This window comes from Lissotriton vulgaris, chromosome 6 (assembly GCF_964263255.1).
Source record: "Lissotriton vulgaris chromosome 6, aLisVul1.2, whole genome shotgun sequence".
Classification (NCBI taxonomy): domain Eukaryota; kingdom Metazoa; phylum Chordata; class Amphibia; order Caudata; family Salamandridae; genus Lissotriton; species Lissotriton vulgaris.
In genome coordinates, this window is record NC_141694.1 from 1,514,425,109 (window position 1) to 1,514,497,197 (window position 72,089).

General features: G+C 44.3%; 1 protein-coding gene and 1 long non-coding RNA gene across 2 annotated transcripts; one reads left to right on the plus strand and one right to left on the minus strand.

Moving 5' to 3' along the window:
• Positions 1-8,262: 8,262 nt before the first annotated feature.
• On the minus strand, positions 8,263-44,097 carry LOC147709085 (uncharacterized). Its single transcript, XR_015296531.1, has 3 exons — positions 43,964-44,097; positions 24,510-24,599; positions 8,263-8,475 (listed from the first exon to the last, which is right to left on the minus strand). It is a non-coding gene; the product is annotated as an uncharacterized LOC147709085 (long non-coding RNA).
• Positions 44,098-44,190: 93 nt separating this feature from the next.
• Positions 44,191-51,482, plus strand: BMP2 (bone morphogenetic protein 2). Its single transcript, XM_086927691.1, has 3 exons — positions 44,191-45,162; positions 45,850-46,196; positions 50,006-51,482. Exons 2-3 carry the CDS (start codon positions 45,857-45,859, stop codon positions 50,842-50,844), a joined length of 1,179 nt encoding a protein of 392 aa, XP_086783817.1. The 5' UTR covers positions 44,191-45,162; positions 45,850-45,856; the 3' UTR covers positions 50,845-51,482.
• Positions 51,483-72,089: the final 20,607 nt, after the last annotated feature.

Consider the following 72,089-nt stretch of genomic DNA (forward strand, 5'->3'; position numbering starts at 1 on the left):
AAACTCAAGCTCGCTATGTTATTGTGTCTTTGAAAACTGAAGAAGGCAACAGAGATAAGTGGCAAGAATTTGCAGCTTATTTATGTGTATAGGAACGCTTTGATTGTTTAACATGACAAATTATATGTGAGTAGTGTTATTTTAAGTTGGAGGACAATACAATGCTAGCTAGAGCAGTCCACAACAAGCTAGAATTAGTTCCAATCCCTCAAGAACTACAAGATTTAAATGTTTATGAATCGATTCAAATACCATGTATACATCCATTCCAAGCTATAGTTTGTATGGAGCCAAAGACAGGGAGGTTACCTCCAGCAGAGTTACAGAATGGTCTTAAAGGTAGAGTTGTGCACTTGCCATTAGATTTCAAGCACAATATTGAAACTGTAGGGGCGCAGAGAGATTTGGAAGAAACACTTATCGTTCTACTGAATGGTGCCCCTACCAAGAGTAAAACAATATGGCAGACATAATGGATGTTAGTAAAGTAAAGAAAGCAACATTATATCTGGTACAAAACAATATTTTGTATTGAAATGTAGATGCTCTTCAAGACATAACAAATATGAAAGGTCAGATTGAAAAGGTGAATCAATCTTGATCAGAAGAAATTTATGAACACTACAGTATCCACTCTCTGCATTCTAAAGAGATTGGGGATGCAATTGATCTCTCTCAAATGAAAGAAGCAAGAGGAGTGCCTTTGAGTGTATGGGAGAAATGTTTAGAAGCTCAATGTTTTCTGTATCTTTTTCCCACAGGAATGGGTGGTAGATATGATGACCGTCCTGTACAGATATCAGCAGCTGAGTACCTATCAACTAGACTATTGTCAGAGGATCCTAGATGTCACATGTGTATTCCCTATATATTTCACCTTTTATTTGACAGTGACTTGTCAGGCCTATCTTATGCAGCGGGGCGCTTGGCCCGGGATTGCCTCTGCCCCTGCATCCCTGTTTACCAGGTGTGCCCCCTACAGTGGCCTCCTTTCCCTGCTTCACCGGGCTCTGGATGGGAGTCGATGTTGTGGGTGAACCTGCCGTGGAGCTCTTCTTATGTGGACTCTTAGCAGGCACCTGTTTCTCAGTGGGCACGGAAACTGTCTGCTTGTCTTTGCTAGACACTTTTGGATCAGATGAGTCCTTGGCTGGAGATGGCTCTGAGGCATGTGAGCCTGAGGCCTGCTTCTTAGCTTCCTTGCCCTGGGTGTCGCCAGCAGGGCTTTTGCTCCTGCACTCTGGGGTGGGTTTAGCTTTCTGTGGGGATGGTGTCTGCGCCCTGGACTGCTTGGCCGGCTGCTGCTGCCATGTGCTGCGTGTGCTGCATCTTTCCCTTGATGTCTGAAGCGTGTGGTCACTATCTTCAGATGTGGCCAGTGGCAGGGGGGTGGGCCTCGGGACTGGAGCTGGACTATGAGATTGGGCCATTTGAATGGCTGCCGTCACTGCAGCGGACAGAGACTGTACAGTCCGATGTGGCCCACCCACGTCTGAATGAACGCCCTTCATGTAAGCCACCACCTGTGCCAATTTTTTGTTGTGGTCTAGAAAAGCATTGAAGAGAGCTGTCTGCCCCACACACAGCTGGTGCAAAAGGTCCACAGACTCAGCACTGATGTCAGCAGGGGAGGCAGGGGCAGAGGCAGCGGTGCCTATGCTGAAGGACACTCTTCCCTTTTTTTGTGGTGTGAACACAGGCAGCAACAGTGGAAGTACCTGGCAGGGTGGGCACTGGCCGCTGTGTGGTGGGTGAGGAGGCAGAGTCACCGTTCTATGTGCCCGACAACATAGATGCGTCACCACCATTGTCAGATGACATAGAGGTCTGCGTCTCTGGCTGCGAGTCCTCTAGAAGACTTCTGTCCCCCTCTGATGTGCTGGTGACATCCGTGTCACTATGCTCATGTGCAGCAGTTGTGCTCCATGCTTCACCACTGGTGTCCGTCCCCTGTCCTTCCGTGCCCACGCGAGATGCTGCATGAGAGAGAGAGAGGTAGTATCAGTACATTGGTATTAACATTACAAATATCTGCAAACAAACCATCAGAAAGATGAAGAATCCTCCAAGTTGCACAACACCATGGGCAGTAACATCGTGCAACCTCAATACCAAAAGCAAAATTACTGTGGCATCATAAAAACTTGGCTTAAGTCACCCACTTGATGAACACACAGCCAAATACTCTGTTAGTGGCTCCGTGTAACCAGCCACACAGATTCCTCTGTGCACACCTAGGGCCCTGAGGGGAAAAAAGATTCTCCTCCCAACATGTTGCCACTGTCACATCTTGAGCCTGCAGAAGTAGCTAACACAGAGACAGACTCTAACATATCAGCCCACAATGGCCATGAGCACTTGCATCCTCCATGTCGTCTCTTGGGGCAAAACTGCACTTGAACATTGGTGTCACATGTGTAGTACGCACAAATATGATGTCAGGCAATGCACTCATTGATGATGGCACAATCAGATGAAGCACTCTGCTGGACCCTGCCATGGGATGTCCCTGACTACCCCAATGAAAATTATACAAGAAGGTCACAACTACAAATGCGAAGCCAAGGGCCATTATTCCAATGACATGGGAAAGTACATGTAGGGGAAATGCATGATAACTGCACCCAACACCACTGCCATTTGCAAGCCATTGCATCACACTAGCAACATCCGAGCCCTGCAATGGCCCAGGCTTGGAGCACATGCAGCCACTTAATACCCAAAGTAACACTCCCAGAATACACTCCCCGAGCTTGCTGCTGATGCCCCTTCAGACGTGCATCCAGTTCCGGCTGCGTCACAGCTAAAATGCGTGCCATGAGTTGTGTCATGCTGCGCCGCGCTAACCTGCCAGCCTGAGGGATCAGGCCCAGTCTCATCTTGCCCATGATCCTGCTCAGCCGGCAGATGTCATCCCACCTCTTGTGACAGTGGGTGCGCTGTCAGTTGGAGACACCCAGAGCCCGCACCTTGCATGCAATCGCCCTCCACACGGCCTTATGCTGGTTGACTTTGAGCTGGAGGCATGGGAGACAAGACGGTGAAATAATCAGTGTAACCTACCACAATTTCCCAGGACAGGAGCATGACAATGACTCATCCCAACTTCAGCCATAACTTTAGCAGAGACAATAATTCTGTAGAAATCGAACATCAATATGTGGGAAACACACATTAATGCATGCTGTTGTGGACACAGTACATGCCCATCTCATAGCCATGCAGGATGCCAGCACGGAGCCCAAAGTGTATGCTGACCACATCTACTGCACATTTTTGGGAATACCAAGACATGCAGGACATTGCTACATATGTGAAGACTCATTGTGCCCAACACTGCACAGCCCTCAATGCATTTGCCCTTGAACTGCCCCACTGTGTCATGGAAGTCACATTGACGGACATGACCTCACAAACGCAACCCCTCATCACAAGGTCTGTTATGTGCAATCTACATGGCAGTATTGGCTCATTGATGGAGAGTCAAGAGTAAAGGCACAAATTTGACACTGTAAATTCAGTGATGTGTCCCCGACAGATGGGGGATGAATGTGCAGGCCAGGTGGGGTCACACAGAGGTACACCGTGGGGCGTCTGAAATGTGACATGAAGGGACAATTTGGAAACACAAACAGTGCCGACACATGTGAGTATGTGCACATGCTGGTGGTAATGGAAGGGTCTGGGCATAATAATGTTTAAATCTACAGTGTCATAGGTGAATGATGACCAACAAGATTGTCAACATGGGGAATTGAGGTCCTGAGCATAGTGCAGAACTAGAGATGAGGCACATATTGAGTCAGAAACAATTCCATCTCTACCTTCTGGACAACAACCCTAGCTAAGGCCACAGATGGGCTGTGAAGGACATTAGGGACAAGTACTATGAAACAAATATAAAGGTTCCCTTTTCATATGTTTTTAGTAAGGAGACTGAGGTCTCTAAGGGATCCAAGTCAGGGATAGTTGGTGAGACATAAGTTGTACCTGAGGTTGTGTAAGGATTGACAAATTTACAATTTCAGCGAAATAAATCTATTTCAAGAATTTGAATCATGCATCGAGTAGAGCCAATGAGAATGTGCAGACAAAATATAAAAGATTTACATATTTTCTTTGTTCAAATGTATATTGTTTTTAAATCATGAAATGTTTTTTTATGAATAAATATGATGTTTTTAATCAACATTTGTATAAATAGATAATAAATCTTGGAGATATACTTGATAAATCTTTTTGTCTGCACATTCTCATTGGCTCTACTCGATGCATGATTCAAATTCTTGAAATAGATTTATTTAGCTGAAATTGTAAATTTGTCAATCCTTACACAACCTCAGGTACAACTTATGTCTCACCAACTATCCCTGACTTGGGTCCCTTAGAGACCTCAGTCTCCTTACTAAAAACATATGAAAAGGGAACCTTTATATTTGTTTCATAGTACTTAACCCCTCTCTTTTCATAAAAGGGTTTCTCCTAAAAACTTTTTTGATTGGACATTAGGGACAGACACAGACATTCAGACTGGCAATCACTGTCCTGACTCCTGCATTGCAAACGTACTGCCTCACTGCATGACTAAAAAGACATAACATGTCCCTCAAATCTGGATGTGCAGGCAGGGAAATGTGTGGAATAGGCTAGACACCGCATCCCCCTGGAAACAGCATGCTAGGCAGTGCATGACACAACCCCACACTCTCAGGCACATAGTGCAGCAGATCAACTTCATGTGTGCCCCCTGCACTCTCACTCCCACTCTGAGAGACTTACCACGACATTTGGCGCACCATATAGCCTTGGATATACCAGGACCTCCAGCTCCTTGCTGGTGAAGGGAGTGGCACGGATCTTTTTAGTCCTCGCCATCACTGTGGGCATGGGACAGCAGCAGCAGTAGTTGGTGGTGAGGGGTCTCAGGCAGCAGTCCCTGGGGGCAGCAGCAGGTGAGCATTCTCAGGCAGCAGTCCCTGGAGGCAGCAGCAGGTGAGGGGTCTCAGGCAGAAGTCCCTGGAGGCAGCAGCAGGTGAGGGGTCTCAGGCAGCAGTCCCTGGAGGCAGCAGAAGGTGAGGCATCTCAGGCAAAAGTCCCTGGAGGCAGCAGCAGGTGAGGGGTCTTAGGCAGCAGGCTCTGTGAGCTATGGGAGTATATGTCTCCCTCACACACACATATATTGCCCCAAGGGCTTGTTTCAGTGTATCTAAGCTGCTGCAATTAGTGATCCAGGTCTGCCTTTTTAAAATACATCCAATGACTGGCCCCGCGGTGGCGGAGCACACCTACCGCGATTTTCAAAATTGCATCAGGCTATAAGGGCATGGTCCATGGCGGTGATACATCGCAGGGGACAGGCATGCGCTACCGCAGTGGTGCATCTTTCAAATGTATCCAATGACCTGCTCCACGGTGGTGGAGCACACCTACCGTGATTTTCAAAATTGCAACAGGCTACACCTACCGTGATTTTCAAAATTGCAACAGGCTACTGCGATAGTGGTTCCCATTGGCTGTAAGGGCATGGTCCATGGCGGTGATACACCACTGGTGCCAGGCGGTGGATTCTGTGATTCAGGGGCCATACATTGCTATGAGTGACCTGGATCTGGGTGGCGGAAATGAGAGGCACAGCAGTACTGTTGACATTGGGCGGCACAATGCTCCTGTGCTGGCCGCAACACAGGGGAACACGCACTGTGTGCACGCACAACTATAAAAAAAGCCAATCACCCTTCAGCTTGCACCTAAAGCTGAAGGGTGACTGGCCTGATTTTATTGTGGTCTCGTCGCTCCTGCCCTGTCATTCACAGGGCTTGTAGCAGCGCATGTGCATGTGTTTTTGAAGAAATTAAGAAGAGGAGATGTGCAGATTTAAAGGTCAAGTACCTTTATTTCATTTGAAAGCTTGCACGTGAATCAACAGGATTCACTTAGCGCTTTAGTATTAATGACGGAAGGCACTCCAGTCCGGTGGTCCCCCTGGGAATGTGTCACGGACCCCTGGGGGTCCATGGACCACAGTTTGGGAAACGCTGTTATATTGCATTGACATGTGTCCCCTTTCATCTCTACTAGGAGGAGACCAAATATACATCGATCCTTCGCAATGCTGGCAGACATGGAGAATGAGGAGATCATCTGGAAAACTCTGTCTGGATCGACCCACCCTACAGAGCCAATGTGCTATGTTGGAGCCCCACCTGCAGCCTCACGGAACATATCCAACTGCTTTCACCCCTACATCGAAGGTGATGGCGGCCCTGCATTTTTTTGCCACTGGATCATTCCATGTCCTGTCTGCTATGATGATCTACAAAGACAGATAAATCCATTTCCCCAGGAGCCATGAACTGGCCGCTGTTAATGGTGATTTTTATCCCCTTGGCCACAATGTTGTAGGAGCCTTTGATGGCACACATGTTGGGCTGGTTCCACCACAGGCACGCGAGTACATCTACAGGATTTGGAAACATTTCCATTCCATCAACGTGCAAGTGGTGTGCCAGGCGGATATGATCCTCTCGCACATCTCTGCCAAATTTCCTGGCTCTGCCCATGACTCATACATCCTGCGTAACAGCATTGTGGCTCCGCTGATGACTGAGTATGCAGAGTCAACTGGTGTTCTGTGTGTGTGACATGCTGTCCAATGTCACAGTTGTTTTCAAGAGTTGGTCTGTGTATCTCACACCTTTGTGACTCTGCATATCCCAACCATCCTTGGTTGCTGAGCCCCCTGCACAATTCCAAGACACCGGCTGAAGTCTGCTACAACGATGCCCATGGGAGGACCTGTTGTGTGGTGTAGCGTACTTTTGGGCTCCTGAAGTCGCAGTTTCGCTGCCTGGACAAGACCGGAGGTGCCCTGATGTACTCGCCCAGACAGGTGTGTCAGATCATTGTTGCCTGCTGCATGCTCCACACCCTGGCCTTGCACAAGCAGATCCCACTGCTTCTGGACGATGATGATCAGCCAAGGTCCCCGCCTGCAAACCAATCCATGTCCAGTGACGAGGATAGTGGAGAGGAGGAGGGTGTTGACCTGCGTGGACAGCTCATCAACAGCTACATCACATGAAGGTGAGTGACAAGGTACAATGGGGCCATTGTCTGCTGATGCTTTTTTGGATGAAAAGGTCGATGTGATCTTTGTGACTGCAGGCTGTTATTGCCTCAATGTTGGATGGCAATGTTTAGGGGACCTGGTAGTCATGCACAGCTATAGGAGGTGTATGTCAGTACTGTTGCTCGTTGTAATGTGTGCAGATTGGTGTACCTTGATGACAACTGTTGTGTGTTGTCTGTGATGCCACCGCCTGACTAGGGACTATTGTTCTGTTGTATTTCCCTAGGTCTCTTCAGCCTCTCCTTGCCTACTGACAATCCGTGCTCCTGTGACATTGTGATCATGGTAACATTTTTACATACTGTGATGAACATGCAGGAGACACAACAACTTTTGTGTGTAAGAAGTGTTTATTTACAAGGGATATATGTGACAGGAGTGAATGTTTACAGAACTGTGAAGGGTGAAGCAATGAGTTCAGAGTGATGATAGAAAAGACAAGTCCAACAGACGGATGCCATTAACATGGCATTGTGGGTAAGGATAGTTGAGATGGTCAATGGCAGGGGGAAAAGGTGTACCATCAAAGGTTGCCCCTTGGCTAGGGTGTTGCTGGTGCCTTTCCGTGGTTTGGGCCCAATAATTTCTTAGGGCGGTCCCTTGGTTTCTTGGCAGGTGGGACACAGCTGCAGTGCCAGTGGTGTCTGATGAATCAGCCCTCTGCGTGCCCGCAGGGGAGGATGAGCACCAGGCATTCTGCCTGACACCAGAGGGAGGTAGAGGGGTAGTCTGGGCCGCAGGCCTTATCCTAAGTTCCGCCACCAGCTGGCCCAGGAGGTCCACAATTTGTCCCATGCTGCGATCCATGGACCGCAGCACCTGGGTGAGCTCACGAGCATCCTGGTGGGCCTGGTCCATTTGGGACTGGGCCTGATTGTAAGGCCAATGACCCTGGTGATGTTGGCCAGGGCTTCGGTCCCATGGTGCTGTTGCCTCTGTGTCTCCCTGGGCCTCGCCCCAGCCCTGCTGTCACGCGCCTGTTGGCTCATCACTGTCTGCCCATGCGTACTTGCCCTGGCCTCCACAGTTGTTGGGGTGGGGTGTACATCCTCTGAGGCCAGGCGGATGTTGCAGACAGCACTGGTGGCGGTGGCGGTGGTGGTGGTGGTGTTGGGGGTGGCCACACGGGTAATTCCAGGAGGGATCAGCATAGTAGTGGGTGTTGTTGTTGCTGAGGGTAGCAGTGGTGTCCCGGGACCGGCTGCGCGCTGGCATGCCAGATGGGCCGGCTTCCTGCTCAAAGTCGGAGTTCATGGAGTCTGCCCCAGAGAGTCCATGTTCCAAAGGGGGAGATGACTGGCTCCACAGGTTGGTGTTCTCGTCCTCCGCGGTCAGTTCTTGGTCACCTGTGGGACAGAGGGGAGATGGTCATTGACGTGCATACCTCAAGCTTGCTGTTCACCGTCTCTAATTCACAGGTAATGCAGAGCACAGTTGACTACTTCACACATTATATATCTTCACAGCGGTTATCATTATGACATGATGTGGGGGTACATACTAGTTGGATGGATACCATGCCCCACATGCATATTTCATTATTACAATGAAAGATTGTCATCTGACAACTGGCGGATTCACAACTTTGTGGAAATCATCTGTGCTGTTTGCTCTGCCTGGCAGCCGTTACATCTGGGCATGTTCTAGCCATTCTGACCTTGTGCATTCCTTTCTCCTGTCCTGTGCTTTGACTTCATAGTTCAACAGATCATGCTAGCTTACTTTTCCTATGGCCCTTCATGGTCAGCCCCCATGTAAGTTACAGAGAACATTTGTTGCTGTGCATGTTGGTGCCCTGATTTGAACATTGTATTTGGTGAGTCACACTGCTGTTTCTGTGGAAGTTGCATATGCTTAGCTGTGTGCACACTGTATCTTGAGATGGTATTTGTGCCAATTTATGTGTGATGTGAGGCCTTGTGTTGTCATCTATCTCCATGCTTTTCTGTATGTATGCTGGGGTGCATGCACTGACTGTTCACCTGTCCTGTTGTCACATTGTTGTCAACTTTCAAGAACATGCTTCTGTGTGGGGTGGAGTGCTCCAACCTGCTCAGGGGTGGGATGGGAGAGCCTGTTGGGAGTTGTAGTTCAGGTCTGCCACCACCTCACAGCCCACCCTGGGAAGCTGGCTACCTACCTGTTAGGTGGAGATGAACAATGCAATGGCTGCCGGATGCTGGGGGGGGGGGGGTATGAGTGTTCCATCTTGCTGGGCTTGAAAACAGGGCTGCCTGGTGGGGATGGGGGTGCAGGCCTCCCACCAACAAACCACCCTCCCTGGTGAGATGGCTACCTACCAGTTAGCTGAGGGTGAACCATACAATTGCTGGGACATGCTTCTGGGTGGGTTGGAGTGCTCCATCCCGCTCAGGGGTGGGACAGAGGTGCTTGTAGAGAGTTGTAGTGCAGGCCTGCGACCCCCTTGCACCCTCCCTGGGAATATGGCTATCTACCTGTCGGTTTGTTTGTAATGATACAATGGCTGCCCCATGCTGTCGGTGTGGCGTGACTGCTCCATCTTGCCCAGCTGTGTGGGGACAGGAGAGCGTGGTGGGTGTTGTAGTGCAGGCCTCCTACCCACAGACAGAACAGCCTTGGTGTACGGCTACCCACCTGTTAGGTTTCAGTGTACACTACAATGGCTGCCACGTGCTGGGGATGGGGGTGTGTTCCATCTTGCTCAGCTGTGAGATAGGAGGCCAGGTGGGAGTGTTGGTACAGGCCCCCCAACCACTAACAGCCCTCCCTGGTTAGATGGCTACCTACCTGTTTGGTGAGGGGGTGAACAATACAATGGCTGGGACATGCTTCTGTGTGGGGTGCCATGCTCATCCTGCTCAGAGGTGTGGCAGAGGTACCTGTTCTGGGTTGTAGTGCAGGCCTCCCACCCCCTCACAGCCCTCCCTGGGAAGATGGCTACCTACCTATTAGGCAAAGGTGACCCATACACTGTCTGACACATGCTGCGAGGGGGAGTCCTCCATCCTGCTCAGGGCTGGGATTGGGATGCCTGGTGGGAGTTGCTGTGCTGGTTGCCTGCATACATGCCACCCTGTGAATGTTGTGTAGCTTTGGGGTGAATCAGATGGAGTGAATGTTACATCTGTGAGACCTGTGTTTGGTGTTGTGTTGCTGGTGATTGGACTTGTGCTTAGGAGATTTTGCTTTGTAGTTGTGCAAGACAGTACAAAGCAGTGTGATAGGATGCCTTTGTTTTTACATACCAGTCTGCATTCCCCTGGCTATTCCTGTGAGACTCTCTGGATGCAGGATTGCAAGCACCTTCTCCTCCCAATTTGTGAATGTTTTGGGTGGAACCAGGGGGTCAGAGGTGCAGGTGTGGAAGTAGTGGTTGTGGTGGTGATGTGTATGGTGTAATCTTTTGCCTCTGCTTTCAGATGTGGTTGATGGCCTTCTCTTCTGAAGTGTTGCAAAGGATTGTGGTCAGGGAAGGGGCTGGTTTTATACTCCGCTATATGGGTGTGTCAAAATGGGGTATTTCTCTCAGGTGCGTTGTGTAGGTTTTCCTGGGATTTGAAGTTTTTGATTTTGCCATATGGGTGTGTATTTGGGTTGTGTTAGGTGTTTTGAGGGGCAGGACTGGTCTGCTGGGCGCACTTGATGGCTTTGTTGTGTGTTTTCATGGGAGCCGCTATTTTTTTAACGTGCGTTCGCAGAGGTGGCTATGCGCCAGCCCTTCCCGCGTATCTCCCATTCATCACTGTTTGCAACTGTGGCGGATGGAAACAGTGGAATGTACCGCAGTGACATCGGGGATCTCCTAATTTTCCAGGCGGTGTCTCCGCTGTCCTGGCGGTCAGCTGGTTTGCTTCCGCCGCAAATCCGACCTCCGCGGACGGGTTTGTGATGTCTCCCCTCGTGTCGGGTGGTTTTTCGGTTGCTCTTACTGCCGCATTTGTTTAGATAGTTGATCCTAATCAGTCCGCCGGTATTGCCGCGGCGCCGGAAGGTGATTGTTTTCCGCTAGCATGGCGGTCAGGGTGGTTTTCCGACCGCCATCGTAATGGGCCCCATTGTTAGTAGGCAAGAACCCAGGAGGTCTATAGGCCAAGCACCTTGCTTGCTTAAACTAGCAAATCTAATAAGTCAGTTAGTGCTGCAGTCACCATGTAACAGTGTCAAAGCAATAGAGAGAGAATGAGAGACACAGGTATGAGAAAAGGGGAAAAAACAGAGTCGTGATATCTAAGACTCAATTGGAAAGTCTGGTCAAACCAAATCCAGCACACATGATTTGTGGATAACCATCAAACAAACCAGATGATCGGTCCTATCATTTGGCCAGTCCACGCTGTGACCTGGCGGATCCTTCGATCATCTGGACCTTATGCCACACAGTCGTAATAAGTACTGGATACGGTCTACAGTGAGACTGAACCTCCATTTGTTGGTCTGATTGTGATAGTTGGTGAAAAATAATGAAAAACAGTGCAACGCACAAAAAAGTGGTGAAGCTTAAAATAGGGTAATGTGTCTACACAACCACCTTAATAGAAACCAGGCACATCCCCTAATTAAAAAATAGGAACAGCGCAAACGACTGTATGGAATAAATAGCTGTCGCAAATAGGGCCAACATGTTTCTGCCTACTGGGCAACTCGTCCCATGGCTTTCATCGGGGCCACTGCTCTAAAAAAGTTGCTACTGTTAAGAAAAAGAAATATATATTAGTAGGAACTATATAACCTGTACCTACAGTTATATACATACCACACTCTCCGTCGGTGCCACAAAACTCGCCTGAGGCTCCCCAAGCCTCAGGCGAGTTTTGTGGCACCGACGGAGAGTGCGGGGCCTCAGATACCTGAGCACGGTCCAGGTGAGGTGAGGTCCAGTCCCCTGTCATGCTGGATCACGTTGAACGTCCACTGACAAGGAGGATGTGTATATAACTGTAGGTACAGGTTGTATCGTTCCTACTTATATATATTTCGTTTTTCACTTTCACTTAACAGTAGCAACTTTTTTAGAGCATTGGCCCTGATGAAAGCCATGGGACGAGTTGCCCGGTAGGCAGAAACATGTTGGCCCTAATTGCGACAGCTATTTGTTCCATACTATCGTTTGCGCTGTTCCTATTTTTTAATTAGGGGATGTGCCTGGTTTCTATTAAAGTGTTTGTTTAGACACATCACCCTATTTTAAGCTTCACCACTTTTTCATTATTTTTCACCAACTATCACAATCAGACCAACAATTGGAGGTTCAGTCTCACTGTAGACCGTATCCAGTACTTATTACGACTGTGTGGCATAAGGTCCAGATGATCGAAGGACCCGCCAGGTCACAGTGTGGACTGGCCAAATGATAGAACCGATCATCTGGTTTGTTTGATGATTATCCACAAATCATGTGTGCTGGATTTGGTTTGACCAGACTTTCCAATTGAGTCTTAGATATCACAACTCTGTTTTTTCCCTTTTCTCATACATGTGTCTCTCATTCTCTCTCTATTGCTTTGACACTGTTACATGGTGACTGCAGCACTAACTGACTTATTATATTTACCAGTTTAAGCAAGCAAGGTGCTTGACCTATAGACCTCCTGGGTTCTTTTCTGTTATTCATATGTTGTCACTGGGGAAATGAACCAGTAGTAGGTCTTTAAACTTTTCCCTCTGACCCTACTCTCCCTGTTTTGTTTTTGACCCCATTGTTAGTAAACAGCTATTATCAAACATTATCTACAATATGTGTATATATGTGTTTTCCACTTTTCTGAAAAACACATGGTCTTTGAAACTTTTCTGCAAAACCAGAACATACGTATCTCAATAATTAGCTATGAATTCATAATGATTAATTCTTTTTTTTAAACTCACAGTTAATAATCCACTGAAATGAAATGAGTAGGTCTAACATAGAAAAATAAATAAATGACCGGACCATTATGCAAGTGTAGTTTATAATATGTAAGTGTGGGCATAGTGTATTTGCAAAAATATACTTGTTTAAAATATCGATGTTTTAATCTGCTGTGTGGCTTCCTGTAACGCTGTGACGCCTTTGTGTTGTACTGTACTGCACACCTCACCTCACCTCGCCCCCTCACTTCTTGCTCTTGCAGCGGGACGCGCAATACTCGTGCGCTGGAGCTGGAGCACTGGAGCTGGTGCATTGAAGAGCCACTAGAGAGTAGCGGTAGAGCGGTACAGTGGTGCCGAAAGAAGTAGGTGTGCTGATCTCCTTGCTGATCTGCAACGGCGCAGGCGGTCGGACCGGGATTGCATCCGTGAAGTGAGCATAGGGAGCACATGCACGTCCCTGACCTGCCGTGCCCTGAGGCCGCGCACCTGAGGACATAGTTGAGTCCAGAGTGGACGTAAGTGGATAAAACCTGAAGGCAGCTGTGGCAAGTAAGTAAAGTAAACAAGAAGCAAAGGCAAGCTACAGAAGGCAAACAACTGGGAGGGGAGTTGCAGGGGAGTAAAGTCCCTGGCTAGTAGCTGCAACACCACCCCCTCGCCGGAGCCAACACCAATAAGCTACATCTGTGGGAAAATTTAGCATCAAAGGAGGCCCAACAATATTGAGGCCTACCAGGCACCTGAAAAAATAAAAAGGTAAATAAAAAGAGGCTTGAAGGACACTCAGTGTCACAGCACGAGTCATGGCCAGCCAGTCATCTCAAAGCAGAGGTAAGTGCTTGTGTGTGCCCATTATTAGGGTACTTCGGAATATAAAAAATTGATATTTTTTCTTTTTCTGTCGCAGTACTTGTACCAGGTATTAGCCTGAAAGCCTGTAAAAGGGTGGTAGTGGCTAATTGCAGAGCAACACCCTGGCAGGAGGAAAGCCAGAGATCCACAACTCAAATCTAATTTTCAATTTAATTTTAAGAATTATATAATTACTCGGAATATGGAAAGAGACCCGAAGAATGGCACCAAAGAAGCCAAACGCATGCATAGCGCAAAAAGACCCCTCCACAGTGTTTAATAAGTCTTCAAATGATAATGAGTCATTAGTTGAGACTACGGGAAGTCCCAAGAGAAAGGAAAAGATGCCATCATTGAGAAATACAAGGAAGAAAGTTGTAATTGACAATAACCAATTAGGAGCGAGAGGGTAGTGCTAGAGTCAAAATCAATAAAGGACTTCATGGGCAAGCACTTTAAGAGGATGCATACCCCTGTAAGAATCCTGGACAGTAACAAACAACTGTTCAATGAACATGAGGTCACCGAGCACAGTGTGCCAATTCCAGATGTATCACTCTTCAACCAAACCAACTTAAGCCAAATTTTCCTAATTTGGAACCCAGACTGTCTTCATCCCCACGAATCTTTTCTATGTTCGGTGATGAAGAATTTGAACGGGAGGGACTACCTCAGATGGAATAAGGAGTGACCAGAGGGTTGACTTTGACCCGGTCATGAAGCCTAAACTGGACAAATGTATGGGTCAGAAAGTAAATCAAGGAACAGAGTTGACAGAAGGATCAGCGCGCAATACTACGTTGGACATAGACATTTCAGCAAACACCCTCAGCTTTAATGCTGGATATAATGTTAATGTTGCAAAAACCCTGTAAAGATTGCTAAAAGTAACCATGTTAAATATTAATTTGCTAAAAACCCACAAAATCCAATTTCAGAAAATTGTGTGGTAATTGCAAGGGATTAGGGTTCTAATGCCTTCAGTAGTAAGACCAGTCGGCAACAAAGAGAAACAGGGTTGTGCTGAGGATATAGAGCAAGCCAATAAAGGGCAAGAGGTTTATATCTTGAGATGTCCAATGCTGATCAAGAGACGGAGAGACCACACTTGGTAAAAGCACTATAACCCATACAGAAAAATAAGAAGGTCGGTGCAACAACAGGAAAAGCAAAAAAAAAAGGTTGTAAGAAAAGGATGGGGTAAAAGGTGTCTGCAATGTGCAACCCCCCTAAGAGAGAAGAACTACAGTTAGGATAAGTAGGGCAGGGAATTGATTGAAGAATCTAGTAAAAGGGGTAAATTTCAAGGTGGAAGGTAAAAAGGGCTATCCAAAAATCACGGTAAAGAATAGTAGGGAAGACAATGTGGATAAAATATGTGAAAAGCCCCAGGGGCTAAAGGGAACTATTAGGATCATGGATGAAGGTGGTAAACTACCTAAAGTAAGAACCAGTAAGAGAAGAAGCAGGAAAGGGAGAATAGCAGTCCCACTGAAGTAGAAACAAGTGGTAATATGTGACTATATATTGAGCCATCCAAATTGGAGAAGGGGAGGAAAAAACAAGGAAAATCATGCCCCTAAGTCAGTCCCAGCTCCTTTTTTCTTTCTCCAAATGCTATGGCTTGAGGGGAATTGGGACAAGGGATCTGAGGCAGGTAAGCTTCAGCAACAATAATAAAGGGAATGAAATCACAATGGTTTTTGTGTATTGAGGGCTGTAAAGGCAGCTATCGTAAGAGCTGAAAAGGAGTTATTGAAAGAAGGGATAAGGCTAATACCAGAAGGGGAAGGAGAAGGGGGTATCCAACCTAGAAGTACTTTCCTGAAATGCCAAGCAGGTCTAGGGAAAATGCAGGTAAAGCTGATAGTCGGAGAGTGTGGGGAATAAGAAAACATCAAAATAGCTGTGGAGTCTGCAGAGTTTAATAACCCCTGAGGTTATGGGGGTTTAGAAAATAGTTATGTAGGCCTACCCCAGTGGAATCAGGACAAGACTGACTGTCTAAGTGGATTTGACTAGGAAAAAGCGGTGTGGCATAGCTTGACAATAACATTATGGAACATAAATTGGTTAGAAGGACAGTATAAGGTTGAAAATTTAAAAACAACTAGCCCAGTATGCAGAGATGATATGTCTACAGGAAACTTGGCTATGCGACAAAACCCCTGAAATTGAACGCTGCACCCAACTCCATAGGCCAGCCATGGTCATCCGCCTGGGAGGATTATGACACGTATATCAACAAGGATTGTAAAAAAGGTGACATAATTAAATGTAACAAGCAAATGGCTGCTTGTATCACTATTGGTTACAGAAAGGAAGTATGAAAACCTGGTATCTGTGAATGTATACATACAACGGGGTTCCCAGGAGGAGTATGGGGTGGTGATTGGACACTTCAAGGTAGATGTGGACGCATTGTGCAAAAAGCATGTAGCGATTTGATCATTGTGTCAGGTGATTTTAATCACAAATTAAATTAAAAAAAATAGATCTATGTTTTAAAGAAATACAATATAGAGCCAGTGGTTTTTCCCCATTACACTTCTACTAGACAAGATTTAACATTAGGGAAGTACTTGGGGTCAAAAGGGTTGTTTAGTCTAAACGGCAGGTTGAAAACTGATCACCCTGCAAAACAATCCTTTAAGATAGGCATGCAGCACTGCCCCATTATTCAAGCATGGAACTTTGCAACAGTAATAGGCTTTCGGTTATCCCAAAGAGAAGGCAGTGACCATAACCCCTCCTGCATTTTAAATTATTTAGGGTACCTATGAGTCATTGTGAAAGAGTACTTCCACAACAAACCGAGCACCCCAAAAGCCTGACAACAAGACTAACGGATGAATATGTAGAAAAATTGTCTAACTTCCAACAGACATTAAACATGGGAAATGCAAGGTGGCAGAATGTGACCTGGTTTGAGGAAACGATAGAACATGTCATACAATGCCTCAGAGTAGAGTTAAAATACAAGACAAATCCCCATATTGACAAACAAATAACACAAAGAAGACGATCTTGGTGGTTCAATTTAGAATGTTTGAATAACAAAAGGTTAATAGGAAGAGAAGAGATTCTTAAGAATAAGGATTGATCAGAGCAGGCAGTTAAATTTGTTTAAACTGAAAAGAGAATATAAAATGTTAGTTAGGAACCAGAAGAGGATTTACAAACAGAAATGTTGTGAAATCCTTAAAAATTCTTAAACTCCCAGAAGGGAAAGAGGGAACAGACATAAAATCCTTTGTTGTGCAAATGTTAAAGAAAGAGTTGTCTTTAGATGAAACTGAGGAGTCGTTGGCTCGTGACATTCAACGGGTACATCGCGACCCCTTCAGGCTAAATCCAGATCGGGTTAAGCCAAGAAAGATCCTAATCAACTTCGCAACATACTCATTGAAGGAAAAAATTTTGCAACTTGCATTGAAGAATAAGTCTATCTTGATAGATGGAGTACCAGTGGATATTAGGTCGGATCTATCTCCAGCGACAGCTAATAGGCAATGGGAGATGGGAAAACGCTTGACACCCTTAAGGGAGATAGGGGCCACAGCTCAGCTAAAATTTCCCGCCTTCCTAAAAGTTATGTGGAACAACAAAATGTACACATTTCGTACAGTCGAGGCAGTTGATGCTTTTTTGGATGTTACCCAAGTAGCATAATAATAGTTTAGAAACAGAAACCTGACCAAAAAAAAAAAAAAAAAAAAAAAAGAGAAAGAGAAAACATATATATATATTTAAAATGTGACATCACCACTGAGACGTCCACTGGCCTGGGCCATGGGAGTAATGGTTGGGTTTTCCGGGGTGGGAACTGAGAGTGTGGGGAGGGGAGGGGAGGGAATAGGGTTAGGGAGAAAAAAAGAAAAAATTCCTCATGAGCTATCTTGCTGCATTCTAATTAGTAGGGAAATCTTGTCACTACATGATAAATATTATGAGCAGGGCTAATAAAAAGGAACTAAAGTTCCTCACGTGGAATGTTAACGGGCTCCGAGTCAAATCAAGGAGATTACTAATTCTTAAATATTTAGAAGATTCGCCAGCACAGATTATTATTTTGCAGGAAACACACTTAACAGAAAAGGAATGTAAGGATATATTCACTACTCAAAAATGGATTGGGAAGGCTATTTACACATCGCAAGATTTGGTTACAAAGGGAGTGGCTATTCTAATTAAAAAAGGTCCTGATATTGTAGTTGAAAACAGTTTGGTAGACAACAGAGGGAGATGGGTGATATGTAAGCTACGACTGCCGGGGGAAATACTAGTAGTAGTCGGTTACTATGGCCCAAATATTGATGACCCCACAATTTTAGAGAAAATAGAAGTTGAACTATTGGACTTCTCAGGTAAAATTGTAATGGCAGGAGATTTCAACACAGTTTTAGATGCTAAGTTGGACAGATCTGGCAATTCTAGGGCAATAGTGAACAGTAAAATGACTGCTAAAGTGAAGTTACTTATGGCCCAGTTAGGGCTGTGTGATATTTGGCGACTTAAAGCAGCAAATCAGCCAGGATACACGTTCTTTAATAAGAAATATAAACATAGTTCGAGGATTGACTTTTTCCTGACAGATATTAGGATTAAAGACCAAGTCATCAGTGTAGAACATATGGGGGCACATTTATCAGATCATTCGGCTGTAGGTCTAAATTTAAGTCTGAAACCAGAAGATACGACCCCGGCCTGGAGATTAGACCGCACAATCTTAGCGGATTCTGAAATCTTAGAGACGCTTAAAGAAGAGACACAAACCTTTTTGGAGATTAATTTGGGATCGGCTAGGGAAGATATAGTATGGGAAACATACAAAGCTTTTATGAGAGGTAAAATGGGGGCTCTAGGTGCAAAAAAACGCAGAGCATATTATAGCCAAGTCTCTAATTTAGAAAAAGAGATCCGAGAGGCTGAACTTATTAGGAATTCACAAGGAGTCACCATCCTAGATGGGTCATGCGAGAAAAAACTTTTAGATTTGAAAATTCAACTCACTGCAACACTCACTCAAAGAGTTAAGGAGAGATGGGAGGCCAGTCAGTTGTCACACTTTTCATATGGAGAAGGATGTGGTAAGCTACTAGCGTGGAAAGCCAAGAAAGACGCCATACGGAATCAAATTAAGGAGATCAAGAAACCAGGGACAGATCAAGTTATTGCAGAAAATAAACAGATTGTAGAAGCATTTCAGCAATATTTTGCAGATGTTTATACAGAGGATCTCTGTCCAGATCAGCTTGAGATTGATTCCTGGCTGCCTCTAATCTCACCCCTTACAAATGAGGATATGTTAGAACTAAATAGGGAAATAACTCAGGAGGAGTTGACGAAAGTTATCAAGGAAGGCAAAAGAGGGAAAGCACCTGGGCCAGACGGTCTACCTGTTGAGGTCTATAAAGCTTTGGGAGATACAGTGGTACCCACGTTGTGTCTATTGTATAATAAAATCTTTAGAGGAGAAGTGGCAATCCCAAGCTCATGGAACGAAGCTACTATTGTTTTAATATTAAAACCAGGGAAACCTCCAAAAAGTATGGATGCATATAGGCCGATTTCACTCTTGAACTGTGACTACAAATTCTTTTCTAAAATCTTAGCTGATAGGCTAGGAAAAGTCATTCATAAATTGATTCATGAAGATCAAAGAGGTTTCATTAAGAAGAGGTACTTAAAAGATCTTACTTTTTCACTGATAGGCATGATTGATGTGGCCTCGAAATATGAATATCCCTTGGCAGTCATTGCGTTAGATGCTGCTAAGGCTTTTGACCGAGTCAATTTTGTATACTTAAAATCTCTTTTACATCATCTTAATTTAGGCGATAAGTTCACACAATCTATTTTTTCTCTGTATCATGCACCTACATCAAGAGTTCTAGTAAATGGAACCCTCACACTTCCCATCAGAGTAATGCGGGGCACCCGACAAGGTTGCCCCTTGTCACCGCTGCTTTTTAACATATATATAGAGCCTCTTGCATGCAAAATTAGAGCCTCAGCAGAGATACCTCCCTTTGTAGTGATGGATTGGTCCAAGAAACTTGGGCTTTATGCGGACGACATTGTTGTTTATTCTACTGATCTAGTTGGAACCTTGGAAAATTTAGTCAATACGACAAAGGAGTTTGGTAGGATTTCTGGATATCAGTTAAATCAGGATAAAACTGAAATAATGACTTGGAACCTTGATACTGAAGATGTGAAGACAACAAAAGAGATGAGGTACTTGGGAGTTAGGGTTACTCAGAAAATCGAAGATATGGCTAAAACTAATTACGATAGGGTGAGGAAAGAGGTTGGCGAGACGTTAAAAGGTTGGATGAATCTACCTCTCTCAATATATGGAAGATCTAATCTTGTTAAGATGGTCATTGTACCTAAGATTACCTTTTTATTTGAGACTATTCCACTGAGTTTTAAAAAGGAATGGCTGGCGAAGTTACAAAGCATGATAACATCTTTCATATGGGCATCAAAATCTTCTCGAATTTCGTGGAGGAAAATCAGGAGGAAAGTTGAAAAAGGAGGTCTAGCGGCTTCAGACATACGAATATATGCTTGGGCTTTCTGTTTAAAAAACTGCAGGATGTTGTTGGGTACCCCTGTCAGCTCTCAGATTGGAAGCCTTTTTGCGATAATGCTGAAGAGATCAGGTTATCATGAGTTTGGTTTTTTGTATAAGTTTGGAGACCCTAAGTTTTTTAAAAAGGTGAAACTCAAGACACTGAGAGATTTTGCGGAGACATGGTATAAGATTAGAAAAGTATCTAAGCTTGTGTACTTTAGCCATAGTGCTCCGATATGGGATTCTCCTGGAGCCCCCTCTTGGACAAGAGATTTGCTTGCTTTAAGTTTGAAAATGGAACCTGATCTGCAAAGGTGGAAAGACTTGTTTCAAGATGGCAATTTAATTCCCTGGGATAGCTGTCGACAAAAGTGGGGCGCAGTTTTTTCAAAATATAAGTATCTACAGATTCAAAGTTGGGCGAGCCACCTGGAAGTAAAGATCGGAGTGGAAAATGAGTTTGAGTCAAAGCTGGAGATGGGGACATTTGATAAGGAAGTAGCCTTCTGGTATTGGCGAATATTAGATATGGAGGACGGATCATTTGATTTGCCAGAGACCCTGTGGAAGGAAAGCTTGCCAAAGATCGCCACAGAAGACCAATGGCAAGTAACTATGTGCATGCTATATAAAATTGTTAAATCGGCAAATCTGAGGCGAAATCTCTTGTTTACCATTCACAGGGCATACTGGTCTCCATACAGGCTTTCTAAATTTAAGGACGGAGGGATTGTTGGATGTCCAAAGTGTAAAGCTCCAAATGTTGATGATCTACATATGTTCGTATCTTGCCCAATTATCAAGAATTTCTGGTTAGACGTGAGTAATTCCCTCTCCAAAACTTTGAATCAACCCATTGAGGTAAGCCCTGAATTAATTATTACCGGGAGAATGGATTTACAAAATAATCTTCTGAATAATAATGTCAGACTTATTTTCTATGCTATGTTGTTGGCACGTCGAGAGTTGTGTAAGCTGTGGGTCTCACCATTTAGTCCCACTTTATTAGATTGGGTTTTAGCTATGAGGTACACGGCAAAGCTTGATATGCTAGACCCCTCCAAAAGAAACAGAAGTTTCTGGTTACCCTTCCTGCAAAAGTTTGGTTAAAATTAATTTTATGTTAAAGTCCAATGATTAAGCCCGCGCCTGTCTCGCTGGAATTTGTAACTACCCCAGTACGATTAAGAGAGATGGTGGAGGACACACATCTTGGGTCAGGCTGGGAAGAAGGACAGTTTAGAGGAATGTCAGGCCCAGAATATGTGGTGTTTATGCCCCATTACTCTGAATCCAGCACAAGAGATAATAAAAGCCCAGAGGTGGATTAGAGAGAAGAAAGGGCGGCAAGACGGCAAATGAGGATTAAAAAAAAAAAAACAAAAAAAAAAAAAGAAATGTTGTGAAATCCTACTGGAAACAATTGAAACAAAAAATGTGAGACAGTTTTGGAAGCTAATACAGGAAGCCACTGGACATATCCCGGGGGCCATTAGTTATGTAGTGGAAGTAAGCAGCATGGGAAGAGTGCGTAGGCACACTGTATGGGACAAATGTAGTGGCCACAGCAAGTAAACAATTGGAGTGGGGAGGTTGACAATCTGAAAATTCTCCTTACTGTAGCAAACGTAAAGGATACTACAAGAAAGTTAACATTATCCCGGCATCAGGTCCCAATAACCTCCCCACAGTTATAATAAAGATCCAGTTAAATTGGTGGGAAGGGTTTCTATCTCATATGTTTCTAGCCATATTAGACTCTGATCATATCCCTAAAAACTGGAAGAGGTCTGTAATTAGGCCAATACACAAGAAGGGGGACAAGAAAGCCTCGAAGAACTATAGACTGATTAATCTGTTGGATATCGGTGAGAAGGCCTTTGTCAAAATAATCCTGGGTAACTTGAAGGATTGGATCCAAGTCCTGTGCACACACTTCTATGGTTATTGGTTCTGGTGTCAGAACCCAACACTGAGCAACAATGTTCATAAGAATAAATGCAGGTCAATCTTGGCTACTGTCACATGTACTGATCCAGATTGACTTATAAATCTGCTCTACATACGAAAACCTGGAGTTTGACCTGCATTTATCCTTATGAACATTGTTGCTAAGTGTAGGGTTCTGACACCAGAACCAAATACCATAGAAGTGTGTGCACAGCACTTGGTTCTTATCTGTTTGGTATAGGCCTCCATATACCAGTGCAGGGGTTGTTTCGCTGTCTGGGTTTGTTCTCCCCTGACCGGTTTGCACCACGTCATTACTGTAGCAGTAAACATTCAATTATCATACACGCTTGAGCGCCAAATCTTCCTGTCCCTCAATCTAAACCCATTCTCCTTGCTCATACTTTGAAGGATTGGTTGGAACAATGGTAAATCGTGCCGGTGGAACATGGCGATTTTAAGGAAGGACACTCACCGATTAACCACTGTTTCACTCTATGGGCAGTGGCGCAGAAGTTTATGGAGCAAAGAGGGAAGCTATATCGCTGCTTTGTAGACTTCTGCACTGTGTTTGACCTGGTTGACATGAGTTGTCTTTGGTAGACCTTGAAAAAATATGACAGAACATGAGATGACGCCACCTCCATTCACACTCTGACAGTAGCCTCAAATTTTACAGTGGTAACTTTACTGACAATACTAACAATACCAACATCAAAGCATCTCAAAACCAAAGGTCATAAAATGTTTTCCTTGTGTCCCTGGAATGGCAAGCCCTCAAAGTACCTTTATGTAAACTTAGCAATGTTTCCGATAGTTTCACCCAAGTACCCTGCTGGAGCATCCTTATTTTTTGTACAGAAGAAGGGGCATCTGACCTCTGGACCTGCCTAGGCTAGATTGGCACTAATTTCAGACATTCTGAAAGCTGTTCATGGAGCAAAGGTTTTCACCAAATTAGATCTAAGAAGAGCCTACAACCTGATCAGGATCCAATCAGCTGATGAGTGGAAAACAGCATTCAAAAAACCTTTCAGGCAATTCATGAATGTATTCTTCTCTGATCTGATCTTTCAGTCAATGGTTGTTTGCATACATGATAACCTGTTTTTCCCCCTAAGGATCCCATGGAACATCCTTACCATGTCAAACAAGTCTTGCAGCGTCTACAAGATAACAAATTGTTAGCCAAACCTGAAAAGTGCTTTGACAAAGATTCAGCAGATTATTTAAGCTATCGTCATTCATTTAAGGGATTGCCATGGATACACAAAAGTTTCAAGCTATTCTTGAGTGGCCCATTCCTTCCTCATTGAAAGAGGCACAGACGTTTAAAGGCCAAGCAAATTAATACCACAAATTCATCAAGTACTTATCTAAGATTGTCTCACCAATTACAGACTGCTAAAAAAACAGGACCTTTCACTGAAACAAGGATGCCACTCTAGCTTTTGAAAGACTAAGGACTGAGTTCTTCTGAGCGCCCATCTAACCGCAACCCGTTGCTGCTAGAAATGTTATTGTGGAGACTGATGCCTAAGATGTAGCCAAAGGAGCCATTTTGATTCAAGCAGGTCATGTTGGAGACCAACATTCCATCGCCGCCTTCTGAAGACTTTTCTCCCTGCGAAAAAAACTATTCCATTCTGAGAAAGGAACTCGTAGTTATTAAGGCAGCCATATTTAAATGGAGGCATTATTTACTTGGAGCCCAATATCATATAACAGTTTGTACCAATCATGTAAACCTTCAAGTACTCCAACAGGCTAAATGCTAAAATGGAAGACAAGGATGCTGGGGATGTGTTTTTCAACAATTTGATTATTTTTCACTTAGATACCTGGATCTGAAAATGTCATTGCAGACTCAATATCCAGATGTTATACTGAATCTCTGAAAGTCAAGACAGTGGAGAAGATTATTATTCCACAAGCTTCCATTTCTGCTACAGCTTTTTACATTTCTTGAGTCAATCCATTAAGAAACCAAATGATTTAATCTATGCAACCTAAAACAACGGTATCCTCATTTTCAGGTAAGAAACACTAACGTCTGAGTTTTGTGCGAGTTAGACCCTTTATACCAACAAAGCATTCACGGAAGTATATACTACATTTATGTCATGATGCTTTAATCTCTGGGCATAGAGGTCAACGAGTTACCGAAGAATCAGGAGGAAGTTGTGGTGTCTTTCTCTTCACCAAGCTGTCGTAAAGTTAATCAGTTCCTGCATTGTTGGTGCCTAACAAAATCTGAAACACAAAAGAAAAGCAGTATTATTACTGTCCCCTGAAATTCCTTTCTATCCTTGGCAGATTGAATCGGTAAACAGTAAGAATATTGAGTAGGAAATGGCGACTTGCACTAATATCGAGTGCAAAATATCGTGATACAGAAATATTGACTGGCAAAGTATCTTGGTCAAAAATGTCAAGTTTAAGGTGAGAAATAATGTTTTTCAAAATATCGAAGTCATTAATATCGTTTGCAAAAATATAGTTATTAAAATATTGTTGTTTTAGTGGGTTATGGGTTTATAGGGGAATAGGGTGGGAAGTAATTTAATTATAATTATTTGAATATTAATTTTTATTTATTAGTATTTATATAATTTTGATTTTATAGGGTTAATTATGGTAATGAATGTATTATTAATTAATAATTGCCTGTTAATTTGTATTGATTAATTAATTGGTAACTATGTTAATTGTATCATTTTTTTAGGAGCTGGTTGTGGGTTTATAGGGGAATAGGGTGAGAAGTAATTTCATTATAATTAAAATATTAATAATTTTTAATACGTAATATTTATGTATTACTTTATATTGTTAATTGTAGGAAATAATGTATTAGTAGTGTGTTATTAATTATTATTTGTTAATTGGTAATTCTGTTAATAGTGTTGTTTTTTTAGGAGCGGGTTGTGGGTTGATTGAGAAAAAGGCTGGGAAGTATTTTAATTTAAATAATTGTATTTTTATATATATATATAATAAATAATTGATGCTAATTAATTAATTACATTTTAAAATTGTCAATTGTGTAATAATTTTGATGTGTGAGTTGTGGGTTTACAGTAGTAAATGATGGGAAGTAAATGTTTTTCAACTGAATTAATGATTTGTTGTTAATTGATTTTTTAATGTAAAATTAGTTATGTCAATTGTGTAAATATTTTTGCTGTTGTGTATTTTGGTGTTTATCCGCTTAAGTGCGGTGGCAATTCCGCCATGGTGTGGCGGTTTAGTGGAGAGGGCGGGCCGCGTTGGCCAACGGACGTGCGTAGCACTACGGAAGTAGTGCTCGCGACAGCAGTTGGTCGACAAACGCAGCGAAAGGGTAATTGGGGCATAGGGTGGAAAGTAATTTAGTTTAAATTAATTAATCATTACTTGATCCTTAATATTCATTTATTAATTGATACATCTTTTTGTTAATTGTTTAGTTCTTATTTTGTTTGGGTATTTCTGTTCTATAGCTGTAATATTTTGTTAGTACATTAATTTGTACCTTTTTAAGTGTGTTTTTTAATTATTAATATTTGTATATTTGTTAATTCATTGTGTTAATTACCGGAGGTACACGTTTTTCTAATTTGGATGTGTGTTGCAAATTATGCGGCGTTATAGGGTAGGAAAAATATATTACTTTTATGTCACATAATTTTTTGGATTAAAATAATTTTTTTACAGGTTAGCTATTTGTTTGTATTTTTTAATTAAAAAGTAATATTTTAATGTACATTTTTAATTTTTGCTACATTATATTATTTTTCTATGTTTTGTTGATTTTTATATTTTTATATATGTTTCGTTTTTCTGAATTTTTAACCTATCGCTTTCCTCATATTTGATTAGAATGGCCATTAATTTTGCCGATGACTCCAGGTTTGTTGTGGCCCACTCTTCTAGCATGCGGGGATCAGGCGTTTCGTAGCTGGGTGCGAGGGTAATCCGGAGGCCGCGTGGAACTCGTCCGACCTCCAGGTACATAGAGAGAGATTTGTTTTCCCACCATTTGGACATTTCTTTTTTGGATAATTTTTCAATTTTACGGAAAAGATCTCTTGCATTTGGGTTAGTGTTACCCACGTTGGCAGTTGCAGATGTCGATGCTGTTGCCCCCCCAGCCGGGGTGACAAATACTGATTCGGCTGCCTGCTCCCTATTCCTTATCATGGCAGCCGACATGGTGAATTAGGCCAGTTGGTCCGCACTGAAATGGATTGAAACAACACTCTCGAGCGGAAAGTTCCTGAGAGCGATGCTACGCGCACTCCCCACTGCGACAATATAATTTGTTATCAAATATTATGTTAAATTTTTAATAAAATTATCATAATGTTTGCAGTAACAAATGAAACTATGAATAAAGAAAAATAGTTAAAAAAAAGATTTTTTTTAAATTTAGAAACTTGTCATATGTATGTAAAAATGTTTTAAAAATGTTTTTAATTTATATTGTTGAAATGAATATTACAACATGACATATATTATTCTTCTTATTAAAAATTGTAAATAGATAATGCTGGATAATAAACCATAATAATTAACTATTCTAACTCCAATCCAACATAAGTCAGAGAAAATGCTGGATAGTAAACCATTATAATTAACTATTCTAACTCCAAACATAACATAACTCAGGGAAAGTGCTGGATAGTAACCCATAATAAATTACTATTCTAACTCCAATCCAACATAAGTCAGGGAAAGTGCTGGATAGTAAACCATAATAAATTACTATTCTAACTCCAATCCAACATAAGTCAGGGAAAGTGCTGGATAGTAAACCATAATAATTTACTATTCTAACTCCAAACATAACATAACTCAGTGAAAGTGCTGGATAGTAAACCATAATAAATTACTATTCTAACTCCAATTCAACATAAGTCAGGGAAAGTGCTGGATAGTAAACCATAATAAATTACTATTCTAACTCCAATCCAACATAAGTCAGGGAAAGTGCTGGATAGTAAACCATAATAAATTACTATTCTAACTCCAATCCAACATAAGTCAGGGAAAGTGCTGGATAGTAAACCATAATAAATTACTATTCTAACTCCAATCCAACATAAGTCAGGGAAAGTGCTGGATAGTAAACCATAATAAATTACTATTCTAACTCCAATCTAACATAAGTCAGGGAAAGTGCTGGATAGTAAACCATAATAAATTACTATTCTAACTCCAATCCAACATAAGTCAGGGAAAGTGCTGGATAGTAAACCATAATAAATTACTATTCTAACTCTAATCCAACATAAGTCAGGGAAAGTGCTGGATAGTAAACCATAATATTTAACTATTTTAACTCCAATCCAACATAAGTCAGGGAAAATGCTGGATAGTAAACAATTATAATTAACTATTCTAACTCCAAACATAACATAACTCAGGGAAAGTGCTGGATAGTAAACCACAATAAATTACTATTCTTACTCCAATCCAACATAAGCCAGGGAAAGTGCTGGATAGTAAACCATAATAATTTACTATTCTAACTCCAAACATAACATAACTCAGGGAAAGTGCTGGATAGTAAACCATAATAAATTACTATTCTAACTCAAATCCAACATAAGTCAGGGAAAGTGCTGGATAGTAAACCATAATAATTAACTATTCTAACTCCAATCCAACATAAGTCAGAGAAAATGCTGGATAGTAAACCATTATAATTAACTATTCTAACTCCAAACATAATATAACTCAGAGAAAGTGCTGGATAGTAAACCATAATAAATTACTATTCTAACTCCAATCCAACATAAGTCAGGGAAAGTGCTGGATAGTAAACCATAATAATTTTCTATTCTAACTCCAATCCTACATAACTCAGGGAAAGTGCTGGATAATTATATATTTTTTAAATAATTTTGCCAAAAATTTCGCCATTTTTATTATTTTCTAAAATGTGAAAATTTTAATGTTCTAAATTCGCAATATACTTTTTTTCTCCTTTTTACATTTTTTTTTCTCATAATTTTTTTTAATTATTAATAAATATTATCTATAATTAGAAATAAACAGCCAATCATAAATTTTTCACAATTTAGGATATTTACACATATTTTTAGTAATATGATCAGTTATTATAATATACTACAAACACTTATCCCCTGTAGCAACAACAACCCACTAAAAAATATTGGGGTAAATTTTATTATCTTTACTAATTTTTTTTCGTACAAAAAATAAAATTTCGATTCTCTAATTTTTTTATTTTATATTATTTTAAATATTTATTATTCTATAAAATGTACAAAATATTTTTTTTTAAATTACTACCCACCCTTATCCCCTATAATACCAATAACCCGCTCCAAATATATTACTTTGAACATTTTAAATATAATTCAAAATTTAATTTCGTGGGAATTTTTAAATTTCGAATTTCTATTTAGATTTCATAATAGTTTTCTAATTTGTTAATATTCTATACAATTTTTTAACACTACTTTTTTTAATTACTACCCACCCTAATCCCCTATAATACCAATAACCCACTCCTAAAATATTAATTTGAAAATTTGAAATATAAATAAAAATTTAATTTCATGAAAAATTTGAAATTTCGATTTTAAATTTCGATTTCATAATAGTTTTCTAATTTGCTAATATTCTATACAATTTTTTTACACTACTTTTTTAAATTACTACCCACCCTAATCCCCTATAATACCAATAACCCGCTCCTAAAATATTAATTTGAAAATTTGAAATATAAATAAAAATTTAATTTCGTGAAAAATTAGAAATTTCGATTTTACATTTCGATTTCATAATAGTTTTCTAATTTGTTAATATTCTATACAATTTTTAACACTACTTTTTAAAATTACTACCCACCCTTATCCCCTATAATACCAATAACCCGCTACTAGAATTTTTACAAATATTTTTTTTAAATATTTTTAAACACATATTATTACTAGTAGAGATTTTGTGACATTTTTTAATACATAATACATACTTTTAAAAACTTTTATAACACTTTATATTTTTGGGTCGATATTATATACAACGATATTTTACTCAACGATATTCTGTTCATCGATATTTTTTTTGACGATATTTTTGTCATTCTTAAAAAACGATATTTATTACAACGATATTTACTACTACGATATTTTTACTAGTCGATATTCTTACCTCGATATTAATGCTAGTCGATATTTTCCCGTCAATATTCTATCTTTATACCGTTTGGTTGGGCTCCGTGTTTCACCTTGTCCCACCTACCTTTGCTGGCTGCCCTGTTCTCTGTTCTCCCTCCCACCGCCGCAGTATACCATCTAGCGGCCGCCGGGTGGAGGGAGAAGAAGACTACAACTACCGGCATTCTTTGCGGCCACTGACTCCGCGCCTAGAGGCGCTTAAAAACAGATGAGAGCCCCCGCAACGCGGGACCGCGTGCGGGCAGCGCCGGGCGAAGCCCAGGGAAAGGGTGGGCCCTCTGTGGCCCTCAGAGGCCGGAAGAGGCTATGCTGGGCATACTCCCTTACCTTCCATCTCTCAAATACAGGCTACTCGGGACTCTACAAACTAAGGTACATGAACTGTAGTTCCTACATTTACTGACCCTTTGTTACATCGTTATAGGTCTGGTTGCACTACTACTGACTGTACCTTAGTCTACACAGTGAATGGGTGTAAAAGGTGCCAGGGATTATGCCTTTAAGAGGGGTTAAGGAAAGGAAATCACCAGTGGGTGGCTCTGTGAGGGGGACCCTCGACCAGTTCATTACAAGGGCGGCCTCTGTGCTGGAACATGAAATAGCCATCACTGAGCGCCGCCTTTCCACAGAACTTCAGAATAGACGCTCATCATTGGGACTCCTCCAAATAGCGACCACCCCAACTTCAGGGAAAGAAAAATCTTTACATGGTGACATTAGCATTCCCTCTTTACTTCGAGATGTTATAACATCATCCGAGTCCAGCAGGTCATATAGTAACAAGGATTCTACCATAGATCCTGTTTTAGAAATAATATCAGAAGAATCCCTGCTACCTAATCCTCTAATGCCCAATTCAAAAAGTAAAGTTCAAACACAACCTAAAGGGCATACTTTAAAGAGAAAGAGGGGGGGAAACAGACATAAGGGTAGGCAGGTGAAATTACCTAATACGTCTAGACATCCTCCAATTAATTATATCACAGGAACTGATACAGCTTCAGCTCAGATACCGGCCCCCTTGTCCTCAAACCAAGAGCTAATGGGGAACATCGAAGTTTTGGTGAAGTCTTTACTACTTCCTCTTGTGGAAAGAGTTAAAAGGTTAGCCAATCATTTGGTGTTAATAGAAGCAGCTATTTCCTCAAACACAGCTTTATTAAAGGATTTAGTAGACGAAAATCGGAAAACAACCCTGACAGTGAAACCTGGGATGCGCGACGTAAGTAAGGCGAACAAAACACTAGGAACCCCACACCCACTGCCTGACAAAACATCAACTTCGAAGAATAAAAATAGTGATTCAAAATCATCTAAGACGAAGGGGTCTGTTGAACAGGCAAATAAGCCAGTGGACAATTAGGGAAATAGTGTTAGAGAGAAGTCAAACACCAGGAACCTTAATGGCCCCAATTTACAAATAGACCTGCCACCAGAAGCGGCCCCTTATGTCGCTGTATTGTTAAGAGTTCAAGAATTGATGACAGGGAAAACCGAAGGGTATTCCAAACTCAAAAATAAAGTCATTTATTGGCTAAGGAACAACAGACCACTACCTCCCAACATCAACGGGGAAATCCTCCACGTGAGAAGGCTCAGATGGGTAGGGCAGAGGCCTAAAGACATTCAGGGCGATGTTATAATCATTAATTTTAGGGACCGCAGGGTCATTCCCTATCTTAATGATTGGTACCACGAGGGTGGAGGGGAGGGAATCAGGGTACAAGATTTGAGTTATTTTTATCCTAGGTCCCTATTACCCCAGCAACCAAGGTTAATTAACCCATACCAGAATATCCTGAGGGGCTCAATCTTCAACATCCATACCTCAAATCGATTTGCTGCATTTGCAGGTTTGGATGGGGTAGATTGACTTAACAATATACTGCCCACGCTCTCATCTGTATCAAATCTTACAGATTCATTAAGTCTCTCCAAAGGCCCTTCACCTAGCATGCATTACCTAATGAACTTAACGTCTGCAGGACATAGGGTAGACGTACGTGAGAAGATAGCCACTGAACAGTCCCATTCATCAGTAACGCCTCAGATAGTACATTCCCCGCTAAGTCCCAACTCCTCTCCTGAAACAGATACAAAGAAATTAATGCTAGACATTATTTTCTGGAATGTGGTTGGATTACAAAATAAATTTACAAATTCTAATTGGAGAACACAAGTAACAACACATAATATTATTGGACTACAGGAAACATGGCTATGTACCCCAATACATTTGCTAGGATACGAAACTTATTTTTCAGAAGTTGTTCCAACGCCCTCTGGAAGAGCAAAGGGGGGCTTGATAATATATGTATCTAATGCCATGCCTGTTGACAATATAGAAGACTTAAGGCTAGGAATTAATAATCAGGCTCTTATGATAGCCCATAATACTGCGTCCCTTTCCATTATTATAAACTTCTATAATAATCTGAATACATCGGAATTAATAGATGTTTTAAATAAAATTTCTATTTTAATCCAGGATTTGTCTCAAAAACATACTAAAAAGTCTGTAACATTAGTATGGGACGGTGATTTTAACTGTGACATTGTGCAAAGGAAGCGGTACTAAAAATTGTGGAATTGAGGACGAGGGTGGAAATAACTCGACACATTTTTCACACAGGGTCAGTGGAGACCATATGAATGAAATAATGGTGGCCATGAATCTGGGTTTTGCAAATGAAATAGTTTGTCCTCCCGTCCCCTTCTCTACAACCTTTAATGGGGGAGGTTCTAATAGTATAATTGATTTTATTCTTACCTCGAATAGTATTGCATAAAGAGTAGGCAAATTTGAAACAATCGTGAACGCAGTTAGTGACCATTTTCCAAATAGAGTCCCCACTGTTATGATCAAGAAAGTTTACTGGAGCATATTGGATCAGCAATCTCTAACTTTAGACAGACTTAACGTTTTTTCACTAAAATGGGGTAAGGTAGACAAAGAATTATTACTGAGCAATGTACTAAAGTTTTGATCTGTCTGCTACCCCAGAGTTGGTACTGTCTAGTTTTGATATTATTACTAAAACAATAAGAGATGAATTATCATGCAAGAAGAAATCAAAAGGATACACTAGGAGGGGCTGGTTTAACACAGCGTGCACAAAAGCCTACGCAAAATTAAAGGTAGCCTTAACTAAGGAAAATAGGGAAAGAATTGAAATAGCGGAACTAAGGAAAACCTATAAGCTAGCACAAAGAAATTGCAAAACCCAGATTAAGGATACCTTATGGAAACAGCTGCATGAGAGCTGCACCATAAAAGATAATACTACCTTCTGGAGAACATTTAAATCTCCTTTACTCTGTGATAACGACCTTCCGATGTTGGAGGTGGCGGTAGACCCCGCCGCCTGGGTCGAACATTTTTCAAACTTCTTCAGAAGAGAAGATGATAGTCTATATCAGGGGTCTCCAAACCAGTCCTGGAAGGCCGGATCCATGCCAGATTTTTGGGATATCCCCATTGAGATACATGTCGTTTTTTTTAAAATCTGGCATGGATCCGGCCCTCCAGGACCGGTTTGGGGACCCCTGGTCTATATAGTCTATTAGGTCCACCGGAATGTTTGAAGCAAATTAACTATCCTTTAAAGTTTAAATTTGCACATCAAGAAGCCATCACTGCCCTTAAAATGTCGAAATATGGTAAAGCACCAGGCCCCGACGGGGTCCCAGTGGACCTTTTCAAATATAATTTAGACTTGTGGTCCCCTATTTTAACGAGAGTGTTGGAAGCAGCTTTTAGTATAGGCTTAGTCGAGTCATGGTCCACGTCAATTCTGGAACCAATTTTTTAAAAAGGCGATCGTCATAGCCCAGCCTGTTATCGGCCCATATCGCTTTTGGATTCCCTTGGTAAAACCGCTGGACGAATTCTGTTAGACCGTCTCCTGGTCTGGGCTTCTGATAATAGCATACTATCAGACTTACAATATGGCTTTCGAGAAGGCCTGGGTACGGTTGATCAAGCTTTGAATCTTGCCCTTTTAATAGGGAAGTACGTCTCATCGAAGGGAGGAGCCCTGTACATGGTCTACATAGACCTGACAGCCGCTTTCGACTGTGTCAGTCATTCAAAAATGTGGGCGATAATTTTAGATATGGGGGTAGATCCCCCGCTGGTAAACTTCTTAAGAGAGCTCTACTCAGATGCACCTGCTAGGGTAAGATATGGTGCAGAGGGAGAGCTGACCAAGCCATTTAGGATAGGGAGGGGGGTCAGACAGGGGTGTGTTCTGGCCCCCTTCCTATTCACACTGTACACAAATGGGCTGGAATCTGAGTTGATAAAAGCGAGCCAAGAACTACCAGCAATACGGCGCCGACCTATACCGGCACTCCTATATGCCGACGACGCCGTTATCTTGGCAAAAACCCCGGTACAGCTCCAACGCTCATTACCCAGCTATTGCAACTTTATGAGCTCCTTGAATCTTAAAATCAATATAAAAAAGACATTTACCATGCATATAGGCTCGAGAATACAAAAAAAAAACTAAAGACATATTTGGCAACAACTCAAGCTTAGGGCCCCATTAGGATGGCGGGCGGATTGCCTCCGCCAGGGTAGCGGTGGCCACCGCCACCCTGGCGGAGGCAATCCGCCCGCCATCCTTCCCTGCATTCCCCCCCGCCATATTACGATGGCGGAGGGGACCGCAGCGGTCGGAAACACCGCCCGCCTGTTTTCCGCCCCGGTCGCCTAGCGGCCGGGGCGGAAAGCCTGTAACATGGTGGCGGTGTCTTGTAGACACCGCCTGCCATATTACTATGTGCATTACACAGTGCATTTCCGTGGCGGCAATGCCGCCACGGAAAGGCATGCGGAGACTCCCTGCGGGGGCCCCTTGCGGGCCCCCTGGGAGTCCGTGGCTTGGGGGGTGCACATGGGGGGTACCTATGGTACCCCCCCGCATGTCAGAGTGCAACATGGCAGGCACCGCGCGGTGCCTGTCGTGTTGCGCGTTGCCAAGCAAAACGTGCACTTTTACCATTGCGGCGGGCGGAGATTCCTGCTCCGCCCGCCGCAATGGTAGACATACAGGATGCACCCGCCTGTGTGGCGGGCGCATCCTAATACATATTTCGGGACCCCCGCACTGTTAGCGGGCGGTCCTCTTCTCCGTTAGGGTGGCGGGCGGGCAAAGCCCGCCCGCCATCCTAATGGACCCCTTAGAGTCTACAACATCTTACCCTTATTTAGAGATTTTAATAGACAACAAGCTAAATTGGGTAAAGGCTATTCAAGCTAGGAAGCTAGCCTTTTTAAGGACTACGAAAGCACTGGTGGCATTTGCTCAAAAGTTAGGCAAGAGATCGCCCGAAGAAATGCTAAAGATCTATCATTCCTAATGCACCAGTGTTGCCACCTATGGTTCAGGTCTATGGGGGTACCTAAACACTGAAGTTTTACAGAGAGTAGAGAACTTCTTTCTCCAATATCTTCTGTCAGTTCCCCAAAGTACAATGACATACGGCTGCCACTTAGAATTAGGACTGGATCATATATCAGATATCTTAAAGATCCAGCCAATAATGCTGTGGCGGCGTATCTGGACCACTGAACAGTGTGAGTTAACCCGTTCCCTTATAGAGAAATGCATGCTACTTGATAACATGCAAAAGATTAGATGGTTAGCTTATGTAAAGTCCTTTTTTAATGATTTAGGCCTTCAGAGATATTTTACACACCCACATACTATCTCTGAAAGACCCAGAAGAGAGCTAAAAAGGTTCTCTCTCCTTCATCTGGGCGACCTTCGACTAATTCAAGAAATAGGAAAAAGTTCAGTGCAACATCTGCGGACTATTCAAACCACTTTTCGATTCAGCTAAATCTGAAGTATGACATTTTTTGCTTATTCGATTTAGACTAAATACTTTTCATAGGCTGATTTCGTTTCCAAAGCAGAATGACTGGACTAAGAATTTACCACCATGTCCATGTGACTGTAATTACTCGCAATCCTCAATCCATATTTCACTGTTTTGCAAGTTCTATGAGGCTCCATGCAGACGATGGATCGTCCAGATACTGAGGCAAATGGGTCTCCGAACTTGCCATCCAGCTTTCTTAGCACTACAGATGTTAGAAAATGAACTATATGCTAAATTCATTGTCTGTTTTTTAAAATTTTGTGTAAACCACCGTCCAAATCTTAATTAATTAATTATTGTTTTACCTTCTAGTCAAATCATGTATTTTCTTTTTTTTTTTTAAGAGTTTCTGTATTGTAAATATATTAAGTTTGTACTTTTATGGTTTTCTTCGAATAATGAAAATCGAATAAAGATTTGACTTACTGACATTGTGTGACCCAAACTTCCTTCTTCATGAAGGTTCATCCTTCCTTTCATGTCTTGCATCTAAAACGTTACACTTCCCTGTTCATGGAGGGTTCATCCTTCCTTTCATGTCTTGCATCTAAAACCTTCTTTTTGTCATAAAGATAATTCAAATAGAGGGGTCCCAGGTCCCATACTTGTTGGATATCCTAAGTATGAATTTCAAGACATATGTAACTCCCAGTATTTAAGATGGAAACTTCAAAATCTTATTGATGGGAAAGATTAAGACCTTGGTGACCATTCCTGAGAGCCTGTTGAACAAGCTCTTGGTCCCTGCTTAATTAAGCAATGTTATTTTAAGAAATCTCCATAAACCAGGAGCTCCTAAAGGAGGCAGAGTGTAAGGATTAATTTCTTGCCTTTTCGCAGTAAGCGGGCTGTGCCACAGCGGCTCCCTCCTGTGGTTTTCTGCCACAGAGTACCTCTTTTGGCTCTGGGATGCAGTGGTGTCCTCGGGCAGCACCATCTTGTTTCCTTTGGCGTGTGTTGGCTTTTTTAATGGAGCAGAGGACTATGGGTCCAGTCCCTTGCATGCCAACTTCTGGAAACGCTGCATGCAGGAGAGCTGCTGCTGTGAAAGCTTTGTATATTTGGCATTTTAACTCTCCATCCTCCATTTTCTAACATCACAGTTGACATTTAAATCTGTAGTTCCATATTGCAGTGCTTTAATGTGATTCGGTCACCTTATTATTTATCATACATGGCAGATATATCGATGTTGGTCAATATATATTTTACCCACCGCAGGGGGCCGAAGTTCTTCTTGGATAATGTCATGTCTTGTTTTCCTCTATAAAAGAAGTTCCATTGTGAAGTTCATTTGTGTCACAATTGTTTTTGTGTAATTGCTCACTCACAGGACTAAGTGGGCTCTCCACACTCACTCCAAATTCTGTATTTACTCCAACTCTTTAGTCAGCTTTCTGGCCTGAGCAACTAGAATGTTTTTTTCTGGTCTTCAGTTTTTTTTCTTCTTGATGGATCATTTTCTAGAGCATTACTAGACTACCTGCATAATCTGGCTTCTGGCCCTGTCTCTGGCGGTAAGAGGTAGTTTCTTTCAACCACAAAGACTCAATAAGCATTGCCAAGAAAACTCACGCTTGACAACTACTAAGAGGTATGCAACTCAGTGGTATGATACTTTTTTACAAAGTGAACATATGCTGATGTTTTATAAATTAATTTAGCATTTTAATTCGTTTTTTTATAAGTAATCATGTTTAATATGGTGTATGTTTTTTAATCAGACAGAATTGTCATAATTCCAGCTCTACCTGCGTTGAGCTGGCAACGTTTTTGAGCATGCACAATCTCATCAACGCCATGGGGGCGCAATACATGTAAACAATCACCCTGTGCCAACATTTAGAGGAAGGGTGCGTTCTTCTACCATAGACTTCTTTTTTATATCCCCCCCCCCCATCTTGCTGATCACTTAATAGAAGCCAAAGTTATTGCCACGAGTCAAGGGGACCACAACCCCATTAGATATGGGCTGAGCTTAGCCCCACAGCCCATGTTCACTTCTGAATGTGGGGCCAGGAACCTAACACCCTCCACTGACAACTTGAGATTAGTATGGAGGGGCATACATAACAATGACTTCTTTGGGACAGTGGTAAAGGATAACATGCATCTTATAAATTCATGTTTATCCGCCCATAATCCACTCCATGAAGCTGTTCACAAATTTAATAAACCTTGCTCAGCTATAAAAACTCTTTTGTCAAAACCCACCTCCTGTGTGAAACGGGACCCCAGATGGTTCGATCATGAGTGTTCTGAGGCAAATAAACAACTGTGCAGAGCCCTATCATCCGACCCAAGATATAATCTTGAAGTGAGATTGGCCAGGCAGATATATAAAACTGCCATTTCTAAGCAGAAAGGGAACATCTTAAAAAACTGTTGAGAGTTACGAGTGATAACGGCTAACACCAAAAGCTGTGAGGGCTCTGTGCTCTATGGGGCAGCTTCTCACCCCTATCAGCTGCACTATTGCGAGTAAGTCGTGGGAAAACCACTTTACAGAAATGTATGCTGCACCCTCACAAGAGGCAGATCACTTTCAGCAGGGGCCATTAACCAGAATATAGATGACCCTATCTGAGGTGGAAGAAGCGATCCAACAGAGTGTGGGTAATAAAGCCCCTGGACCAGACGGTCTACCCATTGACCTTATTAAATATAAGCCAGGCTTTTGGGTGCCTCTACTTTTAAATATTTTTAACAATTTAATGTACTCTCTGTTACCAAGCTCCTGTTCCACAAGCATTATTGTTCCGATTTTTGAAAAGGGGGATCGTTCTCAACCTAACTGTTATAGGCATATCTCTCTAATTGAGAACACTCTAAAAATTGAAGGTAGAGTCCTAAACAACAATATTTTAGAGTGGTCGAGGAAAATTGAATTTTAGATCCATGTCAACTGGGCAATCTTGGCCTTTATGGATCTGACCTCTGCTTTTGACGTTGTTAACAGGTCAAAGCTTTGGTCTATCCTTCTGACCTATGGATTGGATGAGCCCCTGGTGTATTTTATGGCACACATTCATAAAGACCTTAAAGCCCGGGAGAGAATTGGAAGCGGGGGTGAGGCCACCAAAGCCATTGATGTAGGTAGGGGAGTCAGACAGGGATGCGTTCTGGCCCCCCTCCCTTTTATTATCTACATTACTGGACTGAATAAAACATTAAAAACATTAACTGAAGATGTCCCAAAAATCAATGGAAAACCACTCCCCGTAATACTCTATGCGGATGACGCGGTCCTTATGGGCCGCACTCCGAATTCCTTACGCACCCTAGTGCAGAGTTTTGCTGACCATATGGACAGTCTGGACCTATGCACTTATTTTAAAAAGTCTTTCATAATGTTGTGCTGCCCAAAGAAATGTCAACTTAGTTTCATATCTGTGGGTACCCAGAAGCTGACGAGCACTAGCACTTTTCCTTATCTCTGGGTGGTCTTTGCTGTGAATCTTTAAGTCCCAATGCGTGCCACCAGCCATGTATGGCGCGGAGGTTTGGGGCTTTGCCAAGAGTACCTGCATACAACAGGAAGGGAACAGATTTTTCAGGAAGTTATTAGGCACTCCAATCTTCTTCACCCCAATATACCTGCCATAGGGAACTTAACTTACGTTTTATTGAAGATGAATTGGGGCTCTCCCTGCCCTTTTCGCGTTATCGATTGAGAAGAACCCGGCTGCATCCCTAACGAGAGAGATGATCCGTGACTGTACAGGATGTGCAAAAGGGAAGGATATACCATGGTTCTCAGGGGTGTATCAGAGCCTATGCAGCAAAAACAAGGGAAGAATTTTCTCAGATCCTAGCACAACAATGATTACAAATAAAAATTAGGAGCGCACTTTATTCGCTATGTAGAGCAGATCGAAAAGGAATCAAAAAAATCCCTTGTCCATAGCTACATGGCCATCGAAAATTCAGTAAACCTGCTGGCTAACTTTATTATCCTGCCTATGAGCCATTGGGAGAGGAGCCTCTCTTTCGCCTAAGGGCAGGCACAATTTGTACTATGTTTTCCTCTTGGCCACCACTCCGACCTTGATCGCTTACTTTGTCTGTGTGATGGTCAGAGCGGCCAATCTATTTGACATTTTCTGTTTTTTTTTAAATACTTTTTAAAGTACATCAAGTGTTTATTAACTCTGTTAACTCTGTATTTTAAAAAGTATATGCACATCAGCATGGAAAACGCCTATTTGAAGATACTTACCCTGGACGATGAAGAGCTGGTCTTTCTCACAGGCACTTTTTTGAGAATTGCAGTTCGTGCACGCCAAATGATGTCTAATTCCTGAGCTCCTATATTATTTAAAAAATGAACTTTTACCAACTTAAAGAATATTGTATATTGTATGCTGCTAATGGTTTTATTATGATTCTCTATTTGTATACTTTTAACCTGTTTGTTGTTGTGTCTTTGTGCTTTTATGGATACGATGTTATCCGAATAAAGTGTTTTTGAACCCTTGAACCCTTGAAGTACATGTGTCACAGGATAAGCATGGGGCATGGCATTTATGCCAAATTTCGGAAAGGCCACCTGGAGACACTGGAAAACTCCACAGAGGTGCCCTGTCATCTTCACTGGAGAAAAACAAACTGTGGAGGAGGAACGCAGGAGCGTCGGCAAGTAGGGACCAAAAGATGTCCTTAAAGAATCTGCACCGGTCGGTGGGCTCAAATCCGGCCCATCGGGTCTCCAACTGTTGCGGTAGAAAGAAGTCTGCTCCAGTCTAAGGTAAGTATAATATAGGCTGTTTATTTCAGTGAGTATGTATGAGTGTAATGAGTCCACGACTGCTCCTCTGACGTCCTCGGTGCAACTACTTAACAGTAACTGTTCGAGCAGAACACCGAGGAGAGAGGACGCACAACATTAGCCATACATTTGAAAGAATACATTGGTGCTCCCGAGAGGGAGCATGGAACAATAACAAGTTGTCCTTAACAATGAAAAAGGACAACGTGTTCAACATAACCACAACCATTGCTCCTTTGAGCCCCCATTACTGCTGTCCACACTTTGCCTGCCTCCCCACCCACACCCCGTCTGTCCTGCATGCCTCGCACTTTCTTATCCAGGTTACCCAGATCCTTCTTGGCATCCTTCTCTGTTCATAACCTGGCCCGCTGTTCCACAGTGTTGCGCCACATGTGTCTCTGTTCCTAGATTTTAGCCCCAAAGTTCACATGCTGCCTTTTAGAAGCACATTGGGAAACAGCAGGAAAATATGTCCACTCTTGTATAGAGCTTGCTCAAAAAAAAAAAAAAAAGTTGCCTAAAAAAGCAAACAGTGTAGGGACAAGTCAATTAACACATGCTCAAGGGTAGTGACAAGCACAAGAAAGGGTAAGAAAGCCCACATATGCTACTGAATAAATAGCTAACAAAAGTGATGTTGACGCCAACCAATGGTAAGCAATGCACTGACTTTAAGCCCACTATAAGCTAACAATATGTCTCACAACACCAGACAACACCTGATTTCCAATAAGGCAAGATCTAATAAAAAAAAGGGCCCCTGCTCTTTCAGCTGTGAGGGTTCTAACACCCGTAAACATGTCACAGTGGGCCTCTCACACTCATGGGCCCCAATGCCACTGAGCCGAGTCTAAGCATGGATTGTGGGCAGTCAGAATGTCCTCATGTTTCACGTTATTCTCTTTAGACAACAACCCACATTAATGTCTCTTCTTTGCATATGAATGAACAAGTGAGGGTGTATTCTGTGCTACATGTCACAGAAGTGACTTCTAAGCACTATTAACTATTTTGTGGTATCTCCGATAGAATAGAACTCATCAATTCCACTGAGGGAGAAATATCTTGCTAGTGTAAACATCTGCCAATAGGAGTGAGTTAAGTTGTGTTAAATGTCATCCGTGTGGCTTCTAAGCACTATCGGTTTTCAACGAGGAGGGCACTCTACAAAACCTCACTACAACGTAAAAAAACGAAAAATATTCTTACAAAGTGTTAAACTTGCACACATGATAAGTCACGTCTTACCATAATATTTGATTATGTGAATGTTGTTAAATACGTGTATCAAAATGATGTGCAGGCCTCTTTGTATAGAAACATGAGTTCAAACAGCCAATAAATATTAAAACGAACAATCCAAATCTTTCTTCTTGTCTCAGGGAATGCAGAGATAATAGGGGTGATTTAGGCAGCAAGGATTAGACTGATTGGCAGAGCTGTAAAATGGATTTCCAACTTGCCTTCGGGTGGGTTGTGGGGGGTTTCAGATTGGACCACCCTGGCTTTATAACTGAGTGTGCCCCTGGCAAGAATCTGCTGGACACAGACACCCGGAAGAGAGCTAAACGGAGGGAAGGGCTCTTTTGTCTCCCACTGACTCCGCGGGAGCAGGCAAGGGACACCCTCAGCCTCAGCTGCCAAATGGACTGCTACCACGGGAAAAGCTCTAGGTATCTCCAGTCTGAGCAAGAGATAATCATCAACAGTGGAGTCTGTTTGCTCAGTCTTCGAGGAGACAATTGGAGAGTTTGTCCAGACGGGGCAGTTTTTACTGCAGGCTTTCTGGAGTGCTTCCTCGCCAAACAGGGCCGCCCCCTACAAAAGGAGTTTTTAAACTCGCCGAAAAGATCCGCGCATTTAAGTAGACGCAGATCCCACTGTAGGCCTTGAAATGAAATGATGAAGGGTAAAATGTGGCTTTCGAAATTAGAACCATGACCTTCTCGCACGATTGGACCATTTAGTTGGACAGCAGTGTTTTGAAAATAAGGGTGGAATACATTTGGTAACCTGGTGATGCACTTATGTAATTTTCAAGAGTCTGGCATCCTGCGCTGCAATTAGTACCTGGATATACGTCTATGGGGCAGGCCTGCTAAAGATAGGTACGCTGCTATGGATAACTGTTCTTGAAATATTTTATCCTGGCATGGGTCCACTAAAGTCAAGTTTGGAAAAAACGCTAAAGTGCATAGAAGACACAATGTTGACATTTTTAGCGTGTCCGTGGAACGTTTTTCTCCTTATGAACACTGGGCCAGTTGAAGGCTATGTTGTATTTTTGTCTCTGGTGTAAGCTGGGTTCCCTCCATCTCTAAGTTTAGGTCTGACAGCTAATATTGACTTTTGCTCACTGGAATCTGTAAGTGCGTTTCTTCGGAGTAGGGCTACTCATGGGGAGTGGATGTAACTCTGAGAAAGTAAACAAAAAATGGGAAAGGGAGCGCCAGCGCCCTGGGGTCTCGCGCGTTCCCGTGCGCAGTGCTGTACTGAAAGATGGCCCTGTGCGATATAAGGGGTTGGAGTACACTGCACACCTCAGCTCAGCTGACAACAAACACGCAGGGCACTCAGACACAATCAGCGCATGCCGCTTCAACCTGCAAAGAGGTGTCTCAGCGTTATGCAAATGCAGAGCCCTTTCATCGTCCTCACAAGTTCCCAAATGTAGGGCCATTTGCATAATTTTCCAAAAAACGTTTAATAAAAATATGCCAATCGTGCTATTATTAAACATTGAGGGTAAAGATAGTAATAAAACGTAGCAAGTGCCCTGTGCCAATGGCATTCCAGCGAGAGTGCCTGAGTCACCCTGGAAAAGTTTTTGGAAGCTAGACACACACACACACTTTGAGGTAGCTCCGCTGCCTGTGAAGTCATCAGGCTCCATGCCTTTAAATATGGAATAAGGAGTCTGCCTGGTGTCACAGGTCTTGCGTTAGAGGAGCTCAGTGCTAGCGGGAATGAATGCAGATACTCGGCAGGACTCCCGGCTCCGCCACTTCTTGCTGACAACAGGTACAGTCACCGGGGAGGGCAAATGATAGTGGCTGAACTTTATGACTGGCATTGATTGTAAGTGGCAGTTGTGTGGTATCGGGTAAAATGGGACTTTCCTATCACGTAAATTCAATTCTTCTGACAATAGAAGTGTAGTGAGGGCCTGTGACAAGCATGTCTGGGTACAGAGGTGCCGACTTGTAACCTCAACGCCTCGAAGGTGAGCCTTTTACAATCCCACTATGTGGAGAGTACGGAACGATCCCTTTCGTGTCCATGGGAAAATACCCTCTACTTTAATTCATCATGCTGGTGCACCGATCCCTTCTATCTCCACTAGCGGGCGCGCGGCTCCAGCTTTCAGTGTTGGATTTTCACATCTGTTGCCCGAGCCACACTTGCTCAATCTATCCTCCCAGCTGGGCATGGGTCGCAGGACTCCGGGAGCTGGTACAAGCTACATAATGCTGTTAAGCCACTGTAACTCGCACTGCCCCTTCGTTTGAAACCCAGAAATGCATTTGGAGAAACGATTTTATTCCAGGGCTGGTGGATGCTTGCACTTCAGTCCCGGGGGCCGGGCTAAGGGGCTGGCTCGTTGCACGTCCTCGGGCGTGAAGGGAAGGATCGGTTCTGCCCCTCAAAAGACTCTCTAAAGTACTTTTACGGGCACCCTACCATGCCTTCTATAAAGATATTCAGAAAGGCATCCCAACTAGAGGAAGTTTGAAAGAGGAACCATGTCATCAGAAAAAGTGACGCACCTTCCATTTAATGTACGTTTTGAAAAAGGTGATCGCGGTCCCTTGCTGCCGTCGTGTGGGGCGAGGATGCGGGAGGGTCTGTGAAGCAACAGTGCTTCCTGTGTCCCACAGACCTTTACTCTGTGATCAGTTCAGTGTGCAGGCTGCAGTGGGATCCCCTGAGTGGGCGGTACCTTTCCCTTCCATTCCCCACCCCTTCACCCTGCATTGGGGCTCTCTGCGCTCTCAGTCACTGGCACTCTACAGAGGGGAGCAGCAGGAGGTTCACCTAGTCAGAGTCCTTCTGCCTGGAGCTCTCCTCCGAGGACGCTCGAGCAGAGACCTGGACGCCAGAGAGTTGCCGCGTCCCCTTTAAAAGGCAGGAGCGGGGGCAGGCGCTGAGCCGGGGCTCTCCCGAGCTGCTAGACTCTTGATTGGACGATGACTGCAAGACCCCGGGGTCATGGCATTAGCAAAGAAACAAAAAGCAGCCTTCGGCTCATCTCAATCCATGTACGAGGTCTGAGAGTGCAGACAGCTGAAAGTCGGAGACGCCTGTGAGCCCGGACCAGACTCAGGTGACCGGCACTTCTAGGAACCAGCGCACAACCCGCCGGGCTGCAGGGCACTGGATTACACCGAGGGTCGAGGAGAGTGCCCGGTGTATGGTGGACTCTGGGGGCTGGATAGCCTTCTGATCTCTGTCCATGCGCCCCCGCCCCCAAGGAGAATAACAAGGCACCAGAACACTCCAGGGGTCCCACAGTGTCTGGCAGCATGACCAGGAGGCGGCGGACTGCGCCGGGGGCTCCGCCAAGGTTTGGCTGCGTGGCTACGGACGGGGAAAGTTTGGAGTAAGCCCAGGGATGAGGGCAGCAGACACTCTTCATCCAGGCTGCTTCGAAGCCTACTGACACTGACCGGGCCCCTCAGCTGGGACTCTTGGAAGCGCACCTGTGGGATCGAGAGCCCCTCCAACCCCCACCCGCGGAAACTGCACCTGAGGCGTGCGTTTTGATGTCTCTAGTGAGCTTGCTGGGAAAGCACACCTTTGAAGACTGTACCAGCGCCGGGTCCCTGAGGGCGACCATTAGACGGCCAGGGGTGCCGCAGCCTGAAGACTCCGGGCGCTGAGGGTGTGTGTTATGTTTCCCTACGAGGAAATGGCTCTGCTGGATCCTCCCAAGTGCACTTCATAGCCCATCGGCAGCTTCCTTTAGGTACTTGGCGTTTTTCTTTGATTTCTGGGGAGACGATGGTTCTGTCGAATTGACCACCTGTGCTTGGGATGTCTACCTTATCCTATCCTGCTGCCAGGCACCACACAGCTTCATGTAAACAACTTGAGTGCACACGTGCAATATTTTTCTAAGTGTGTGTACGCGCCTCTAATGTTTTTTTTTTTAAAACATGCTTCAATACTTGAAAAGTGAATACTTACTTTTCTTTTAAATCCTTAAGACGCATCTCGCCATTCAGTTGCACAATTTGAACTGTAATTTGCCGTTCGAGTTTTTTCTCTTAAATGTTTTCTGTATATGCTACAGATGCCCATAGAATGAGCTTTGCCTTTGGCAAGCGTCAGAGAATTACAGTGCGTGCTCTTAACCTGCGCTGCCCTTCGCCGTGTTGTTACAACTTGCAAGCGCGCAGCATTAAAACGACGGCCTGGGGTGAGGGGGGGGGGGGGGGGTTGGGGGTGTTACAACTTTCACTGAACTTTTTAGAAGTGAGGTGTACATTTTTTAAGGCTACTGTAGATGACCGTAGTGTGTCTGTGATGGGTTTAAAATGATTTGCTTGGATTGGAGTCCTATTTGGAGGGGTGCTGGGATATGCTTCAGTTTGCTTTCATCCTGTGCGCGCCTCTAGCTGCCTTACTAACCTTCCTCCCTCTGTCCCTGCAGGTTGACAATGGTGGCCGGGATGCGCTCGCTGCTGGTGCTTCTCCTCTACCAGGTGTTGTTGGGAGGCTCGGTGGGGCTCGTCCCCGAGCTGGGCCGGCGGCGGTTCGCCGAGTCGAGCCGGGGCCCGGCCAGCGCGGGCCCGCAGCAGCAAGCTCACTCGGAGGACCTACTGCGCGAGTTCGAGCTGCGCCTACTGCACATGTTCGGCCTGAAGCGGCGGCCGAACCCCAGCGCGGGCGCCCCCATCCCGCCCTACATGCGGGACCTCTACCGGGGCCAGGGCCTGGACCTGCGGCAGGAGCGCTCCGCCAGCCGCGCCAACACCGTCCGCAGCTTCCACCACGAAGGTAAGAAAGAGTCCGAGGGGCGAGGAGTTCTCTTTACAGTGGCCCTAGTAGTAGGCGCGATGCTGCCACGGGAGGGGGCACTGCTGACTGGCATGCAGAGAGGGAACCCTAACGGCGTATGGCTGTGCGCTTTCTGCGGAGAACCTAGCATGGGTGGGCACCCTTTACCCGGAGTGTTGCGGGCATCACCCTACCGTACATGCACAATAAACCGAGTTGGTGCACTGCTAATCATAACCAGTTACAGGGTGACCACGAATTCTGCCGTGTGGGCCCAGGGCAGGCGCCAGAGGTGGGGTGGGTGCGATGACTGTTGTCTGTGATTTTACTGCTTGTGGTATCTTTCTTTGAGTGTGTGTATGTGTGTGTATATATATATATATATATATATATATATATATATATATATATATATATATATATAATCTTCAATTTTCCTTACTTGGGCTGGTGTCATGTCCTTATGAGCCTCGGTGTCAGTGTTCAAGTTTACTTGTCCTAAACTGATTATTTTTCAGTTTTTTTAATCTTCTTTACCATGCACGCTTACTCAAAACATGATCTAGACTATTATTCTTAGAAATCTGAATCATTTTTGTTAAAAACTTTTTTCCTGTTTCTGCTTACACTGCCAACCACGTGTAAGTAAACCAGTGAGAAAACAGAAAGATGCTCTGAAATACTGGCTGGTATTTTTATACATAAAAAAAGTAATTTATTCTTGTGTTATTTACTAAAGGCCTGCATGTGATGCAAATCCTTCTTAAATGGAGGACTTGGCGGTGCATTTTGAAAAGTTTACAAACAATCGGGGAGGGGATCACACAGGCAGGAGTCCACTCTTCTTCCCTGTGCCCCATTGTAATTAAATTAAAATGGCCGGGGGCATGTGTTTGTACCCGCTGTTCAGTTCGCTTCTTGCTTCAGGCTCCCTTTCAATAGCACATTTGAGGGACATTCTGCAACTAATTGGCAATTCTCCTAGAGACCCTTGAGTCGCCCCGGGGGCAATTCCGTTCCCATTGTTACGCTTCTGGGGCTTTTGGTCACTTTCTGTGCAAATCTCCTCCGCCCCTCCACTACTATCCCCGCTGGGGTGCTTGCTGGTCTCTGCATCCAGGGCCATAGGTGCAGCCGCGTAATGACGCAGCGCGCAGTCTATGGGCAGATGCTTTGGAAACTCCCACGTACCAGTCTGTGGGGGGTGGGCTCGCTTGGGGCACTTTTAATGGCCACCCGCGCCGCCCCAAACGTGAGGGTCTATCCAGGGCCCTCAAGGTGAGTCTATCCCTGCCTGCGGCGGCCAGGCCCGGGGAAGGACGCCTCGTTTACAGTGGCTCTGGGGTCGTTGGGCCGGCCTCTAATCCGGGGCCTAATCCTCGTGAGATATCAATGGAACCATCAATTGCATTGTTTGTCACAATGACTTTCTTGTCTCTCCTGAAAAAGCCCGTGGCTGTTATCAGCGCTGATCTGCGGGGAGCTGCAGGGACAAGCTGCTAAGCGCCGGCCCTGCCCGTCTGCTCTACACCTGAAAGAGCCGCTGCAATCGGCGGCCATCTCGTCTACTGAATACATCTATGGAACTCGGGTAGCAAAATGCATATTCGGGGCGGAGTCGTATACGGTGTACACTAATCTAAATCGTAAGCGCTTTCCAGCAAACCAGAAGGAATACCCCACATACCGCTCCAAAAGAGCGTTCAGTTGTAGAGCTATGAAATTATATCCCTTTGGAGTACTTCACATAGTCTTGTTTTCCTCTTAGAACTCTGGGACTTGTAGTTCCTGGTTCCACAGTACCGATAGACAAATTAGTTCCTGCATTTTTTTAAAGGGAAAATGGTCTGTAAAACAGCTAGGTAACTGTTGTGTACTTATAAATACTCCTTGGGGTCTCGACGCAACTTTAAATCACTCCCTTCGCTATATCGCCCCAGTCCATCAATATGTTTCCCTAGTGAATAATTTCAATGCCACTCACTACGTTGTTGGGCGCACTTTCTCGCGGGATGTGGCGCCCGGCAGCAGCCTTTATGGTATGTCAGCAGCATGTCTAGTGTTGTTTCGTGTTGCATGGAGCCTGCACCCTGTCTAGTGCAGTCTCGGGGTACGAAGCCTAAAGTTCGAGTGTGACGTCCTCAAAGGTTCCTGTGAACTCCGACTTTCGCGCTATAGGCCTCCTTCAGTGCTGGGCAGGCCTGTAAAGCGGATAATGAAAATACCAGCTCCACATGCTGGGACACAGGCCGATGACGAGAGCATTTTTATTGGGATTTAATTAAATTGGCGTACAAAGGAAGTGGTCAGAGATCAATGGCCGCGACGTATAATGGGAAGCTTTATATTGAGGCGGGAGATTAATGGTGAAATGTAACCTTCCGCTGTGGTTTTGACTCCTGCCTGCGCCAGTGAAAGTAAGCCTCGCCGTGAGTGAGCGCATGATTCACGCGGCCCAGCTCGGCCTTGGAAGTGCGAAATTTACTGTGTAATCCCCAGGGCCGCGTCTCCTACGTGCATCCCTTACTGGAGGGGTCAGAGTCCGAGGCGGGGCTGGCAACAGGTTCAAACGGGGTACGCCAGCCCTCCTGGTACCTCTATCCAGCCCTCCAGTGGATATTGTGCTTTTCACAGCGCGCGGAAAGAAAATGGCTCGCAGTTTGTTTACCCTGGACTCTAAATAAAGTGCTTATTTAATACGAGGCGGGGCTCGCTCCTTCAGAGAAGCGCAGACTTTCAGGGGTTTGTTATGCAAAAGCCCTCCCTGGCAGCGAAGGTTGGGGCTTTGCTTTGATGGCGCCCCCTGCTGGGTTTGCGAGGGTTGGAGGTATTGTAAGAGTCTGCAGCCCCGTGAGGCCTCGCAAATTTCCATTCCTCTTGGCCTAAAACAAATGTGCATATGGCTTTAAGCAGCGCTTCGAGCTGGGCCAGGCTTTCTTGGTCGCCCAGAGCTCCCCTGTGGCCTCTTGGCGAGGCCCACGGGTCCCACGCGGGCGCGCATTGTCCCGCCTCCTCGCACCTCACTGCCAAGTGCACTCTTTGCCCTTCAGACCACTGTGCATTTAATTTGCCATGCCTTCACATTTTCACCTCCTTAGTCTTCATAGTGTAGCCCCGCTTGGAGGGGGCTTGGCGGGGGTGTGTTGAGGTGAGCCCCGTGGACCGCTGGGGATTTCCATGCTCGGGGTCTGTACAATGGTCGCGCTTTGTAAACCCTAATGTTGCTAAAACACTATTAAGGTGCTTTTTAGATCAGGGCAAGTGGGTATCGTTTTCACAATCCTTGGTTCCTGGGGGCGCATCTGTTGGAAAATGCACCGTACCATCTAATTCTGAGCATAAAATAGATGGTTCGGTATGGGTGACTCCCTCTCCTCCTTAAATTGTAGCTGCTGCATTTGGCCCTTTTAACTCAAATTCCTTCTTAACGTCAGCTTGCTGTAATCGCTGTCGGTAAACTTGTTTTCTACAGTGCTAGCATGTTGTTTCCAAAGTCCTCGAATTCCACAGTAATGTTCTGCTCTGAACAGCCATCATTAGGCGCACCTGGAATGCAGAGTGTACCACTGCTTCATCCAGGGGTAGAGCGGTTGATGGGCTCTGTCGGGTGCTTGCATGTACAAAAATCCAGAATTTTAGAACTGCGGCTTTATTGGGGGTTGGAAGGGGTTCGTATGCTTCATTATGTGGTGTGAAATGTGCCCCTGCTAAGCTTGCAGCAGGAAGCCAATTACTGGCCTCTGTGCTAATTTCATTGACTGACTGGTGTTTTCTTTTTTTTTTTCTTTTCTATTTCCTAATCAACTCAGAAGTTTTGGAAGGCCTGCCAGAGGCGAGTGGGAAGCTAATGCAGCGTTTCTTCTTTAACTTGACTTCCATCCCTAATGAGGAGTTTATCACCTCGGCTGAACTCCGAATCTTCCGCGAACTGGTCGAGGACAGCTCTGAAAGGAACAGCAGTAATCTGCACCGTATTAATATTTATGAGATCCTCAAGCCCCCCGGCCACCGGGACCTGGTCACCAGGCTGCTGGACACGCGGCTGGTGCAGCACAACGCCAGCAGCTGGGAGAGCTTTGACGTCACCCCGGCCGTGCTGCGGTGGATGGTGCACGGGCAGCCCAACCATGGCTTTGTGGTGGAGGTGGGGCACCTAGAAAGTGACACGGGCCTGTCCCAAAGACATGTCCGCGTGAGGCGCTCTGCGCACCAGGACGAGCACAGCTGGGCCCAGGTCCGGCCTCTCCTAGTAACTTTTGGCCACGATGGGAAGGGCCACCCTCTGCACAAGAGGGAGAAGCGACAGGCCCGCCAACGTCAGCGGAAACGCCTCAAATCGAACTGCAGGAGGCACCCCCTTTATGTGGACTTCAGCGACGTGGGCTGGAATGACTGGATCGTGGCGCCACCTGGCTACCACGCCTTCTACTGCCACGGGGACTGTCCCTTCCCCCTGGCTGACCACCTGAACTCCACCAACCACGCCATTGTGCAGACTTTGGTTAATTCTGTGAATGCCAACATCCCCAAGGCGTGTTGTGTGCCCACAGAGCTCAGCGCCATCTCAATGCTCTACCTGGACGAGAATGAAAAGGTGGTGCTCAAGAACTACCAGGACATGGTGGTGGAGGGCTGTGGGTGCCATTAAAGACCAAGAGCTACCAGGTAATGGCGCAGGGCAGTGGGTGCCGCCAGTGCACACAGACCGCCAGGAAATGGTGGCGAATGGTACCACATGTGCCCAGGAAGTGGTGGTGGAGGAGGGCTATGTGTGCCATTAAAGACCAAGAGCTGCCAGGTAACAGAGGGCTAAGGGTGCCACTAGTGCATAGAAACTGCCAGAAAATCCTGGCGGATGGTACCACCTTTGTCCAGGAAATGGTGGTGGAGGGCTGGCTGTGGCTGCCTTTGGAGCAACAAGCGGACCTAGCAGATGAACAGAGGAAAAAAAATCACAAAAGCTGACACTTTAATATTTTCCCAATGAAGACTTTTTATTTATATAATAAAATGACAAAGAAAACAGCTATTTTGAAAATATATTTATGTCTACAAAGTTGGGGAAAATGTATTTTAATCCAGAGAATTATTCCTTTAAAAAGATGTTTAAATGTATTTTTTAGTTGTACATTTTATATGAGTTTTTGCCCCAGCACATGAAGTATAATAGTCAGATTCCTATTTTGTATTTATTTACTATTATAACCACTTTTTAGAAGAATAGCTAATTTGTATTTATATGTAATCAAAAGAAAAATATAGGGTTTGTACATAATTTAAAAAAAATGTGCAGCCGTTTGACTTTTGTGTTTGGAAGTTGAGAAGTGTATGTGCAGAGTTTGATTGCACCTTTCCTCAGAATGGCATGTTCAGTAAAGAAAGGTAATGTGGTCTGGTTCGTTTAAAGAAAGAATACATTGCACTGTGAGCCGTTTGGTACCTGGGAAAAACATTGACATCCGGTTGGGGTTGAATGTTTGGCTTATTGCCAGAGTTTAGGGTTGACCATTCTGTGGCGTGAAAAAGAGAGGGTAAGTACTATATCTGTTGGACCTTTTTTACTTGTTCTCCTCACTTGTGTTGTTACCCATTTGGGGGGCGGAGGGGGGCGGGAGGGGGGAATTAATCAAAATAGCGGAAGTGAAATCATCCAACCTCTGAATGCAGGAGATAACTCGTTTGATTTTCCCCTTGCTCCACATGTGGTCCTTCCTCGCTTCCTATTTGCTGTGGATCTAAAAGATGGCCATATCATCAGAATCGCTGAAATTAAATCGCACCACCAGTGGCCTGTTTTAGTTTAACTGCATTGCTTTCTAGTGCGAGACGTTTCACTACAATGGGAAACTTTCATATTCTGCTCTCTGAGTTGTAATATGCAAAATCGTAGCATTAACATTTGTAATTTGAAAGTCTTCTGAGAAGGGGAGGAAAAATCTGGATAAATATGTATGTCTTAGTAAATTCAGCAATTTTTAGAATTAGTTTTCCACATATTTTAAATGGTAATTTTTGGTGCCTACCGAAAAGCGATGTAATATACTGAAGAGGTATATTAGTATTTGGCAAGCCAATCACGTTTTCTGCGAATACTCTGTGCACTTACTTGCATGTTTTTGTAAACTAGAGGTTGTGCTTGCCTTGAGTAGCAGTGTTTGTATGCTTGTGGTATTTGTCTGTCGCTGTTTGATTTAAATGGCTGTTGTTGCTTTGAGGGGGCGGGGTTGTACACAGATGCAAAGTGAATAGTTCCAATACAAATCCCTATTTTGTGTTCTTAGGAATCGTGCATTTTCCTCTTTCTTGAATTTCTATTGACCTCATTTCCTTGACCTGTTTGGTGGCGGTTCTCGTGCCCTGTCTGCAGTCACGAGTCATTCAAAGCAGTGTAATGCGAGGCCTTGACATTGATGGTGCAAGCGTTGTCGAGTTTTGGTCTCTGAAGTTTTCCGTCGTACTGACTGTTTATATAATGCGCCCTTTTTCCTCTAGACTGAGTTTAATGTTCTTATTTCCGTGTCCTTTACACTCCTTACGTTTTGCTGGCTCCTTGGTAGTGACTCTGGCGGTGTGGTTGTTTCTGTGGCGTGAGTTGGTTATTTGTGCTCAGTAATTGATTTAACTCTGTCTACTCATTGGTCGCAGCCGATGGGGAGTAAAGGGTATGCGTCTGACATGGCACAATATCACTGACTCTCACAGGAAGTAAACAAGTCCCTTTCAGGAAGTCAGGCTGGGAGTTCAAGATAGTGATTCACTGACTCAGCATCTTGGACCGGCAGAAATGACCCGGTGCTTCCACAAAATGTCAGTCTGATACACGCCGAGCTGTTTAAAAGCAGATACAATGGCTAAGACTGCGTCCCTTAGTCATCCCCACACTGCCCAATACTTTAAAATAGAGTTTCCGAAGAAGTAGTAGTAGGGGTTTCTCTAATTGTCTCATAGCCTAGCTAGCAATACCTTTAAAGGGTATAGTTTAAAACCAACTTTCGCCCCTTCTTCTTGCAGAAGACGAAGCTGGTTTCAAGCCGCCTGGTACACTAACTGTTAAGACACAAGTGAAAAGCTGGCACTGCTAGGGAGCTTTGGCCCCCACGGAATCGAAAACCGGTGCCTTCATTGTCAGGGGAGCGAAATGGCGCCCTCTCTGACAACACACATTGCGTCAACACCACCTTCCATAAAAATAAAGTCAACATTAGAGCGAGATAACCGCGCAGCTACCAACAGCTATATGTGATTCGCAAACGTGAAGACACCTCCAAAGTAAAGACCCATGAGAATATGCACAGAAGACTGATTGACAGGCATTAAAATAGCACGAGGCCACAATGGTAGAGCGCGGGAACAGCCTGGTGTCAGTTGAAGAGCTGGTGGTGTCTGCCTGCACTGGTACAGGAGATGTGCATTTTCTTTTTTTTGTTTATTTTAAGTTCTCCTACGGTGCATTTCGATCTTTGGGTACAGGATGATACGGGGACGCCCTGGGTCGTAACTCTACTGGCCCTGGCCTGCATGCAGACGGAGCAGGACTACCAAGCACTGGAAAGAGTAGATCTGCAAAAGCATTGCCCTGATCAAAGCGGTGAAAGCAGACCTCCAGGCCCATCCCAGCACTATTTCAGCACACAGTTTCAGGGTGGACCTCGGTGGTGTGGCTGGAAGATTCTGGCAGCTCCTAAAACAACAGGAAACGGCTGTTGGCTTTAGTTCTCTGGGTACTAAATTGCGGTTTCCCACTAGTCCTACTTCGACTTTCAGAGCAGATATTTCAGGAAAGCGCGCTAAAATGTTGCATCTGGGCGCCTACACAAAGACGCGGATGCTGTCCTGCCTCAAGTAAAAGAAATGTTTATAAGACGCGACCCGCCCCCCACCCCCTTCTTTTTTGTTTTTATCCAAGGCTGCCTCTATTTTTGACTCATTCTGTTAGTGGCTTTATTTGTTGGGCATACTGCATGTTTCAAGCAGTTCTCGCTGTGCCTACTGGACATAGACTTCAGTGCCCGGTGATGGTTCCCAGGTCCCTGGGCGAGACCCACTAGGCCATGTTTTTGTCGTTTTCGTTCTGGAATTTGTATTTCTCTGCAACTAATTAATTTGATGTTACCTGGTGACCGTTGTGAGGGTGAAACGGAGAGGTATTACTAGATAAACCTTTTGGAATTTGTAGGCTCCCCCATCACCTCCAAATCTCGGAAGGATGGCCTACACGTTCCAAAATCCAAAGGAAAAATATGGAAGGGGTGAGCCACGCACGCAGACGTGGGAAGCCTGCGCCAAAATGTGAACGTTTGACACGGCTCCGAGGCCTGAAACCCCGTTTGAGGCTGCCAGGAGATAAGGTGGCCTCTTTGACCTTATTTGTGAGCCGCGGTCCTAATTACTGGTGTTTGTTTCAGGTCTCTGTCCGTCAGCCGCTCGTCTACCCTGTTCCCATGTGCTCCTGCTGTGTTTACTTGCGCCACGAAGGCCGGGAGCTCTGCCTCATGGCGCTTCCCTTTGCGGTGGTCTCTCTGAACTCGGACATCACCTGGGCAGCATCTGTCCTCTGACGACTTTGCCACAACTCTAGAAGGGAACAATTTTCGAGCTATTCACTGTACGGCCCGGCCCTAAATTGTAGGCTTTTATTGATTTCAGGAGGCAGTTAATTGCCATATGGCAGCTCCATGTTAATGTTTAATCAAGACCAGGAAGCAGAGTTTATGAAAAGTTTTCGTAAAGTAACTGCAGAGTTTCAAATGGGGTTTTATACTTCCTGACAGTGCAGGGCCCGCTTAATGGTTTGTTTTTATTGCTTAAGAGTGTAAACCGTGCTCTGGCTGGTGTGTGGAAATTATACTCTCATACCGCATTACGCAGTTCTCATTACTCACTCACTCACTACCTTCCTCTTTTAACATCTGTAATCAGATCTGTACTTGTTCGGCTCTTTGGGGCTGCCCAAACGCGGCTTCTCGGCTTCCCCACTGCGAGGCTTTCGGAAACCAGTGTTTATACGGCTTCCTTTTTCTCTAGGTGGGGCTCGGCCTTGGATCTGGGCTGCTGGCTGCCTTTTGGCCATGATTCATGAGGGGTGCAACAAGCAGGCCTGCTGGAGCCTTCCTTGGGTTCCAGCTCGGCCGCCATTTTCTGCTGTTTGAAAGTGGACAGAATAAGTCTACGCCTTTATCACGAGGCAGGGCAGATTAAATCATTGGTTCTGCCAAACCTGCCCCTTTCTTATGGTATCCCTGTTTATTTGCCTCCTAGCGGGATGAGCAGCTTTACATAAATCACGTGATGCATATGTTGCTATTTATTTTTGCCGTTTCTAGTGGGTTTTTGGCAGCTAATAGGTTATTGCACCAGGGGCCTCCCCCATTTGGCCACAGTGGAGTCACGTTATGGCGGTAAATAGCGCATCGAGTAAATACCATTACCGTGGTAGTGTGCACCTGGTAATTTGCACTGTTCTCCCTGTTTCGAGCTGCGAAATGCCAACTACCGCCATTTCTCTGTAGAAATTCCATTAGGTGTAACCTAGCGAACTTAGTGAGGGTGAAAAGGGGAGGTATTGCGAGATAAACTTTAATCCTGTGTAGGCCCAAACTCTCGTTTGCATCAGAGTTGGGATTAGAGCAGTTCGTGGGATGAGGGCCGTGTTACTATGCAACTCCAGCCTAACCTACAAGGCAATGGATGCAGAAATCTGAAGTTTGCAGCCAGTGATCGGAGGATTGTTTATATAAACGCTGCTAATTATTCTGGCTCGCTGGATCTGTGTGAGAACAAACCAGTTCACCAATGATTAGCAGATCGTTTTTATAGTCTGTTTGTTACCGAGGAAGAAGACCCTTCATCTACACAACCCCCAAGATTCCTGCCTCTCTCTCTCTCCCACCACCATTAAAGCAATATAGATGATAGTTTTCTTGGTTATTTTATTTGTGTGGTAATGACTTTCTTGGCTATTGGACGAGGTTTTTTTTCTTTCTGAAAATGCCACTGCGCTCCATTAAATCTTGCTAGATTGTGATAAAGATTACACGTATTGACTGCTTTTTATTACATCCTTAAACGTGACAAGCTAGCCTCGACTGCAGAGAGTTCAAGACTGGGGTTGGGTTGGTTGGTGGTTTATGAGTGACGTCATTTTATGTCACCTCGACTTGATAGCGAGAAATGTCAACACTTTAATGGGGCACATTGGTCACCCCTTCTGCCATGGAATCCTGGTGATACATCAGTAAACTAGTGAGACTTATTTTTGAATGTTGTGACACTCCTGGATTTTATAGCATAATCAATTTACACAATAATGTGTACATGGGGCGCACAACAGTCTTCTCCTAAAAAAGCCCTTGCAGAATTGTCTGGCAGTCTCTTGTAGGCCGCCTTGCTTCAGTCATACGTCATCTTCATCTCCCCTTCTTGCTCGCTGCACTGTGTCTGATGCAAGCTATGGCGTCCGCAATGCAGCGCACTGATTGGTTCTAAAATGTAGACGGGCTCAAAATGCTTGCTAGGTGCTTCTTCTGCCACTCACTGTTATATCGGTGCTGTGGGATGACACTGCTGAGGGGCAATGACACACTGTATGGTTCAAATCAGTGATCGGAAAACTTCGTAGTGCAGAACTGTGTTTTACTTTTCAGGGTAATATTCGCGGTGGATTATTCTTAATGTAATTCAGCATTACCTGTCTAGGACTATTTCTTTTGATTTGAAAACAGATTAAACTCCCACTTGCCAGTAACCTGCCATCCTTTGGGAGGGAGGGGTGAGGGGGGGGGTGAGCAGACACCAAACCAAATTGAGAGTGTGCAAAAGGCCGCTTTATTGAAACAGGTGCATATTCACAACAATACAAACCTGGCAAACGCCTCACAAAACTAGTCCTCACTAATTAAAATATTACCTTACAACCCCAAACGTCAGGCCCGCCCCTAATACGTCACAATCCCGCCCCCACCCAGCACAACATAATTACAATTCAAACAATACCAAAACCTGCATAATCATTTAAACATCATCCCAACCCAAAAGCATAACATCACATTCCAAAAATTGCCCACCAACAACTTACATTACCCAAAACCGTGTAACCACCCCACGAAACAACTATTTAAACTTTTCCAGCCATAGCCCAATTTTAACAAAATCCCAATAACCTTCATGTCCCTGCTGACAAAGAACCCCCAATTTCCGCACGGCACCTGTTCCAAGCGACAATGAACAAATTATAAACCCCATATCACCTGTTCCGACAAACGACCCGTAAATATAAAAAGTAGAAAATAAATAAAAAACCCTCAGGGGCAGAAGAAGACAGAGCAAGCAGAAAAATTTTGGGGAGGGAGGGAAAATTTTCCAATTAAACTAATGAGCTCCCGGCCACCAGGTCATTCAGCCTAAAATGGTGGCCGGGAGGAGGAGTCAGGGAAATATATAACTGGGCTCCCTCAGTAGGAACCAAGGGAGCCCAAAAGGAGCCCAAAACAAGCCCAAGGCTGGTGCTCAGCAGGCACCCCTCCCACTAACCCCTCCCAATCAGCGGGGGGGGGGGGGGACCCTCCCTGCGGTCGGCTGCCCCCCCCCCCCCCAAGCCCCCCTTCCCGCACACCTTTTGCCCTCTAAAAAGCTTTGAAGCAGCTTCCCTTCAGCGTTGGCGCTGTATAACCTTGCAGTACTTGGGCCTCACTCCTGCGTGCGTCAAACGTGCTAGGCGCACATTTTGATCCCTGACCGCCCCTTTAAGTGTGCTCCCAGAAGGAAGGCACCTGGATGACTAAAGAGTTGTTAAAAGCCTCGGGAACCTGGCCTTATTTTGTCACGTAGACTTTGCGCAATGTATGTTTTTCTTGGTATAATTTCCCATCTGTCAGAGACTCCCAGGGGGCGCCTTTATCAAAGGGACCGACATTAAAGGGAGCGTGGAGGCTGAGCCGCCGTCTGGCTCTTAAGTGTGAGCCTGCCAGAACAGGGCGGCAGCGGAGCAGAGGCAGGACGGGTCGCCTGCCCTGCCGCCCGGCTAAGGCGCCTGCACCTGGTGCTCCGGCTGCCACCTTCCGTGGGCGCAGGAGCCACAGCTCGGCCACCGGCTCGGGCCTCGTAGCCACCCCCTGGCTGGTATCTGGGGCAATAAAGGCTAATCCCGGAGGAAGTGAGGAGACTGATAAGGCCGCTGCGGCCGGCAGGCTCCAGCCTGGAGTGGCTCAGGAAGGCTATCTGCTCCCCCCAGGCCCGCCCCTTGCGACCGCCAACCCAGCCCGCCCGTCTGAGGGCACTCAGGCTTGGAAGACGCCCTCCTTCCTCCCTCATTTCAGGTCTGTTCAGGTGATAATGCAGCAGCAATGCCTTGAGGGGTGCTCGGAGGCTCTTGGGTGGCCTCCTGTGGGGATGCGGGGGTTGGCGGGCAGGTCAAATGCTAATGCCGTCAAATTGACTCTATTACATTCCCCTGGTGTACGGCCCAATTGGGCAGTTGCCTATGGTTTATACTCCATCAATTGGCAGATGTCTTCCTTCATGGAGATTGAACTATTTACGACTGACAGAGACTGTACATTGAGTTTACTGGTTAAAAAACAATACCTGCTGAAATGAGTGGACGTCGTTTACCTGCTCCCAAAGGACACAGATGCATTTTCAAACCTAAGTTTGTGAAACAACGAGAAATAAGTTCTCCAGGCAGGCCAGAGTTGCCATCGATTTTTGTCTCTTTTTTTTCCTCAGTCAAACTGCTCTGGGCGTAATTAAGGTATCTGGGTTTGGAAGCGCACGTTTTATTTCCCACACCGCCATTTCACCATGCAAGCGGCCAGGCATTCCCGGCCCTTGTCTGGACACTTGGCCTCTCGGCTATCAGGGGCTGCAAGCTCGTACTGGTAATTGATGGCTGAGTTTCAGGGGAGCTGATTGGCGGAGACATTCCTCACATTCCTACGTACTGTGCGCTGGGTGATAATGCCCTGGGTGGAGGCATTAGTGCGACCCCTGGACAATGTGAGCACGTTTAATGATCCTAGGGAGGGAGAGGTGGAGCTAACACTCAGCACGGAGCAGCGCGTGAACACTTCTCGTGCCTTCAAGATGGCGGGAAGCTCAACAGCCTGCTGCTATACGGCAACTCTTGGGATCAGTCAAAAGGTGCAGTTTACAGGGCACATTTTGACAATACCACTTTAACCTACACTTAGGAATGTATTATGTATTGCCCTTGGCCACCACTATAGGGAAAAAAAGCAAACAACGTGCACGAATACACAGATCTTCTACTGCAGACACATTCACGCATGTATAAGCAGAGGAGCTTGTCCACAGATATCCATGTACTTCCACCGCGCATCCAACCTGCAGGCATTCATGCACACACACAAACACAGTACAACGTTACAGGCATCCCTGTGAATAGATCAGTCGTGCACCCCATGGCTTAGAAACCAACACACATTCATACAGAGTAGCACGCCTATCAACCCCATGGCATAAAGACCGCACACCAGCAAAAAAAATACCAACACTCCTTGGAGGAACATTTGCGCATGTCAACAGAGAAAGAGGCAACCACGCAGCGCACACAGAAGCAGACTAGACTTGGGCATTAGTGCACAGACACCAGCAGGCACACATACATAGACTACCAGAGAGGCACCCAAGCTCACGGATCGTTAAGGGTGCAGATGGATCGGTTCTGAGTGGATGGATGAACGTGAACGTTGTCGTTTGAGTTGCCTCTTGTTTCAATTGGTGGGTAATTGTGAGGATGTATTGCTGATCTAATGAAAGAGCGTGGTGATGGATCTTTATATGAGTGTGCTTATTGGTATGAGTGGATGAGTGATTGCATGTATAGGTGGTGTGGATGCTGACAGTTTGAGGATGGATGAGAATGTAGTAAGTAGTAGGGAATTCTGTACATGGTTGGAGGGAAATGCAACACAATGAGGTCCTATATGTTAATATAAGAGAAGGAAGGTATAAAGATCCTTTAGGATAGTTGTGGGGACTGGATTCATTTCCCTTTCACCGTGTCACTGTTTTGGAAAATGTTCCCCCTTGAGCTATCATCAGGAAGGATATGTACCAATACAGCAAGCCTGGTTTACCCCGACATACCCAAACAACGGAAAACCTTACAGTTCAACATCCACTTACAGATCAAATAGTCGAGTAACTCGAAGGCCAAATCGGCAATTAATGAGCTCAGGAAAATGTATCCCAGGAATTTGACAGTGGGTAAAATGAATTTCTATGTAAAAAAAAGTTGCTTTTATTTAGGACTACTAAGCCGAAAGGTCAAAGTGGCTACTGGATCTTTAATTATAAATGTGAAAGTGAGAGAAGGATGAATCGGTTATTATGCAGGCATTAATAGATGAATTTCTCACATACTTGACCTTTATAGGGACTGCAACAATAGTATTGTAGATTTAGTTCCAACCCTGTTATGAAGTGTTAATGAGGTGTAAAAGATTATGCCTTAAATGTAAGAATTCCCACAGCAGCACTAGCCTTCAAGCTTCTAATGAGTAATGGGGCATCCAGTCCCAATGCCTTGTCCAAGGCACTAGCCAAATCTTATGCTGTAGTGGGCAGGCTGAGTATCACGATTGTACCCAAGTGCTTTGATACAAGCTTATATACCTGAAAGATGGACGGGTTCAAGTTTACGTCATTTATATAAACAAGCATTGGCAAAACCAATCAGTTTGGCCTTGGCTACTACCCTTTTGGCATTGTCAATGCTTATTTTGCCAGAATTTTTATAAAACAGTTCTAGGAGCTGCTGGGACAGTAGTAAAAAAAGAAACATTGGAAAAAAAGCATAACTATTGCTTTGGTCCCAAACAGCATTCCTTGTCACATTAGTCCTCTATACTGAAGGGAACTACATGGGCGTGATCCTTGTGAAAGAGGAGAATGATATCACTCACAGTGAAATTAGCCATAGGCTGAGGTGGGCAGACCCACTGCCCAGACCGTATGCTGTAGCGGGCATAAGAAAAATGTGAATGACACAACAGCAGACCAACTGATGAAGAGAGCTGGATTGAGCTCCTTGATTTGGACGCTGAAGCTTTGCTGGCCTCCTGCTAAAAGAACTGCAACCCTGGACCACTTAAACCATTGCTACCTTTCGTTTCATTTGACAATGTCTTAACAGCTTTGATCTTTATAGACTGGACCATCCACACCACAGGCCGGATGTGTCTTCAGGAACAAACTGAGCAAGCAAACAAATAATAGCCAATCAATTATATAAACATGGTTCACTTATTTTATAATAATTTCCAGGTGCAAATAACATTGGGCCAAGGAACCCATGTTTCAGAACTCAAATACACCAGCAAAGGCCTGAAACAGGCATGCCTTCCTTCTCCCTTACAGTTAACTTTATAGACTTAGCCCTGTCCACAGTTTGCATTATTCCTTCTAAATTGGGTGGCATTCACATTCAAATTTTACAAAACACTGATCTGGTCATATTTGCCTAGACTAATGTTTGTCTTATTAGCTTGCTAACAAGATTGGATGAGTGTAACAGGCATACTTGCCAACTGGCACCAAAAAACAAAATAATGATTTTTGAGATAGGTAGAAAATACACTAGTAATTGGTCTGCCACAATTTTAATATTGCAATAATTGCAAGTTATAACCACATTGGAGTTTGGTTAATTGACAGCTGATCACAGCCTGTCACTTTTCAGCTTTGAAGAACATATCCTCAGCGTTGACGTTTGCCTTTCTGGACCTAACTTTACATATTCCAGGCTGTTTAATAGATCCTCTCCTAGAAACCATAAGGGCTGAGTTAAATTCTTACCCTTTCATATCAAATTACTTTAATATTTCACCATACTAATTCACCGCTAATCCTTTATGGGTTTCCGGAGTAGCGTGCTACTCACCAAAAAAAAACGCTTCAACACCCCATCAGGGGATAGAAGTGCTATATAAGTACAAGCCTTCTTTCCTCTTCTATCCTTCCGAATCCAAATAACTGACTAACATATCCACCACTTAAAATTTACTTGCATGTTTCACTATCCTAATTCAACACTAATCCTTTTTGGGTCCCGGAGTAGCGGCTACTCGCTGAAAAAGCGATTTGACGCCTTGTCAGGGGTAGTGAGTGCTATACAAATGCAAATACATAACAATACAATATGGTCAGCTTTTCTATTTGGGTGCACTTTATATTGTCTTGACCATTTGCAATGTTGGGCTTACATACATTTTGGAAGAAAGTAAAGCAATTGAGCAGGAGCAGAACTTTAGAAAGGAAATCACATGAGCATTTGCTATTTAAACTTATCAGCGCTCTCCAGAATTAAAATCTGTATGGTCTCAGGACATATCATTTGGCATTCTTAAAAAAAAGAGGGTAAACCTGTCTAGAAATGATCTGTTATGGTCTGAGGTCAGTGATCTGGTCTCAATATATCTTGAGATGGTGGGGGATCTGTGCCCAGGTAAATTGGTGCGTACCTGACATCTCATGGATATTTTAGTAGGATCCTCATCCACAGGTACCACCAGTGGCATTCTTCATTATCGGATCCTCACCCACTACACCTAGTGTGCGTGAGTGCGCTCAATGCAGCTTCTAAGCGGAGCTCTTCATCTTAAAGGATAACAAGTGCAAGGTAAAATTGCCTTCAGGATCCTAAATCCTGTTTACTAGCAAGATCCTTTGGTGAGAATAAAAACGGGGAGATGTTAAGTGTTTATAATGATCCCTAACATAAAGTGGTCAACATGTTTCAGTCTGTGCCAATTTCCATCAATGGTCAATAGGCTTTCTTCAGGACCGGAAATGTACGTAGTATCTCCACAATATATAGTTGATAACTACCAATTCTGAGTAGTAGTTTTTACAAACGTCATAAATCATGGAAATATACAGACCAAAGCGAACCTTTCCCTGCAATGGTCTCTGAAGCAAAAAACACAAATGTATTTCTGTTAGGGGGGAAATTCTGACCCCATGTTTTTGTATGGTCTCATGCTCAGGCACATATTGATATACATGTGTTACAGGACAGGCAGACAAGTGAGTTTACCCTCCAAAACGTCAGACATGACATATATAAATATATATATATATATATATATATATATATGTACATATATCTATATATATAGATCTAGATATCTATATATTTTTCAATACAAACAGAAGAAGCACCCAAATTGGAGGCCGACACGCAGCGTATTCTGCATACTTTATTTTACCAGGCGACAAAGCTTTTCACCTTCCTCAACATGGACAAATACGCCATTCAGTTCCTACGCGTTTCGGGCATCATTCCACCCTTCTTCTTGAGAAATGGCACGTTTTGAGAGGTAGCACCGCAGGTGAGTTTAAATGTTACGCCTTTGGGCGTGGCAGCACAAGGGAGCATGGTATTTGCAATTTTTGGTCCAAATATCACTTCGGTAAAGGGTGCTGCCTTTTCTCATTTTAAAGAATAGAAAGCCACAGTGGGCTGCCATGTCAGTCCGTGTGAAATGCCTTGTCATTTACATCCCGGGAAAACAACACGTTGCTCCATCGGTGTAATTTGAAGTAAGGACACCGGACCTGCTTGTCTGCAGGGGGGGCTCTCCACGACCTGAGCAGGCCGCTATATTTTTCAATACTAACAGAAGAAGCACCCAAATTGGATGCCCACATGCAGCGTGAGGTGTTAAGTGTTTATAATGATCCCTAACATCAAGTGGTCAACATGTTTCAGCCTGTATCAATTTCCACCAATGGTCAATAGGCTTTCTTCAGGACCGGAAATGTACGTAGTATCTCCACGATATATAGTTGGTAACTAACAATTCTGAGTAGTATTTTTTACAAACGTCATAAATCATGGAAACGTACAGACCAAAGGGGACCTTTCGCTGCAATGGTCTCTGAAACAAAAAACACAGATGTATTTTTGTTAGGGGGTAATTCTGACCCCATGTTTTTGTATGGTCTCATGCTCAGGCACACATTGGTATACATGTGTTACAGGACAGGCAGACACGTGAGTTTACCCTCCAAAACGTCAGACATGACATATATATATATATATATATATATATATATATATATATATATATAGATATCTTGAAAACACTTTTCAGACGAAAAGAGGTGAGTCGCACACACATCGCATTTGTTTCCACAGCTCATTTAATGAAATGCTCCATTTTCGTGTCCTTATGCATTTCAACCGTACAACGGTCTTCTTCAGAGGAGGAGGAGCATGGCAAGTCTCTGGCGGCGGCGCTGCAAATACATGGCCATTACGGAGCTTCTATTTGTTTGTCCAGCCCATCATGGGCGTATTATTTCACCTTGAGCATCCTGGTCAATGTAGTCGCTTTACCGCCCTGATGACAACCCTTCAATGGGAGACGATAGTGCCGAATCTTGCTGATGCGATTCCCCAAACAATCCACTTTTGGAACTGCTGGGACCTATACCACGGTCCAGTCCGTGGTGGCTTCCGCTGCCCTTTTGCTTTGAGGCATAGAACTTAAACGGTCAGGTGCGGGCAGTACCGGCGCTCTTCCTAGGTGGTGCGGTGTTCCACGGCCAGACCAAGCCGTTATAAATCTTGAAAACACTTTTCAGACGAAAAGAGGTGAGTCGCACACACATCGCATTTGTTTCCACAGCTCATTTAATGAAATGCTCCATTTTCGTGTCCTTATGCATTTCAACCGTACAACGGTCTTCTTCAGAGGAGGAGGAGCATGGCAAGTCTCTGGCGGCGGCGCTGCAAATACATGGCCATTACGGAGCTTCTATTTGTTTGTCCAGCCCATCATGCCCTGCATCTATATATATGCAGATATATCTATAAATTGACCTAGGTATCTATATATTTCTATATATATATATTTATATATTACCTACTGGCGGTCGCCAGTAGGTAGTTATAGTTAGGATTATTTTCTATAGGAAAACCGCAACATTCTATTGGGAATAACTTTGGCGTCGATTGAGGGATCTGCATGTAATTTTCCTGAAATTTGCCTCGCTGCGGTCCGCTCCTTCCCTGAAAGTTTGGGGGGCATTCGTCAAGCGGGGGCCGAGATAAAAGGGGGGTCCCAAAACGTGTTTTCCCCATGTTAATTTCCATAGGGCGGTTGGACTCACTTTTAGCCCGAACGGCTGAATGGATTTTCACCAAACTTGGCAAAATTGTAGGGACTGGTAGCCCGATGTGCCTTTGCTATGTCTCAAGATATGTGCTCCAGTGGATTATGAGTAATTTAGGTTAAAAAAAATATATATATCTATAAGCGCGCCCCGGTACGCTCACCGGGGCGCGCTCCAGCGCGCTACGCGAGTTCGCGAGCGGAAAGCTGATTGGCTTTAAGGTGTCTGTCAACATTCCAAACAGTCCGGAGCGGCTGCCATCTTGTGTCTCGGTAGGATCGAGACACAAGAGGTGACAACAACAAAGGGGGAAATGACCAAAAGGGGGCAGGGTAGACCCCCTAGGTTTGATGTGGGGGCCATTTTTTTCGATTTGTGCGGGGGGAGTGCCCGGCACACGCACCGGGGAGTGTACCGGGGAGCATACCATGGGGAAAAAAGAATGACAGAGTTTTTTAAAAATGTAGCATTTTTTTATAAATTGGATGTAGTTCTAAAAAGAACTGTTTTTTTAATTCTTTTTGTTGTTTTATATTATTGTTTTTTGGAACATTTTTTACTTTTTTTGGCTTTTATGAATAATTTTATATTTTTTTGTAATTTTTATGGGGACAAACAAAAAACAGGGAACTGTAAACGGCTCAACTGGAGCAAAAAAAACTAGGAAAAATTTAAGGTTTATTTTTACAGTTGTGGTTGTCTCCAGCACGGTTGATGAGTTTAATACTTTGCTATCCATTGCAAATTGTAGTCCCGCAAAATTTACAATTTTAAAATCTCCAAACTGGGTTTGGATGTTTGGGACCATCTCCCTTGTCTCTGGACCCGATGGAGTGGGTTGTTTACTTTGGGAGGTGCTGGGAGAAGATTGGGGAGGGTTTCTGGTCAGTTCTCTGACCTCTGCCGCAGTATAGTTGTTTGGGTGCCGGCGTTGCATGAGGCGAATAATAGTGATGTTGCCAAAAGAATACTTTTTGGCAGGGTTCCCCCTGGAAAGTACAGTGCCACAGATCAGACAAGTAACCTTTGGCGCATTAACTTTCTTGAGGCCCCTTGGGATTTTAAAAAACTCCCAGACAATGTGCTCCTTTGGCTTATAGGGGGTAGTATCTTCAGGCAGGTACCGCCTCTCCTCTTCCTCCTCCTTCTCTTCTTCTTCTCCACCACTGTGGTGTTGTGGTGGTCCTTGTGGTGGTGGTTGAGATGCTCCTGCTGCTGCTGCTACTGTAGCCATTTCTCAGTACAAATAGGTACAAATAGGTCTGCAAACAGGTCTTCCTCAGTCAAAGTAAAAAGTGAGAATGAGGAAAAAAGGTGGGGGCTTTCATCATTTGGATAACAAAACTGTCCTGAACCAATGAAAAGTGTTATTTTCAGGTCACATGACCCGGGATTTCATCATTTGGAAACCACAACTGTCCTGAACCAATGAAAAGTGTTATTTTCAGGTCACATGACCCTACGCGCTTACGCTACACGCCCCGGGGCGCTTACGTAGCGCGATCGTATGCGCTCGAGTGCTTCCGGGTGCGCTAACGCCGTGCATATCACGCGGACGCGGCTACGCGATACGTCGATGATGTTTTTGTTCGCGGCAATAGCGCAAACGGGACGCTCACCGGTACGCGCACCGGGGTGCGCCGGAGGACTGCGCTTACCGGTGCGCTCACCGGTACCGCACCAGGAGCGCTCCAGGGCAAAAAAATAAAAAACATTTAAAAAAAACATGAACAATATACATAAAAAAATAGTATTACAGAAATATACAATATAGGATTCATTATAAAAAATATTATATTTCATAGCTATAGAAATTTGCTATTAAAAAACCTTTGAAATTCACTGAAAAAAACATAGGTTTGAGGCCCTTTAACCCCTTCGACGCTGATGACGAGCTGGGCTCGTCATCGCGTAGCCTCCTCGCACGCTGATGACGAGCCCAGCTCGTCACGCAAAGTGCGTTTTTAAAAAACCCAGCGTGCGAGCGGAATTCCGCTAGCGCGCATGCGGATATATAGTTAGGAATTAGCATTTAAAAAACCTATGAAATTTACTGAAAAAACCATAAGTTTCACACCAGTTATAGTTAGGAATTAGCATTTAAAAAACCTATTAAATTCACTGAAAAAAACATAGGTTTGACACCAGTTATAGTTAGCTGGAAATTTTACTGACATAAAACCATTGAAATTCCCACGTTATAGTTAGTTGGACTCAATATGACTTGCGCGCCTGCAATGCACTGCTGATGACGTCACATATTACATCACTCATGACATGGTCAGTGACAACACTCATGACATCACTGATGACACCATCCAGTGAATGTGTGTCTTTCTGAAAAATAAATATGTTTTATATATGTATATGTAAAGGTCGATGGAAGAATAAATGTTTAAATAAGTGTCTAAATTGATGTTTTTAAAAAAAAAAATTGATTGGTTAACTGGCTTATTAAGTGTATCTTAGCGAATACATATATTAGCGAGTAATGTTTAAATATTTAAATATATGTATCAGTGTTTCACTTTGTGTATAAGTGGCTGCATGGGTTGGTGAGTAGCTACATGTGTGTGTATATGGGTTATTAGATTGTTTTTTAGTATCAGTATGAGTGTCTGTATGGTTTGGTGGGGGTATTACTTAGCACATAGATGCATCAATGACTGACTCACTGTTTGTATGTGTTTTGAAGATAGCATATGTGCAGGACTGTATGGGTGGATGAGTGTGCATATGTGTGTGTTAGTGAGTGAATGACTGTCTCACTAGTGTCTTTATCAGTAACGACATATGTTTTAATCTAGTATGTGTGAGTATTGATGTATATAAGTGAGTATATGTGAGAGTGAGAGATTGTAAGAGTTTCTGTTTAAATAAGTATGTGTTTCTATAAGTGATTGTTTAGGAGAGTAAGTATGTGTACGTTTCCTTAGAAGTAAGGTGGTAGTGTGTGTATAGTTTATTTGCATGTGTGACTATGTGTGTGAGTAACGTTTGGATGACTGTCGGTGTGTAACAGGATATATAGGTGTATCACTACATATGATGAGTGAGTATATGTATGAGTGACTATATAGAACTGTTGGTGAATGAGTGGATGTGTATATAGATGGTGGAATTACTGAATTGGTTGTTGTAACTGGTATGGGTATCTCCATTTTTTTGAAAATGTTAGTTTCTATTTTTGAATATGTGTTTCAAGGGTTACATTACACTGAAAGGAGGTCTGTCACTCTGTCACAAGGACGAGAGTGTGACTACAGGGCGATCCCTGTAGTCACACTCTGGGGGACTAAAAGAGATGGTACACCTTTTTAAAAGAATATTTTCAAGGCACGTGGTCTTTGGTTGCCTAATAGAAATGAGAGCCACCCCAACTTACTTCATCAAGGGACTTTGTCCTCCCTTACACTTACTTTGGCTCCCTGCACTTCTCCGATTCTCGTCATATCTTGGCCAGGCCATATTTATGCCATATTCTGGACATGATTGGCAGTTCAACGCATTGTCTTTGATTCCTAATTAAGCATGGCGACTAGGAAATGTAGTCCTGCCTCCCGTCTGTGCTCCTCTTAAAACTGTATTGAGCCCACCCACTCACACAGGTGCAGTGGGCGAGGATTCAATGATGAATCATGCCACTGATAGTACCTGTGCGTGAGGATTCTACTAGTATATGCATGAGATGCAAGGGGCACACCATTTTACCTGGGTGCAGAACCCCCACCATCTTAAGATATTTTGAGTCTAAATAATTGACCTCTTGGACCGTAAGAATTAATTTCTCGACAAGCTAACCAACTCTTGTGTAATTGTTGATTGTATCCAGGAAGGCTGCGGGTTACCTCTTTCTAGCTTCTCACTCCCTCATGATTACTTACACACTTAGGAAAGCTACATAGAAGTTAATGGTCTAGCTCAAGGGTGAACAATGCAGTTGACTTTAGTAATAGAAGATACCCTGAAATCGAACATACAAGATCACCTGTTACTCAAATGCAGTTTCTTTTTTAGTTCTTTGCAAAAGTTAGGGGAAATCGGCTGCATTTCCAAACATAACAACTTTGTAAAATGTATGGTTATAAAGATGAACCTTTATCCCATCTGCTCTGCTTTGGCCTGCGATAGTGGATGTACAAAAGCATTATGTGTGCCTGTTTTTTAGGTCTTGGCTAGACAGCACATGCGCTGTCTCAAAGAGATGTGTTATGTTCTATCTGTTGGCTTACAGGCCCAGCATACTAGTACTAGATACTAGATATATGTACTAGATACAGGCTGAAACATGTCGACCCATTATTGTTACGGGCTAGCATTGGTAAACTTAACCATCGCTCTCATTTTCTTTGTTGCCATTCATCATGGGATGCAGCTTCTTGCCCTCTACTTGTGTTTGGCTCTACCATTGCGCATGTGTTTGGCTCTATCATTGCGCATGGGCCAAGTGCACCTCTCCTTTAAGCATGGGCGAATTTTGCGAATCTCGCGTTCGCGAATTTTGCGGTTTTGCGAACTCGCAATCCGCAAAATCCGCAAATTCTTGCGAATTTGCGTTTTTTTTTGTGTTCGCAAGGATTTCTGCCAGTTCGCGAGGGTTTCGTACCAGTTCGCAATTGCGAACTTACATTTCGGCACGCAACGGTCGCGATTATGTTGTTTCTACGTCTGGTTCATCATCACAGGTTCCCAGCACCCTCTGTTTCACCACTGCAACCCTCTGTTACATCAATGCCACCCTCTGGTTCATCATTACTGTAGATTATGGGGGGAAAAGCAAGCACACCAGCCCTGCTTCAACTGACATGAATTAATTTGGGGTTAGTTTATTAATGTGTCCCTCTTTTAAAATTCCAGTCTGGCACCTGCTTCCTTATCTGTAATTTTGCTTTCTGTTGCAGTGCATTTTTTTTCCCCAGGACCTTTGTGGCCTACTTGTAGCTATTCTATGAGCCTGCTGTGAGGGTCAGAGCAGGGTCATACAATTGTTGCAACTAGCAACTGAATTCTGGAGGGGCCCCAGTCAGGAAGCACTACAGGGAATTGTTACTAATGATGAGTTTGAACTCTTGCCCCTGCCGAGTGCTTTCAGTTTTGAAAAACTCGTTTTTCTGCAATTTCGCGGGGTTCGCGAGGCGCGAACACGCGCGAGATCGGATTCGGAAGCCGCAAATCCGTGCGAATATGCAATTTGTTTTTTTTGCGGCGTGTTAGTTGGCAAGGTTTTGTGCGTTTTTGCGAGCCGCTCGTAGCGCAAGGCGCAAAGTTACCCTCGCGGTCGTTCAAGGCCACGGCCATCTTGTTTGCCTGACGTATTTCCGTTTCCGGGCGCGAAGTGTAATCTCGCAAAGTCTGCGGCTTGCCAGTACAGTTTCGCGCGTGTTCGCAAGGAAAATCTCTCGCGAACTTACCCGCACGGTCGTGAACGGGCGCGGCCATCTTGTTTCTCATTCATTGCTATGGTTCTGGGCATGGTCTTTGTATCCTCTGTCAATCTCTGCCATCCTTTGCTTGTTTGAAGTTTTTTTGATCTATTTTACTTATTATCTATCTCTCTATTTTTCTAGCCCTATATTTTTGTGGTTACTGCTACTTTTGGTTAATTTTAAACTACTTTTTTAAACTCTTTTCTTTTCTTCTCTTCCCTATTCTATTTTCTTTATTCCTTTCCGCCCAGACCATGGTGAAGGGAGCCGGGAAGCATCCCGAGAAGGGGAAGGGTCCCGCACCCCGTGTCCGGCTCCCGTGCGGGCGTTTGAGGGGGGAGGAGGTCGTACCCAGGGAGATCTTTACCCCGGAGGAGGTGGGCCAACTCATTTTTTATGTTCAGCGCCGCCTCCCCAGGACCATCATGGGAGGCGGCAAGATCAGTGCCGGGTACGGGGTCCGGGAGCGCCGGAAGCGGTGGGAGAAGGTATGCCAGGCCATTTACCACCACTCTCGGGTCTGGCGCACCTACAACCAGGCCACCCACCGCTGGACGGATGTCCTGACCCGTGAGCGAGATCTGCTCGACCTCCTTGGCCTTGAGATCCCCGGGCTTGGTGAGTAGTAGTAGCTATTTCTTTACTACTATGTTTTCTCCTGCTGTGTTATTCTATTGCAAATTTTTGTTTTTTACCAAGAGCAATAATGCTGCTCATTACATTGTAGGTAAATTATATTTCAAAATCTTGTGCGCATTTCAGGTACACTGCTCTCCTTCTTCTCAGTAGTGTTGCTACTATGCTTATTTGTTTTAGATTTTGTGTTAATTTCATTGGCCTGTGAAATTATGTATGAGTGTAGTTTAAAGAACTGCGTAATGCTACACACTAAGGTTCTGATTTTTAATTACCGGCGCATCCCTGCAAAGTAGCAGGGATGCGCCAGTAATTGCGCGTCACGCCACCATCACCCATGGTGCGCCGTATTTACAATGCGGCGCACCATGGGCCCAAAACGTCACCAAAGCGTTACGCATCTGTGCCGTAAAGGCGGCGCATTGCTGGAGTTGCGTCGCAACCATGGTGCAGCTCCATCAATGCTCTGGGGTGCCCTATCTCCCCAATGCTGCGTCAAGCCGTACGTCTGCTTCAAGCAGGCGCAGGGTTTGAGTCACGCATCATTGTCCTCAAAGTGACTGATTGAAATCTTGTAGATTTCCCTCAGCCACTTTTAGGATGCGTTCCTGCGCAGGAACGCCCTCCCTTGCGCCGGAACGCCCCCTATTGGCGCAGGGCTTTACAACGTGATGCATCTCCCATATGCGTC

Coding starts and splice junctions, on each gene's coding strand:
- BMP2 (XM_086927691.1), top strand. CDS start 45,857: ATGGTGGCCGGGATGCGCTCGCTGCTGGTGCTTCTCCTCTACCAGGTG. Junction 46,197..50,005: donor CCGCAGCTTCCACCACGAAG/GTAAGAAAGAGT, acceptor TAATCAACTCAG/AAGTTTTGGAAGGCCTGCCA.